The sequence below is a fragment of the Puntigrus tetrazona genome, chromosome 8, assembly GCF_018831695.1.
Source record: "Puntigrus tetrazona isolate hp1 chromosome 8, ASM1883169v1, whole genome shotgun sequence".
In the NCBI taxonomy this organism is placed as follows: domain Eukaryota; kingdom Metazoa; phylum Chordata; class Actinopteri; order Cypriniformes; family Cyprinidae; genus Puntigrus; species Puntigrus tetrazona.
In genome coordinates, this window is record NC_056706.1 from 11,332,609 (window position 1) to 11,396,579 (window position 63,971).

The following is a 63,971-nucleotide window of genomic DNA, read 5'->3' on the forward strand; positions in this document are numbered from 1 at the left end:
GTCCAAACAGCAAAGCGAAAATATTGATTGTCTCCAAACGGGTCTCCTGAAGACTCCCATTGGTCACCCAAACAGATAGCCCTGCCCCAAACTCTCACCATTGGCTAATGCTGTTGCTGTGAGTCTGGTCAGGTTCACAAACAAATGTTTTGATGACACTACAGAGACAAATAACTTTTAAAGACAAAAAAATCTACGGACATATTTTACATTAAGGGATAAGAGTATTTTATACTTTAAGAAATTACACACTTTTGTTTTTAAGTGATTTTGAAGGGCGAAATGAGCAAAACACAACCAGATTTTCATCATATCTCATAACATTTTGTGTTTCAGTACGAAACTTGATTTCTTTATTAGTTCCCTGTATGTGGTTTCCTTTATCGGGAGGCATCTGTAAGCACCACAGCTGCAAATGTTCTGCTAAAAATCCAGCTGGGACACTTGCTGGAAATGGACACACACACACACACACACACAGCAATGTTGAATCCTCTAGGGAAGGACTGTATTGGTACATGACCTCTAACAAGCCCTCTCCTCAACTGCTCTTTCTCTCCCTTTCACACGCACTTTAAAAAGTCAGTTTTGCTGCCCAGCAACAAAAAAAGCGTTTGTCCCCATGTGTACGTCCCCATCACGCCCGTGTGGTCACCTCAAAACCAGCTGACATGCACAAGAGAGAGAATGCTTCATCTCATCTCCCTCAGTGAACAAGCACCTCAAGAGCTAAACCCTGTATTACCATCTTGTGCTGCTCTGCGAGTCTCTCTGGACCCATCTGGAAGGGCTGATGTAAGTCGAGGGAAACATGTTGTGGCCCCTAACAGACAACGGCAGATATCGCACACTGCTCTCCGCTTATTTCAACAGGCAGTGCTGCTGTCATTCACGTGGATTGAGATTGAGACAAACAATAATGCAAGTAATAATAATATTGCCATAAAGACATTTTGGGGCTGGGGGTTGTCATAAATTTTGGTTACCATGAAATGTTGTGATTTCTCAATTTTAATAGCACAAAAAAAGAACGAGCTATTGAAACAAAAAAAGGTTTATCTATTCAACTTAAAATATTTGGGATATGTTTTTAAATAAATACTTCTACTCAGAAAGAGTGCAAGAATGCATTACACTGATCTAAAGTAACAGTAAAGCCCTTATGAATATATAGTGTGTAATTTAAATGCTGTTCTTTTAAACTTTAATTAAAAAAAAATTCTAAAATTCATGTAACAATTGTATGGTAATGGTCTCTGAAGGATCATGAGACACTGAAGACTGAAATAATGACTGCTGAAAATTGAGCTTTGCAATCACAGGAATAAATTACATTTCAAAATATAAAACAAAACAGTTCAATTTAATTGTACAAATATTTCACAATATAATTTTTTTGTTGTTTCGAGCAAATGCAGTCTTGGCCTGATCATAAGTGATTCTTAACAAAAATTGACAAATACTTTTCACCTCCAAAATTTTGAACTGCAATGTACAGTACAGATATATATTAATTTTTGTACATTTATTTATTTTTATTAGGAAAATAACTGTTGCTTTCTTCATTTAACATTGTTAAACAAGGGTTTACATTAATAACAGCAACAAACTAACCAAAAAAAGTGTATAATTCACATGCTGTTTAAAATGTTCTGACATTGCTTTTTTGACACAGACTTCTGACATCCCTTGATGTAAATGATGGAGCTGTTTTGTGTCAAGGTTTTTGTGTGTTTGATAGGATGTGGGAGTGTGAGTTTGTATGTGTGAGCAGAGTAGAAGGCTCATTTCCTTTGTAATTCCCTGCATGTTTTATTAGCCTGTCAGCTGCACTGTCCTCTCTTTTTGCACATCACTCCTTCTCTCACTCCTTCCTTCTTTCAATTAGTACCTCTGTTCTTCTTTCTGCATTTCTCTCCTTCTCCATTTTGCCTCTCTCTCTCCATCTCTCTCTCTCTCTCGCCCACACAGTTCTTTACACATAAACACATTTGTGATAACTCACCTCGTTCCCCCAGCAACACTTCTACTGAAGCCCACAAGGGAGAGAAAAAGAGAACAAGAGAGCACTTCTATGACTTTGTGACCTGCTTGAACAAACTAGCTGTGGCTAAATACTCCGTCCTGCAGTGATTGTACAAGTACATACTAAAAGTCAAGTGTAGATACACGTTATCAGATGATCTAAATATCAGCAGCACACACATCAGTCCTCTAAAAAAACCTCAGAGGAACCAAAAACTCATTAAAGAGCGTTCATTTACTCAACCTCAAGATGTTCCCTACCTGTAAGACTTTCTTATATGAAACATTAGGTGGACATTTTGCTAAATGTTCAGGGTGCTCTTTTTCCATATAATGATGGTGAATGGGGACTGGGGATGTTAAGCTATAAGAAGTATTTTGAAGTAACTTGATATAGAGTTACATATTCAGATTAAGTCAATATAACAAGATAGAGTTTGGCATACAGTACACAGTATATCTTTAGAATCACTTCCACACTAGTTCATAAATAGTAAATTAGACATAACAGAAATTAGTGAAGTTGACTGTAGTTTAATTATTTCAGCAATGAAGTTTTAAAGAAGTTTAAATTAAAGATGCAATACCTTGGAGTGGATTTTACCATTTTCTCTGTTTTCTGAACCATATATTACTTCATAAATGTATTAATTTAAACACCCAGGTAGACTACATAAAAGAATGAAATGCCAGCCAGCTGCATCAGCACTGGCTGTTTCACATTTAAGATTTTATTTGTCATAACACTGAATTTAATTTAACTTAATTTGATGTTTAAGCATGTTCTCTAACCACAGCACTGTTTGTTTATGATCAGTAATAGAGTCTTAAACTAAAAAACATTTAACCCAACCAGCTAGGTCCAAATAACCCAGCATGTGTTCAGCCCAATATTTACCCAACGGTGGGTTGCCAAATACCCCAAGTTGGTTTGTTTTTAACCCAGCATCTTTAAGAATGTAAGAATTTTTTCTAAAATAATTGCTACTGAAAATGTGACAGTTTTTGGGAAAAAATACATTTCAAAATGTTAAAGTTTTGTATTAGAAAAAAATAAAATAAAATAAAATAAAATGCCTTGGTGTCAATAAGAGACTTCTTTAATGAATATTAAAAGATATATACATCTATCAATCTTACTGACCCCAACCACTTTAACGGTACAGGAGGACATGTCATACAGGCTGTTCATCAGTCCCTCACGGCCTTGTTTTCTTTTGTATAAAATTAAACATGACTAAGGTCTATTGACTGTGAACTCACTGTGCTGAAGCTGAGGGCTATCACATTAGCTGAGGTCAGAGAAGGCGGCCCCACCATGCCTGCACAGCCTTGTCAATGCAATTTCACTGGAGCACCAGCTTCCTTTTATTGCCGAGACACTCCGTTTGAGCTGGTGGAAAATGTCATAACCGTTCAGGTGGTCTGTCAGTTTCGCTCTGCATAGTTTAGTCGTGAACAAAAAGCATCCATCTTCATTTTCTGATGTTGCATTTCTGTCGATTTCTTCAAGTCATTCAGTATTCAGATGGGAAATATGTCTGTCAGTTAAAGTGTAATCGATCTGATAGTGTGCTAAGAGGCTGAAGGCTTAAAAGTGCATATCAAATTCATGGCTGTATGAAAATCTATTCAGCTGGAGGCTGTAGATGTGTGTTAACACCACCAAACGGTGTTTGGTTTCAAATAATTATCCCGTTTCCACAAGTTCAAGTTGCCGTGATTATCTGACCCGATTTAGTTGAATGAAGACTATTGGCGTGAAAATGTAAACTTGCCAGTCCTTTGCACATGCTGACAAATCCAGTAATCCAAAGAAGTCTGCACTGAACATAACAGATGTCAAACTGAAGTCAATTCACACGTTGACAGTTTGGGGCTGTTCTTTTGGGTCGTTGTTTGAATTCAAGGAGACTCAGACAAAATTATAGACTTTATACAATGGTCTTCCTTCACCACATGTCCTGGGACAATGTTCCCAGCTGTTCCACCCCGAGACGGCCTTGCGTTCTGCTGAATGTTTGAGAAATTTTGCACAAACAATAAAATTCATGTGCTGAGTGCACAAAACACATGCATTGACATTTGGTCCCCAACAAAGCATCAGCAGCAAACAGTTTTGTCACTACAATATAAGCAGATCTATTATACAACTGTTCACAAAAACATAATCCTGAGAGCTCTTATGTACTAATGAAAAAGCTGTAATATAATTCTACCCTCAGAGACACCGTATACTGCAGGTTTACACCTAGTTTGCTTTTAAAGGAGAGCTGCAGAGATTTCCATGGAATATGAGCACAGCATCTATCACACCCTTTGCGTGTTCATTTATTTGATAATTTGGCTGATTCGATAATGCTCCCAATTGTGTGTGTAGCACTTCAAACTAGATTAGACACATGGCAATGCAGATATTTCCCACTGGGAAAGCAGGGATTAAAAAAAAAAAAATTAGTAGCATTTTATTAAACTGCGCAAAGTTCAGATAACAAAAACAATATGACTCTCTGTAAAAGGAAGAAAAAAATTCTATACTTTGACCACATTAACAGTCTTATTCTGGTACAATTTGTCTGGTAGTTACTTTTTAACAAAATGTATCTGGAGTTTTATTTTATACTCAAAATGACACCATTAATACTCATTGTGTATGGTGTACCAAGTATTGAGTCTCTGTGTTCAATTGGATAATAATTACATTGAGCAGACATGTTATTTTAAAAAGAATGGAGTAGTCTACTTCCCTTACTTGCATGTTTGTGAGTGAAACATGCTTTAATAGTATGCTAATCCCCCAGTGCTATATATAAAAGTGAAATGTATGTAAATATAGCAAATGTAAAAAAAAAAAAAAAAAAAAAAAGCTTTTTCTGAGTGAAAATTGTTTGCAAGCTTTTTTCCCCAGGTAAATCCTACACCAGATTTTTTTCCCAGTGTAACACTGCTGGAATACACTAGTACACATGCTCTGTACGAAAGAAAGTGTAAAAGTATTACATCACAAGTCCAGCTCTAGGGCTCGTGGTTGAAAGCAGCGGCTGATGCCCTCGGGGGCCGAGTGATGCATTGCTGCTGACTGCGGACTGCAGGGGCTGCTGGGGTGGGAGAGAAGCTCACGGCAGCCCCGCAGCAAACCTCTGCTGTGAGTTATTTCCATGCTCAGCCCAGCAGGGACCAGCACGCGCTCACGTTCACGCCTCTGCCGGCTCAGGAAATCAGGTTGAGCAGGAATACCAAAGCGCTTTCATTAATTATTGCAACCTTGCATTAGTGTTGCGGTGACAAACAAAAACAAGTATGATTCATAGCGCAACGCGTAAACGATGTCACATTTATGAGAACGTATAACTGCGATTTAACAATGCAGGAACAATTAAATTCACATCCGTATCAGGGGAGCGACTCGTGAACCGAGGACAAAAGCATCCGGAGAGTAATTATAGTGAAACGTGACATAACGGAGGCCTTGTCCTCAAGCACCGTTTGTCTGTGTCCTTCTGCTGTGTATAGGGTACACAATTACATGCACACCCACACACATACACACTCGAAACGGGTTATGTATTACACAAGCAACTTTTTCGGCAATCCAGTTCATCTACAGGTGTTGCCATGACAACCAATCATTTATCCTTCAGATCCCCGGCTCGTGCCCATGGTGAGGAATCGTCATAACGCCACCGAGAGACACTCCAAAACCACCAAACGCTCTCATATTAACACCGCAGCATCAAAACGGCTAGTTAGCAGCAAAGAATATTCCCATTGTATCAAATACGGCACATTCTTGCCATTTGACCTTTTTGCCTGCACCCACTAACACTCCCACACGCAAAACGCGCGCACACAGCTGGGCTATTACTCATGTAACTTCTGACTAACCACTGACGCCCATGTTCGCGTTCACTATATGGGCGAATGCAAACGACATGCATATCAATACCCATTAACATACTCACACTGGGCATATTGGTCACTACGGCAACGGCTAACAGGGAGTCTTGCAGCCAAGTGACGCTAATTCTCGAATTTCCAAATGCTTTCCAGCCCTCTTGTTCTCACACTTTGCTCACGGTGCTGTTCTTCTGCTCAAACTGCTCCAGATGCAAGAGCTCTTTCATACGGGAAAGCAATAAGTCATTAGAAGCAATGGCATGTCCCACATGTATTCAGGCTGCCCTAGATAGAACAGGCCTCTGTCATTTGACGGAGCGTGCACTACTACAGGAGTCAGAGAGTGCACTGCGGAGGAGGAAGAGGAGTAGGAGGAGAAATGGAGATTGAATGAAAGCGTGAACACAGACCTGTCTTTGTTGGAGGAGTCTCCTTCTGGCCTGTGGATCCAGTGGAAGAAAGGGTGAGAGACAGGCAGACAGACAGACATAGAGACAGACAAACAAACATGGAGACACAAAGAAAGTGGAAGTGTCAGTAATGTTATATTGTTGAGCACATACAGTAAGAAATACATAGAAATCAATGGATCAAATGCAAATGCATATAGATCTTGTACAGGGAAATGATTTGAGTGACCACAAATATATTTTTGGAGAATCCAGATTGACTCATTTTTTTGCTCCTCATAGACAAACCCATGGCAATCATGAATAAAAGTGATGGGACAAACAACATTTATGGTGAAAATGACTTAACCAAAGGTCGATTGGTAAGGGATTTTATCTGATATCTAGGTTGGACCACTCTGCATTAACAATGTTTCTACAGCTTTTCCATAATCTTATTGTTACAGAAGTGAAGTGCTAAATGTTGCGTCACAGTCACGCTTAAAGATGTCTAAACTAAGGTGTCAAAACATCTTTAGAGGCCACTCTCACAACTAATGACATCAGACCCTTCTCAGCCACTCCAGCAAGGAACACAACCCAGAAAACTATCGGCATGGATTTTTGACTATAGCCGATAGTTCCAGCAAGCAACTACCGGTTGAACCGATCAATCATTCGACCTCCATTTCGAACCAATGAGATTTCACGGTGGAAGAGCTACCCCGCACAGAATCCAGTCAACCCAAGAAATATGCAAATAAGTAAATTAATCCAGGTTTTACAAACGTGCAGTGTTAAATATTATTATTAGGAATCACTTATAATATTGAAAACGTCAAACAATGCTTTGTGTTACATTATATGTTTTTGGACGCCAGTGCATGGCAAAACACCTTCTTCATTTAAACTAACTTAAATTACATAAAAATTCATTAAGACTTTGATTACAACTAATAAAACAGACTATCTTACAAAGCAGCAGGTGTCGGGTTTGACTGACACACGGGCCTCTCCATAGACAATTAATTATTCAATCATAATTGTATAAACTATCAGTCAGTCCTCCAACACCCAGTGTATTACTCACAGACTCACGTCTACGACAGTAATTGCCACCTTCAATGGACAAATGTAATTAACACCGGCCATGCTAATTATTCTGAGAAACAATCCCACCTCAACAGCTCCCCCACAGCAGTAGTTACACTTGTTCATTAGCCGGAAGCATTACACCAGAGAGAAAGAGAGAGCAAGATTGTGATCACCCAAGTTGGGTCATTTGGATTCGCGGGCATCTGTCTGATGGGACGGGAGCAAAAACACTGATCTAAACCGAAAAAGAGCTCAGATCAAAAAGGCGATGCTGTAAACGACCCTTGTGGGTGAAAAGAGAAGAGGCGACCCTAAAGAAAATGGCAAATGACATGTTGGTGTGCCATCTGCTCAACACCAAGGGAGGGCTGGTGAGGGGGTGAACGAGGGATTGGAAAATTTGGCAAAGAGAGAGAGAGAGAGAGAGAGAGAGAGAGAGAGAGAGAGAGAGAGAGAGAGAGAGAGAGAGAGAGAGACTGAGAGAGAGAAATTCAGACTGAGACTGGCCAACTGTCAAAAAACAAAACAAAAAAACACCAGTAACACCAGTCTATCAGTAAAACAAGCCATCTGCCCTCACAGTGTCATGTGACTTTTCATTGTTTCAGGTGAAGTTGATGCAAAGCGAAAGCTAGCAGCCCTAAAGTTACTCAGGTGTAAAGTAAACACATGGCCACATCTACCAGATGCTGTTTATGTGCCTGCTAAAGAGTTCACGCATTTAGCATGTGAATCATCTGATGACAGGAGATGACACCAAAGGCAGAGGAGTTGAAACTACTTTTATCTTGACAAGCAGCAAAGATTATTATAATGCTTGAGTCACAACGAGACTCAAGAAATAGAATCTTATGAATGAACTAAATAAACTGGAATATTTTAAAATTGTGAAAAAAAAAAAAAAAAAAAAAAAAAAAAAAAGAGCAAACAATGTGTTGGATGTGGATTTGCTGACTGACAATAACTCAACCAAAAGGGCATGTTGATCATTCTGTTTGACACGAGTTTTTTTTAGCCTTGTTTAACAAGTACGATCCTAATAGAAGAATGACTGACAAGGACATAAAATTTACATGACTTAACGGTTATTTTTCTACAGCTTGATAATAGTCAAACCTAGAAGCTGAAAATGAGTGGGCAAAAAACACACACACACACACACACACACACACAACACAGCTCAGATTTTTTTTCCCCCAATGCTAGTGATGCTAAAACCACATTTCGTCTTTTAGGGAATTTTTTTCTTCCTGATTTATTATATTCATCATATACAGTCTCTGCATTATGAAAACTTTTAAGCCCTCAAAGTTTTTCTTAAACTACAAAAAAAAAACATTGTACACACACACACAATTATAGCCCAAAACACAATTGCAATTTAGCCAATCGATCAATTCATTGAACATTTAAGCAGCAAATATTCAAATCAAATGGTATAAATCAAAACTGCCACTTCTAACAAATACTACAGTTAAACCATAATTACTATGCAAGAAGCGAAGTACGCTATCTGCCCTCAAGGAAAAGAAGAAATAAGTCTCAGATGAGAAAGAAAGCACTCAATTTATCTCTGCAAACAGAGGGCATTCCGGTTTCTCTCCGCTGGAAAGGAGGGCAAGAGAAACAAATAAAAAGGTGTGCATATTGGAAAAACAAAACATAGAAAGTGAGCAACACAAAAAGGGTGCAGTGTATTCTGCAGCCTCTTCCGCTCTCTCCCTCTGACTCTATGCTTCGCTCTCCCACACAAGTTGATCCACAATCTGACTCTGCGCTGAATTTTAATCACAACCTCTCCTACACAGTGGCCCGATCATACATACAAAACGAATCTCCACACCACCTGCCTTAAAAACTACAGGAGATGCTGTACTGCAGTGCTCCACACTGATCCAATCCACCCAATGTTAATCTCCACACGCTCAAGCACGCATCTGTATGCATCGTGAGCTGTGATGAGGCCGGCTCAAGTGCACACTACAGGCGGGAGCGATCAGAGGTGCAATGGAGAGGTCGATTCCTCAGCAATGCAGGAAGGGAGACAAACAACTTAACTGTCAGCGGCACAAGGAGTGGCCCACTACACTTCTGTGCCATCTCTCTCTCTTTCTCTCTGGATTTGTATGGAGCGTGTTGACGCAGCACATGCTGGGACAGATATTGACAGTCTTGAGGCTACTGACAGCTTTGCTCACTGTGGAAATCTTTTCAGGATTTCTTTTCTTCCGACATGTTTGAAAACCAAACAAGATATCAGTAGCATCAGTTTAACATGAACACCATCCCAAACACGACAGGGTCGCGCAGCGTTCTCAAATAAATTCGAGTTCCAAAATGCAATCCATTTCAAAATGAAGTAGTAAAAATGATACAGAATTGCAGTTGTAATGTAATCCGAAATTGAAATGACTAACTTTGAATGTCTATTAGGCAAAGTCTAAGAGATGAAGGAGATGGATAGCGATATGCTAACAGTGTACTTCAAACCGCTTCTCCGATTCCACAATCTTGGCTAAAAAGCTTAGTTTACAGTAAAATAAAGCGAAACTTCCTGAACCTTAATTGGCATAACCCAATCTCTTTCAAAATCAAAAAAAGTTATTACATTTGTGACAGATTTCGCATGCTAATTCAATCCCAGTTTCCCATGACATTAGCCTGTCACTCTGCCAAAGGCCCAGCAGCACGAGTCTGTCCAGATAAGAGTCTGTCGGCTTATGTAATGCTCAGGCTCGATGGCACAGCCAGCTGCCTGTCCGATGGCCTGGAAAGAGTCCTATTGTGACAGACTGTTGCACTCAATTTCAGTTTTGCAAGACAGACGGAGTGCGAACAGGAGAGATACCCTCTGAAAGGTGTTTTCTGTTCTTTGGTTCCCGACGCTGTGAGACTTGGTTCTGCAACAATATTACTAGCGTAATGCAAATGCTGTCAAAAATATCAGTGTGTCATGTAAAACAACTCAAACTATGTACAAACATCCATGAGTATGTCGTTCAAATCATTATAAAGTCTCAGTGAATATTATGGTGCACACAGTTGTTTACTCATACTTGCTTTAAAGGATAGTTCACTCAAACTCTGTCAGTATAGACACATCCTTGTATTGTTCCGACCGTGCAGGACTTCCTTTTGTAGGACCCCAAATATATTTTAATGTTCCAACTGTCCATACAATGACAGTCAATGGGGACCAAAAGAACACCTAGAACTTTGGGTTGACGTGAGGGTAGACAGAATCTTTATTTGAGTGAACTATTCCTTTCGAATATATTGATTACTATAAACTGTAGACTATGTAGTTAGCACACACATACAGTCTTATGAAGAGTTTTTAAAACTGACAGCCAGCATGGAGACTGTGGAAACGGTTTTCTACAATAGATCCTCAGCTATGCAGTAAAAGAGCCCTCAGGCCTGTACTTACTGTCTCTGCAGAGAGCTTCCCAAACTGGTTGCGGCGCCGTCTCTTTCTCGTTCCCTGTCTCGGTCCCTCTCTCGCTCCGTGGCATTGGCTCCAGCTGACAGGCTTTGGCCGAGCCTCATGTGCGTGTTGGCATTGATGCGCCGGTCCCGTGGCGGCACGGGTGGAGGTGGGGGTGGGGAGCCGGGCCGGGATGGGTATCGGGATGGGTCCGCTATTGTGGCTCTGATTGGCATAGATGTGGGTGGAGGTTGCAGCGTTGGAAGTGGGCGGTGGGACGGGGTGGATGGGAGGTGGAGGCGGGGGCGGGCAGGGCTGTCGGTCCAACCTCAGGTCTTTGTTTTCCTGGCTGAGCCGGTCTAGCTGCACTTCAAGCTCCTCAATACGCCGCCGTTGAGTTTCCAGAAGCTTCTGTTGGCTCTCGATGATGTTGTTGAGCTCCAGCAGGTACTCCACGGCCCGGTTCGGGCTCTCCGGGCTGCCCTGCCCAGCATCCATGCTGATGGACAGCTGTGTGACAGTCACCGTCTGCCGGGACAAGCTTCTGGGATCACCCCGTAAGAGGAAGCTCTCCCCCCCACGTGGAGCGGGTGGGGGGGAGAGACGGAAATGTGTTGAAGTTAGAGTTGAGTAACCAGAGTAAAACAGTCAGAATTTTTAATCTGAGATTTCCTCAAAGTTAAATTCAGCTTTGGAAGTCACAGTACTTGAAAGCAAAGGGGAAATTCCATATTGGGAATCTGTATTCACATTCAAGGGATGATGATAAGTTTAATGAGTGGATTTGCTTGTTTATGACTGGTGTGAGCATGCGTTTGTGTATGTGTGCATTGCTATTCTGTCAAATGTGCCATTTTTTCCACTGACGCCAAGTAATCATGGAATTGAGATCAAAGCCAGTTTGCAGAAATGAACTTCATCCGTCATTCAGCCATTTATTACTCTCATTAGGTAACGAGCAAAAAAATATGTATTTTGATAGAGTCACCGAGCATTCCCGGCACCTCAAGTCCAAGGTAAGGATGTACCGCAAAAAGCCAAGTCAGCAAATATCCATTACACAGGAAGGAAAGCCGATTTCCTTTTCGTCCATTTCTCTTGCGTGCATCCTCTTCCGTTTTTCTTTCAAATGTGGAATTGAAGCACTGCAGCTGTTTTCTGGCTGTCTATTCATGACTCATATTCCAGACTGAAGTGTTTGGGAGACATTTTCGTCAGGAGTCATTCTATTCCAGAGGCGATCGAGATGGAAAGGTAGAGGGAGAGAGCGAGAGAGAGAGGGACCAAAGTTCTTCTGATAAATCCACCGCAATACTAAATTGGCTTCTGGGAGGTGTGCGCATGTCTTTCAGAACAACCCAGTTCCCCCTTCTCTCTTCTTCGCACCCTCATTACAAAACCAAGATCTCTTCATTCAAGCCATTAATATTGCTCATCATTATGCATCGTAAGACATGGAATTAATTTCCCCACGCATTATGCATTTCAACTCGTTGCAAAGTCCGTTTAACGCAATATTTGGTTATTTCATAACACACTACTTCTTTGCACCTTCATTTCATTATTTCTGAACCCTAATCTCTCTTCAATGTAAAATCATCGCATCTACCATTAATGTTTCATGCACGCGTTTGTCGTTTACTCACGAGCGGTTTCACACTTATTGCCCAGACAGTCCATGAAGACGATCAAACGCGTACAGCTGCGCGATAATGATGCGATGTGTAGAATGCGTCCCAAAGCGATGACATCAAAGTCGATTAAATCTCCAAATTCGACGTTCCAACGCAGAGAATCGGGGATTTTTGCGAGTTTAAACGGATGATGATTATTGATCTTCTGTTGCGGTTGGTCGCAACGCGTCTCTCCCGATCACCTAAAACAAAATCGAGAGGAAATACAATCCTTGCGGCAGGATGTCCACTGCCTGTCGAGTTTTATGTCGCTTTGTGTAATCAGCGCAAAGGCGCTCGGGTCCCGAAACAGCTGAGACGCGCAATACAGCGTCCGCGTGCTCGTCCACACAGTGTCAAGCCAATGCGCGCGAGATCATTAAATAACACCCATGCTGATGGAGCACAGCTGTCACAATCATTTTTAAGACAAATTATGGATACTGCGTTGCATGACAACTAATTAAACTTTACCCCAAACGGTTGTGTCTCCCAGTATGTGACAGATGTGAAGACGTGTTGATGCCAGTGACTAAAGATATTCGTTCATGAATGAACTGCTCACATGTTGAACAAGCATGCATTCCCTCCTGATGCTCCCTGGACAGCCCTGCACCTGCCGCCCCTCGCCGCCATTCGGTTTCACCGCAGTGGCCACATGTGTCTCGATCGCTAGTTTCGCAGCATGTCGATGATGCTCAGCGCCCCTCGCCGTGGTAAAGGGTGATGCAGGGGTTAAATTCATTTGAGTGAGTCAGAGAGAATATATTTTTCTTTTCAATCGAGGCTCTGACGTTAGTCCGAACGTGTAGCGCTAGAGGAACATGCCGGGGAAACTGTATCCCCTTGTTCGGCCATTTTGGAACGTGGTAACATTCATTTCGACGCGAGAGTGGCTCCTTGGGCTGAGCCAAAATGAGTGCAGTTTCTCTCTCTCTCTCTCTCTCTCTCTCTCTCTCTCTCTCTCTCTCTCTCTCTCGCGCTTTCTCTCTCTCTCTCTCATACACACCTCAAGACTCAAACCGAAGGCTGTGTGGTGCATTTAATCTGCAGAAAAAGCAAGCCAGCATAGATTTACACATTGAGGCAACGTTACTCATTCAGTGCAGTCCGAATTTAAATTTCAGCCAGCAACAGGTAGTCTACATTAATAAAAAAACAGGCTTTGCACAGTTAATGTGAGCTTAAGATGATGATAGTGCCTAATATGAATATTTTATTTGATGTTATAATTTCTACTGCAGCAAAAACCGCGGACAAGTAGCTTTTGGCTTTACAGCAATTTTAGGATGTTCCATGTGCTGAATCACTCTCATGCTCTCACTGCTTTCAGCACCCACATTAAACCATCCATTTTTTCTTACTTCCACCCACACGTCCTGCCCTCTCTTTCTCTCTCTGTGCCTTAGTCACAGCTGAACTGTGTGTGAGTGAAAGGGATGTGCTAAGCACATGCAGGACAAGGAGACCACTAGTATACTGTGGTTTACTTTATCGTTAGTGCTTAATTTGTCTATTTAATGGCAGTGAGATTCAGCGTTAAAGGTAGAATTATGCTTCTGTCAACAGTTCCCAGTTGAAATCACAGATACAATGCAGTCTGACACATCTCGTGCTAGCTGTGTTGTACACCCTAGGGTGTGTCTCAGCCAGCTCTCTAGTAGTCAAGGGAAGCAGCTATTTCATAGACTGTTCCACTGTCAAAGTCATTTCAGTGATAAATTAGTAAGCATGATGGTCAAAAAGTGCTGTCTAGGTAGGCAGGGTTTTTAAACAAAAGACACGCGCTCTGTGTTGTCCAGGATTAATTTTTACCCCAGCATTCTGCGTCACTGGTTCATCAGCTCACTCCAGATGCCCTCTTCTGAAAGTTCATGGAAAACGTGTTCACGCTTGAGAGTCTGCGCTCAGCACGGGCGAATTGGGCATGCTTTGCTCATATAGAGCATACTGATATCCACTGTTTATGTAAGAGGTGCATGCGGAGGAGAAAAGAGTTGCAGAGGGAAAAAAAAGAACGATGGATGGAGAGAAATCCATTAAATTTCTTACTCTCCCACACAGAAGCCTTAATTATTCAACTGCATAATTCTCTGCATTTTGATTCATCTTGAGTGTAAATCTATCTATCTATCTATCTATCTATCTATCTATCTATCTATATGCAATCTCATCTGCTTGTACAATTTCATCCACTTTTTCACTATTCCTTTTCGTTTCATACCCCTATATCTTTCGTTCCTGTTTTTCATCTCTCTTGTGCTCTTTTATGTCTCTGACACCAGTCATAAAAAGAAAGCTGGAGAACATTGTGAAGATCTGAGCTTCAAAACTACTGTCATGTTTTCAACCCTCCCCATCTCTTCCCCTCTCTCTCCCCACAGGGCAAGCACATCGTTTGTTCTCTCACACTGAGCTTTCGATTCCCTTTTAAATGCTTTAGGAACATTTCCTATTCTTTAACTATTCATTCACAAGAAGCAGCATGTTATATAAGGAGCTTCATCAACATGTCACATCGGTTTTACAGTTGATCTGATATTTGCTCTGCAGAGCTGTGGTGGCTTTATGTGGTCTGGTCCAATTGTTGTCTCGTTCTGACAGTGACATTAGCGCTTAGATAGCATTGGCCGTGCTCCATTAAACAAAGGGCAGGAGGGAGGATTTAACATGGACCAGTAGTTGGGTTGTAAAACTAATAAAGTCACATTCCAACACCCCATGTCTGCCAAAAGTATAAATGTAAATTTTATGTTTTCTGCGTGCAGAAGGCTGTCATTAATGTCTGGATGGAAAAAGGAGAGATTATGAATGCGTTTTCTTCGAGGTTGATGGCATCATAAGGTAAAGTTTTGATCGAGCACTAGCGACAAACCCAGAGCTGTGACATCACTGAACAGGAAAAAAACGGCCATTTTAAACGACCTTCGAACTAAGATCAGGTGCTGGTAGGACACCTGCTATTACTACTGTAATACGAAAGCACTACTACTGTAGTCAAAAAGTCATATAAGTTTCACTAAGTAACAGAATATTAGCAAAAATATTATTTTGTCAGAATACACAGCAAATTGTGAGACATTAATGAACAAAGGCACTTTCTCTTATTATCTCTTATTCTGGATAATTAAAAAAAGAGCCTGGCTGTATATTTATATTCAAAGTATTCATAAAACAGTTAACAAAAGTTAATCTATTGTGATTTCCAGTGAGATCCTCACGCGTGAATTGAACAGACGCTACATACTATCCCATGAGGAAGAGGAGCTGTGAGCAGTGAAGTGACATAACTGATGCTGTAGGTCATACAACAATTACAATATCTATACTCATACCATATACAACATACCTTTTAATATTTGCAAAACACTTAGACAGTGCTAAATAAGTAGCCTACCTAATCATAAAGTATGCAATTTTGAATGCAGCCCATTATAACCAGTACAGCACTGTGCTAATTTTAGCTTGCCAAATAAAGAATGTACTATTAAAATCAGGAAAACAAAATTCTTAATTTGATTGATTATTATCATTATCATTATTAAGACCCCAGATTATTTAGGCCCTGAATAAAGCATGCTAACTCCTTTAACCTGGAAATTGTAAATAGCAATTGGAAATAGGACATGAATTTACAATGGACTACAAAAACATCCTCATTTCTTAGGTCCACCACCTGCCACTGACACACATACAATATCCAGGCCAACTGCATAATGCGTAACATATCAGAGATGCTGTAATATACAACCCTTGTGTACACGCCTCGCACTTACCGCCGATTATACTTCACATGTGAGTGACACAAGCGCTCCTCATCTCATCTGAAGCAGCCTGTAGCTTGCTGATTAAAAAGGTCAACATGACATTTCCCTGGAGCTCAACATCCAGCCCCCTTCTGCTTCCCTGAGCAGCACACATGCACGCCCCAGCAACGTGTCGGTTTCTCAGGCTTACGTTACGTGTGCTCCCAGACTAAAAATAAAGATGTCCTGATCCTCTCAGATGCATACCATTGCCTCTCAGCCAGCTGAGAGATGTTGAAATCAAGGGATTCCAAAAAATTGCCAAATTCTTAATCTTATCTGAGTTTTGAGCCATACATGCTGGGGCAAAATAGGGATGAGGCACAGCAGCCTCTGTTCGCCCTCCCGTTTCATAGTTAACATGGTGTAGGGCATAGCGTATAATTAGCGAGAGCAATTAGAATAGAGAGAGAGAGAGAGAGAGGGAGAGAGATGCCTTACAGTTATTCCCACAGGCCTGCTCGCACTCTGAAGTGAAAAGTGTGATAATCATAGTTTCAAATGTGTTTTGATGAATGCTAGCATGTGCTTTTAGAGTAAGACTCAGTAGAGAGAGGAAAAATAAAGACTTTCCTCCAATTACTCCATACGGTTACACTGAGTAATGTTCAAAAGCATGAAGTACCGATCTTTGATCACCTAAATGAATATTGTGAATTAATGAATGCAAGACTTTTTTTTTTTTTTTTTTTTTTTCAAAACCCTGGTGTGGTACCTGTTTAGCATTTTACATAACAAAGGCAGGCTGTTTAATGAGACACTCTAGTCATTTACAATGCAGCAGTTTTTAATCCCTCAGGGACTAGATCATTTTAGCATGTACTGCAGAAAAATATCCAAGATGGTGGACAACAGAAATTTGAGATATAAGTACGTACGGGTTCAGATGCAAAAGCCTCTTAGTCCTCGTAGTCAAAAATGAAATACTGAGCGATTGCGCTTAACACACTGTATATGTTTTTCAAGTACTTTCACTTCAAATGTGTTAAATCACAGTCTCCACTTCCAAACCCATGTGGAAGTACCAGTATGTACATAGAAACCTGTGCATAGTAGCCATAAAAAAACGCCAGTTTAAAAAAAAAAAAAAAAAAAGTGTCAGACGTAGAGGCCTTTTTGATGAACTCTTCATATGTATATTTTATTTAACTTTATGGTTCCATTTAATAAAATACATTATTATTATGATGTATGAAGTTTTTTGTGCTTATAAAGTGATATTGTTAGCTTAGCAACATGTGCTAATCCAATACCAAACCTTGGGCTTGTTGAGAGTTGTGCTCTTTATGCGAGGAGCACTATTTGTGATGTTAAAAAACGTTGTTAAAAGTTTCTGTCTGTGTAGCGTGTTCCAGATCAGTTTAATTTCTTAGTATGTTGGCAGATGAGTCGTTTGCACGACACGGTTTATTAATAGTTTTATTTGTCGGATATGTTTAATCATTGCGTTTAAATCTTTTGCAGCATCTTACAGATGATGCAGCCTTCTAAAAACACGCCACTTAAGTTACATTTTTAAATGCAAAAATGTATTCTGAATGAAACGTTTTTGCATAGTGTTTTTTGCCTTTCCAAAAACATGTCACATGAGTTAAAATCATTAACATTTTTAAGATATCTCAAGACCCTCCATTTTTATTCTACTGCCCTGGATTGCGTGCTTCATGGATTTAAACAGAAAAAAATGCATTCTTTGTGAACAGCCCTTTATGACGTACTATATTTATCTATGTAAACACACGATACGTTTTAGAACAGAGCTTAGGCTTGTGTTTGTGTATTGTATGAAGTGTTGTGTGATATTGAGAGATCAGTTTGATATTTTTCTTCTGCAGTAGATGGTGAATATGTAGGATGCTGGATATTGTATGTGTAGGAGTTTATTCCCAAGCGGTTCATTGATGTGTGCGAGTACTCGCCTGTTGAAATGCAGAGCCTTGAAATTCCGAGGGCACACGCTTCCTAGATGATTAGCGTGGTTCAAGCTAGCAATCTCCAACAAAAAGCTTTTTTTTTTTTTTTTTTTTTTTTTTCTTACAGAGATAGGTACTTAACATAGCAATTAAAAAGAAAAATCTACTGCAGATTAATGAGTCAAACCAACATGTTGGAACACCCTGAGAATCAAAAGATAATTATTGGGCACCTAGCATTAAAATCAAATCAATAACCATATCTCACAATACTGATATGTGTATAGAATTAATCTGCTTTACTCTAAAACCTAATGAGGTGCTCAGAGAGGAAGATTTCAGAATTTTTCTGTAAAAAAAAAACTAATCTGTTTTTATAGCCAGTATTAGCTTAGCAGCAAGCTAGCACAACAAAACCAAACTGTAGCGCACTAGCGAACCACAGATTGGAAATGAATGAACACAACATCTTTTTCAGTTTTATTCAGTTTATTTCTGTAACTGCATGTCATTATTCATAATTCAAAACTCCCTGTTGATGCATTCAAAAACAATACAGTATCTTCATACATATCAAGAGCAACAATTAAAAACCTGTACATCTGTGTTCAAGGTGTCCCCTCACGGACTGCTATTTACACACTCAGCATCTTCCCTGCAGAGGACGCCACTAAAATAACGGCTACTCGAGGTCTGGAGGACTTCAGACCCGGCAGGTAAAAATCTGCAACACACTGCTGCCTGCTTCCTCATTTTCTATACTTGAGAGTCCTGTTTACGCTAAGTCAAAATGAAGGAGAGGACGCTTATGCTATAAAGGAAGTACAACCTTTACACAGGAGCTGTCAGAATGAGTTTTTCAGCCCCATCTGAACACTTGAAGTAGTTTTAACTGCTTTCCGCTGGCTTGCAAGTGGCGACCTCCGTATGCACTGAATGGGGGAAAGCGAAACAGTGACTGCAGCCAGCCAGTTGGAGGATCAGCACCAATGAAGGAAAAGAGCTCACAAGAATTCAGACCGGGCGGCTGCCTTAGAGAGGTTCTCTACTTCCTTTATATGACAGAATGTCCTCTGCTTTCATTATCGTGGGCCGAGCTGTCTGGCACGCAGGGGTGTGAAAAGAATTGAGAAATTATGCTGAAGTTATGGGTACGGTGTCAGATGTTTAGAGTAATTAGTAAAATAACGTATTCAAATTAAAGTACAAAAGTTTGCACGTTGTACTTTATATTTAAACGTCTTTTTAGAAATAGACGAGACATGAAAGCAATTTAATAAAATGAAAAAGTGAGATTTTCTCATTTCAGTTTCTGCATAAGCTACACAGAATTTAGCATTATCAGTGTGTTCGAATTAAAAAAAAAAGCCAGCCTGAAGTTATCATTAAATTGTTATTAAATTATTATTATTTATTTACTATATTCTTTATATTTGTTTTAGTTAAAGTAACTTTAGTAAGATGCTTATTTTATTTAGGTTAGTTGTCAATGCAACATTTCAATTTTTATTGTTTAGTTTCAAGTGTAAATAATTCATCTAATTTTTTATTTTATTTCAGTTTATCTCAGTTTATTGATGAAAAACATTTTTAGTAGCTGTGGTTAACAATATCATTACCGGTTCATCGCCAACAGTTTTCTCACTTCAGTCATATTAGTCTTATAATAAGAGTGCATGTAATATCAATAAGGCCAAATACATATTCATATGGCATATTCAAATTTCAAATGGCTTTTTCTCTTACAAATTTTCAGTTTCAAATAATAATTCTAATAACGGAGTACAATCGCTCAAGCACTTTACACCCCTGCCGCCTTCTATCCTATATTTCTAGAATATAGATATAAAAACATCTCCTTTTCATTCCTCTTTACAAATAAAAGTGTTCTTGTTCTGTACAATGGCTGACTCCTTACAAGGCCAATATAGCAAATTCAAGTTGAAAATTCAAAGCTGAAACACTCCGTTTGTGATTTGACATTTTAAAAGCGTCAAACTCAGAGGGCCAAGCGCCCATCTGCATTTCTCTCGGTAGAGGGAAAGAGTATGACATCATTGATTAGCATTTAAATGGCACATTTGCACTGATAGGAACCTTGCGGACATTATTATAATAAAAACCAAAAAAAACAACCAAAAAAAAACAAAACAAGAAAAAACATTGCATCACTGTATTCATATATCAGAGTATGGCTCGACCTTGAGACTACATCTGACTACTGAACACCTAAGGGTCTAAACTGTCTCCAGTACAAGGACACCTATATGGAGCACACATGTTCAGTGGGCATGCTAATTCTTATTTTTGAGGACTACGTAATTGTGGTCTTTGTGTCTCTAAATCTTGCTTTTAATATGTTGTTGAAGATGTCATGAAGAGGAATATAAAAAGACGGTCAGAGTGTGCAAAAACCACAGTGGGCACTAGGGGGCAATCAAGCTGTCAGATCAGATTCCACGATTTGAATAATTTGAAACTGGCAACAGATGTTGTATAAAACATTGCAATTGGCCTCCTGGGCTGTGGAATACAGTATCATGCCATGGGGACGTTTAATTTCATTGTAAGGGCCAGTGCTATTAAAACTAGTATACTCACTACAGACATGCAAGATTGAATTATAAGAATCATTTTATATATCAAGCTTCTCGTCAAGCCAGTGGGCACCTCGGTTTAAAACGCTGCACCTGTCTCAGGATAACTCGACAGTGCTGTATATTTCTGATATGTGAGATTGGGGGGGAAAAAAAAATAAAAGTCCAGATATGTCTATAATTATATACAATAAGCTTGTTTTCTCAGAAGATCTGCTACAGTAAGGGAAATGCTACAGTTTGAATGTTTTTGGAAAAAACAAACAAACAAAAAAAACAACGACTAAATCTTCCCCCTCCCAAAAATAAACCCAAACTAAACATTTACAAGGCTCATCCCAGTTTCTGTACAGTACGTGCTGATGCCAATGGGATAATCAGGTACAAAGTCAACATCAATACCCAGGCTGGTTGAGGATTCTGAGAGCAGTGAACGTCAGATGACACCTCAGATGTAATACTCATGTAGAAGCCCTGATTTAAAGTGTTAACACTTAAGATCGATCCAATTGCAAATTGCTAAATGCTTACAGGCTGTGAATGGTAACGAAACTGGCATGTGATCTCCTATGTAAGCATTTCTTGATATGTTACAGCACAGTAAACGCCACCAGTGATAAATTATAACATGTTCGATTGTATTTTTAAAATCCGCCCGATTCAATTGTCTTTAGAATATTTAAATCAATTCAGATGGGCGCAATAAAATAGTATTTCATCTTGTATGTATACGGGGATGCATTTTATTTGAATTCATTTATCACAGATGATTTTACTGTGCATATTTCTAGCACTCAGCTTTCCGATGAGCCTGCCTAGAGCTTAGCTTGGTATGACACAGAACAGAAAGAGATAGCACTTATTGCTCAGACAGTTCTGAGGTAAAGATCGATGCATAAGCTGGTGGTACAGCATGTCTGATTATCACCGGATCTCCTTTAAATTTTCGATTCACCAACCTGCCTGTGTATTTTAACAGTACACAAAATTACGAATCTCATATCTTAGGTAGAAAAATCCTACCGCAATTTTTGATCAGTAAGTCTTACAAAATGCATAGAAGACCTGTATCAAAATGCCCTTTTTCTTCTTCTTGGTTTTTTTTGTTTTGTTTAGTTTTTTTTTCCTTTTTGTCTCCTGAAATGAAGATTCCGATGATGCTCGATGCTGATTGGTGGAGGGCTTGGAATGAGGACCGATCAGGCCTTCGTTTTTGTTTTTTTCTCGATTTCTCAGAAATGTTAAGGGCAATGAAATGGGTCTGAAATACTGATTCGGAAAGCATACAAATGCAAAAAAGTATCACAATGGGAAAAAAATCAAAACTTTGGGTCCTGATTTTCAGCTTGAGGGAAGTCTATGTCTCGTATAAAGGAATATCGCATGAGGCACTTGTAATGGCTCTCTTTCACTTTGACTCACTTAGCTGAAGTTTCGCAGAGCGTGTGCAGAATATTTTCCCCAACTTGTGAACCAAGTCTTGCAAAGATATAGATGTTAAAGAGGCAGAACAGTATTGTGTTGCACACTTTCTACTATGCTACGTCTTATGTTCTTTTACTTGTATTTGTTTCTCTTTTTTTTTTTTGGTAAACACTGGCTAAAGAAGCAGAAGGCACCTGGAGAGGTTTGATACGGCTCACTGGCCTTATAATAAAACTTTAGTTCTGTTATCTTCCTTCCCCCCTCTTTCAACAGCAAGACCACCGCGCACACAGCAGGGGAGGGGTTACAGTCCAGTCACAAACAGCAAGCAGCTAATAAAAAAATCTCTTTAATCGCTTAGCCCTGCTCCTGAAGATCCATATTCGATCTAGTTTACTTTAAGAAATCTAGCTCTTCAGGGGCACGACTGAGTGACCGTGTCTTAAATAAATTTTCCTTTTTATAATAGAATTTTTGTTGCATTCTTACGAAAATAAATGGAAAATATGCTAAATAAAAATGTCAATGATTATGAAAAGACGCATGCTATGAAGGACATCATGAATCATAGACGCATACTAACTGACCTTGCAGTTACTGTCATGCTAGCCACAGCTTAATGGCAGCATTTGCTCATTTTCTCTCCTTGGCCACTGGATGGCGATAAAATCAAGGAGTGATTGGCCAGGGTGAGAGATTTGTGCAGTATCTGGATGACACCAGTACCGCAGTTCTAGTACTATATAGATATGGATTTGAGACGGAAGAGAAACAGATGGGGTGGTGTACTGAAAACCACATATATAGAGACAGAGCTGGAGAGGTTGGATGAGAGAGATTGTGTGTCTGCGTTTTTGTGTGTGTGTGTGTGTGTGTGTGTGTGTGTGTGTGTGAGAGAGAGAGAGAGTGAGAGAGAAAGAGAGAGCAAGCGTGAAAGAGATAGCAGAGAAGAGAAAGTTAAAGAGATAGTTTACACCCCCCTCCAAAAAAGCTAATATTTGTAGTTTAATAACACTCAAGTCATTCCAAACCTGTATGACTATTTTCTTTCTTCAAACACAAAAAGGAGAAATTTTAAAAGGCTATGGTTTTAATGTGCATTCACATAATAACATTAGTGTAAATTTTGCATGCAAAAAAAGGTCTGTTGTATATTTTAAATAGTGTAGAATTGTGTAAACACGGCTGACACAAAATTCACTTTCAAACCCGAGCAGGTTTCTGGTGATCAGTGCTGCAACTTGACTAAGGTCGATGGAAAATAAGCATAGCGAAATCTTTCGGGCTCCCATTAAATTCCAGATGGTGTGGATTTCTAGTAAAGTAACTGATTTTCAACAGCGCAATTTCATGAACAGGACAGCACTGAAATCTGCTCTAGCTCTCTTTGCAGTGTTTATGATAAAATGAGCAAAGATGCATAAATCATTCTTTTTTTTAATCAATTGATTAGATTCGCAAAAAAAAAAAAGAATTGGCCTAAACCAGTTTGTGTGTTTCTCGCACACAGCTATAATATGACTTCACAAGACTTGGAATATAGTATACGAGTCATATATTTTGCATCTTATTTTGAATCTTAAAAGCTTCAGTACCCATTCATTCACATTAAGAAGTGTAACTATTAAGTAAATTCCTCTAAATAGTCATACTGAATTGGAATGTCATGAGGTTAGGTTTTTAGGTGAACTATCCCTTTAAAGGAAATAGCATTAGGACCACAGTCCTCCCTTATTTTGGCTCAGCATTTTCCCCTCTAAAACCTGAGAGAGTTTGTGAGGGCTGGGGACTAGCCAGGGTCCCGGGGATGTTGTCGGAGATCCAGGAGCCTGCAGAGGGCTGATGGCGTCCAGGGGCCACTGAGTCCCCGAGAATGCTATGCTGGCTGCAGACACGCTGACTTCAGAGAAGCTGTGGACGGATTCGGCATCATCGTCATTTTCCAAAGGCATGAGGAAGGAGAAAGGTGTGCGCTGTGTGACCTCTGTTGTGCTGGTTCTGTTGTGATCCCTCTTTTCTTTTCTCACGCTCCCTCTCTCATTCTCTCTGTCTGTTTGGAGACCGTTCTCTCTCTCTGAACTCGCATCCTTCACTTTTCTTCTTCTCTCTCCAACGCTATTACTTTTTTGCCTTCCTCGTCGTCGTTCCTCTTCTCCCTTTCCTTCTCCTCGCGTGTCGTCCACTTTCTCTTCTCTCCGTGGCCCCTCTCGACTCCTCAAAGTGCCGGGTAAACTCCGTGAACGCATCTGTTGCTCTCTCCTTCTTCCTGCTGACCGGGAGCTGCCTTCCTCTGCTTCTCTTCCTCTGCTCCTTCCTCCTGATTCCCTCCTTTCCTTCCCCCTCCTCTCTCTCCTCTCTTGTCCGCTGTCATCCACCCATCTGCTGCTCCTCGAAAGAGAGCGATCCACTGTAGCCTCCTCGGAAAAGAGGGAGGAGGGGGAAACGGCTCCAGCTTCATGGTCTGAGAAAGAGAGAGAAACATTATCTACAAAAAGACTACGAGAAGGTGTCGGGTGATGGAGAAGTGGGTGGATGGATGACAGAACAACCATGTGATGTGCCAATGAATAGGGGGCTATTCCCTGCAATCTCAGGCAGTTGGAGAAAAACGCGTCCGAATGGTTGAGTAAACTACACTGTCAGTACAAAAAAAGATTATTATTATAGTAAAGAAAACCTGAAACTTGTTCTTGATGGTTATTTTGGATCAAAAGCGCATCTCAATTCTATATTTAAATGAATGTCTGCAATGATGGGTCTTTATCAAACGCTATAATTTAACAGAAAATGTGTAGCAGTTACAACAAAAGCATCGTGCCCTTTTAAACTGAAAAGAAAACAGATTTAGTTAAAAGAATATTACACCAAAAATCAGTTTGTCTTGCTTTACTTTGTCTAATTCTTGATATTTACCAAACCATTTTGACTTTTACCCTTTATTTGCTGCTTATTAATAGTTTGTAGACTAGATGTTACGGTAGGTGTAGGTATTGGGAAGGGATTAGGGATGTAGAATATGGTCATGTAGAAGATGTGCTTTATAAGTACTGCTAAAAAGCCAATATGTTAAAAAATAGGCATGTTAATAAGCAACTAGTTAATAGTGAGAACTGATCCTATACAGTGTTATTATGAATTTCTAATAAACTTTCTATTATAATTATGAAGGTTTTTTCTTATTCAGCAAAAATTGCATTCAATTGTGCATAAGTGGAATTATTTTATTTTAATTTTTTTTTTTAGAATTTTTAGGATTCATCACAGAATCCTGAAAATATGCATCAATTAAAAAAAAAAAATTTAATAAATAACTTATTCCACAAGCAACCTGCCTGCCATTATAGGAATAAATAACATTTATTCTTATGATGCCAGTAAAAATAAACATTACTTTTGTACTGTATTATCGATTACATAAATCCAAAATTGTTGAGAATAAAAAAATAAAAATAATAAGGAACAAGCAGAATGCAGAAGGCAGTATGAGAACTGTGAGATCACAAAGTGAACATTAAGGAAGACAAAATGACAACCAACAGGAACGAGGAACAGTTACCAACCGCGTGTTTTCTGTCCGGCCGATGACATAGAAGCAAGGCTCGCCCTGCTTCGAATTAGTCATACAAAGAGATAAGCTGGAAAGCTCCACTGGAGGAGAGTTCAAGAGAGAGAAAGAGAGCGAAAGTATGAAGTTGTGAAAGACAGGAAGAGAAAGAAGTAAATCAAGAGGAAAAATTCAATGCAGAGTTGCAAAACGTACTGGTAACAAGCTAGAGGATTGAACTTGTATCCTGAATGCTTTTGGAAACGTTCTGAAAGTCTGTCATCACCCTGTTTTTCTACCAAGTTTTTAAATGGAAAGACATATCATTCAACATATGAGCTCCAAACATCCTCTTACCTGCCTATGACCCTGACTAGAAGAATCTGATCAACAGATCAGGGGGAAGCAAAACGTGTGTCAAATATTTGCCATCAGTCGTTGATTACTCTTACATGAGCCTACATTTCTCGAAACCTCTCTTCCTATACATTACTTATTACTTACCATAATCCGCTACGTATCCATTGCCTTTCTTCAGTATGAGATGTATCCGGGCTCCTCCCTTTCGGATCTGCTCCACGGCCTGGCTGTGTGTCATCCCAGCTGTGCTGTCTCCGTTAATCTCCACGAGCTGATCGCTCACCTGCAATATGAGTCAGCAAAACCCTCTGTGACTCAGCGCAAAAACATCAACAGAATCTAATCCCAGCATGCCTCAGCATAATCTTCACAACATGACTCAGTGCTGCTCCTAGTGCTTGACTCACACTTTCAAACATCCCTGACTGAATCAAGTGAAAGGTTTATTTATTAGTGTCCCGAATAAAAAGCGCACTGTGTGTGTAGACTAACCTGCATTTTCTGACTGCGTGAGGCCGGTCCACCCTCCATCAGACCGAGAACGTACAGACCCATATTATACTCGCTTCCACCTCGCAAGCTAAAACCAAACCCTGTTGGACCCCTCTCAAGATCAACACTGTAATACTGGGAATCCTGGAAAGGGAGAGAAACAGCAGGGAGACAGCAGCTTTATGTGGTGTAGGGTATGAAACAATGGTTGTAGAAAACCTATTTTAAAGTGCATGCTAATTCTTATATAATTACTACACGTTGCTATCACATGGTAAAAGCGATTAAAATAAGGTGTTCAGAAATGGTGTCAATTTATAGAAATGTACACATCTTTCCTACAAATCTGTACAAATTATAACCAAAAGTATTGAGGTTAAAAAAAAAAGTCTATGGAAAAAAATGCACCCACAATACAATGTGTGTATTTCTGTATGTGTGTATGTAGTCTCACCTTTTGCTTAGCCCGATGCCCTTTTCTTAACCGACTCTCAGCATCAAAGTCTGGGTACTCAGGTAGATTATTGTCTAATGAAAAAATAGACACTAATGAGTTTAGACATATGCCTTATTACTGTCACACTTATTTATAATCTTTACACCAGCACCCTCTTGTGGAAAATGTTAAAAATACACCACACGGTCTAGCAGAAACAACATTATTGCAGAATATAATCAAAATATGCAGGAATAATTGTTAAATAATACAAATATTAGTAGTAGCAATATACTTTTTTTGTGTCCTTCATACTGTGTACTTAGTATATAGTAACTAGATGTGTATGTAGTATGTAACCTCAGTGTAAGTACATCTTACGTCTATAGCATCATAGTATTTCTGTAACTACTCACAAGTAACAATCCACTGAATGGTATGAGCAAGTACAAATGTGTAACAATACTTTTTTCCCTTAAAGTAGTAAAATGGGTACAGAAGGAGCTGGATCTGTAGTTGGTGCACCACTGTAGTACCACTGTACTTTGTAGTAATTCCAGGAACTGTTCACTGTACCACCAAAAGCGCTGTTAGTCTTGTTACACATACCATTTAGTGGGTTGTTACATGTATAGTTACACAAACATTAGAGCTATAAATACCATGTACCAAAGTGTACTTACGCATTGATTACATACAATGTACATATTATTATAAGGTATGTAAGTACACATATATTAAGGACACTTAATATAAAGTCGGACCAACTTTTTTCATTATTTAAATAGCTTCAAGGCATTTTACAAAAGAGGCACCAAAACGTAAGCTATATACACCCAAAAAAAACAAAGACATGTGAATATAGACTACTATTCAAAATTTTAAAAGAATACTTAACTTCAGCATGAATTCAGTCAAATTAAATCAAAAGTGACAAGTGAAAACTTTCACAATTTTCAAAAACCTTCAAAACGTTTCTAAATCAAATAAATTCAGTTTGTTTTGAGCCCTCCATTAAACCAAATAACCCTGACAAAATGTAACTGCAGGTGTATATGCATATTTGAATCAAGCAACGCATTTTTAACCATTTTTAACATTTATTTTCAAGGATGACTTCTGAAAGATCACATGAACCTGAAGACAGGAGTACTGGCTGCAGAAGATCCAGCTTTGTCATCGCAGGAATAGATTCCATTTAAATAGAAAAAGTTATTTTAAATTGTAATACTGAACAATATTATAATTTTTACTGCATTCTTGATCAAACAAACGCGGCCTTCATGAACAGAAGAGAATTCTTTCAAAGAAATCTTATTAACCCCAAGCTTTTGTGGAGCAGTAGCGTATGAACAAACGTATCGCCATTTACACGCATAAAACATAATTAAATTAGCAACTTCATCCGAGTGCGGTGTGCTTACTAGTGTGAGAGCGTGGTATAATGGTGAGTCTGAGTGTGTTGCCGGCTCTGCGCAGTATCTGTGCGAGGTCCCTGTGAGGCAGTGTGACCACTGATCTGCCCTCCACCGCCTCCAGCTGATCCCCCGGCTGGATCTGACCACTGCGTGCTGCTGGGCTCCCCCGCCGCACCGTCACAAACCGGTGAGACACTAGAGACGAGGCTAAAGAAAGAAAAAGAGACGGAAAGAAAGATATTCATCCTCTCTTCAGTGTAAAAGAAACTAAATTCTTGGTGCTTTAGAATGGGTCACTAAGTATTTTTTTTCCATTTGGTAAAGCATGATGTGATGATACAAAGAGGCACATTCCTAAATGAACTGCATGAATCACTGAATCAAAACAAGATTAATACAGCTCACAAAACATTGAACAAATTCCGCACTTAAACTTTCACGTTTGCATAACCACGGGACACTATGGCCTTACCGCCAATACTAGACACAGCCGCATGATGATTTATTTAGTTATTTTAATAGATTATGTACAAACATGCACGAATGTTAAAGCTTCAGAAGTTACATTACAGCACAACTCATATTTAACGCTACAGGGACAGTTTGCCCCAAAAATCTCAATCAGCTTTAAAAGTCATAAGGATGAGCAAATTATTTTTATTTACATTATTTAAATCGAATTAGTTCTTCCCTTTCAACATTTACTATAAGTGCGATCAGACACAAAACTCACACAAAACTACCAAATTCCTAAAAAAAAAAAAAAGAAAAAAGAAAAACAGAAAAGAAAAATGTTATTCAAATGTCATTTTTTTCACTTAATACTGTGCAAAATATGTTTTGTAACTAAATTCCGTTGGAAAGAACATAGATTGGAATTCAAACCTAAGACTCACATCTCTGCATGAAAAGATTGTTCATCTAAAAGTTTATTTTGACATGTTCTCCATCACACTAAAGGAAAGCATTGTTCCACAGGTTTTCACATTCCACGAAGGAGTTTCCAAAATAAAAATCCTCTCAGAAATGGCAAACCTGCAATAACTCACTAGAACAAACTGTTCCACCTGCTAGTTACAACTTGACAGCCATCTTGGCATTGAAATCCTATGCATCAATCATGTTTATTGTACACCTGTGTTTGTTTAATTATTGCCTTCTCTTCGGTGTGTCCCAAATTTCCCTGTTGTTGTCCTTTGATGGGTCAGTACTCACCCTGTGTAGCCTTTTGTTTGTCAAAGACGCTTTGAGTATGATGTGTTTTGTTCCACTCCAACCTCGTCTGTCCACATTATTCAGTCTTTCAATCTTGGCCAAACAAGAGGTTGGTTGCCAAGATTGTAATCTCAAAGACCTGCGTACAATTACCCTGAGCGCTCGCCATCATGTTACACAGAGACAGTCAATTAAAGAAAGAAGAGCGAGACATAAAACATCAGACAGCAGACTGAAATACTGCTCTGTTGCCTTAAGCATTCTGCTCCATATACGTCTTTGTTGAGAGATGTTTCTGCGAGTGATGTGCAAATGAAAGGCACAAAAATACACCAAATTTAGACTGGCATGCAAGTTTTTAAAAAAGAGAAGCAACCACCTCAAAAAAAGGAAAGACAGAAAGATGCTAAAGGACATGATTAAGAATAGAACAGGGGCATGTTCTTCCACAGACAAAGGCTGCTATTCATCAAATAAGAGCAAACAAATCTTCCTTAAATTATCCTATCGAATCATGATTCTACTGAATGTAACCATTTATGTAAGATTTTTTAATCTGACTTTCTGTCTGACTTTATCACTACTATCACTACCACTAATATCGTGACATATTAGGTGGCTTTAACTATGTACTTGCATTTAATTAATAATTTGGTACAATGCTGTTATTGTGTACATGTTTTTACATTGTACTTCTATTTATAACAATACTTATAGGTAATTACATCTGTAATAAATTGCTGTACTTACATTTATAATTACACTGTTGACCCATTCATTTTACCTTAACCCACCCTTAAACCTACCACCAATCCTGTCTCAATTGAGTATAATTAAGAACCTAAGATGTACAAAAAACTATGATGTACATTCAGCATCGGGGTTTCAACAAAAATATAACAACAAAACTATTAAACAGAAGTTTTTAACATTGAAAGGAGAAATATTTCTTGGGCCCCCAATCCATATTATAATGTTTTCTGAAGGATCATGTGACACGGAAGAGTGGAGTCTCTTGAAAACTCTTAGGAATACAACTTAGTTAGATTAATTTTATTTTAAATTGTATTCATATATTTCACAATATTAGGTGTTTTTATTGTATTTCTGATCAAATAAATATAGCCACTGTGTACATGGCTCACAGTTGTATTTGTCAGCGTTTCCTAATCGAACAGCTCCCTGCTCCTGTGGCATACCGTTTAGCAGAGAAGTTTGCATCTTTAGATTCAGGGACTTTCCCAAACACGCTCTTAGCGCTGCCACTGGGCAGCATTGGTCAGCGAATCGACCTGTTTGTATTGATCGTTCACTCGTGTGGGGAAACAGCCAACAGCGCAGAACATGTAAAAAACGACAACAGGCTTGAAACGGTTTCTGTTAGCCCTTTAAATGGTCCCATATGCAATCTAGGTCAAAGGTGACAGTTTAGAGCACCGTTTCAAGTGTACAGGCTTGAAACTCTAGGTACAAACTTTTTGTACCCATATGTGAATTGGGATTCTACGCATTTCAGCTGCAGGACAACAAAAGGTATGCAAGCTCTGACTGTATATCAATAGAAAATAAATGGCGAAGGTTGCACTGACACAGTGGGCAGCAGATCTGAACAAACATGCCATAAAAGAACAAACATGTGTTCGAAATGTTCTCCTAATTTACACTTTGCTGCATCTTTTGAGCAAGAGCCAAGAAACACTTCCTCACAACATGAAAGTCCCTTTTAGATCTGTACAGAGTCCTGAAGCTTCCTCAGCTGTGAATCTGAGAACACCTCTAAGATCTTATGGATCCCTTTGATAATGATAATAGAACTGCAAAGCTTTCAAACTAGTCGAATAAACACTTTAGTTCTACTACTAACAGAGTATCTGATCTGTATGCACTTTCTTGACAATCCCAGAAAGAAATCACCACACATGACAAGATCAAACATACATGTCACAGAGAGAGAGTCATGCTTAAAAACAAGCTTTTCCATGATCTTTTCCATGCAATAACAATAAATAGCACCTAGAGAGAACAAAAAAAAAGATAAAGATAACAGAAACTGTCTTTCCTCACAAAGCTATTTTATGTGCATGAGTTACTGTTATGGGGCTTTTTGGTCATTTTAGAATTGTATTAAATTGAAGATTCATATTGTACATTTTCCACAAAACTTTCACAGAAGAAAGTTACTCATATGTACACATGTGTAGTTAAATTAGGCAAGTTATTCATTTAAAGCAAGTGGGTTGACTTGGTAATGTCCTTGTGCAGCTGCAGCATTTTCTGGGTAGAAAAAAGTATATCGAATGTTAAAAATTCTTGCTTTTATTTTTCTCCAATTGGTCCGTCTCTGGCCGTGGTAACAGACCCACAAAGTGGAAAAAGAGAATATTGTTTGCTGAATAAATGGTGATGTTTCGTTTAATGAGATAATCCTGTGTGTGTGTAGAGCTCAGGTGAGAGTGTGTTCAGTGTCGTGTGAAGCGTGTTGTGCTATACGAGAATGTTCTCCCACGTACCACATCGTTAAGTGCTTCCAATTATTACCAAACCTACATTATTCATGAGTCTGTCTATTATTCATAAGTAACACATTCATGCATAATTCATATGGTGTAAAACATCTTTGTTAATGAGCATATTGTTCTCTGGGTTATTTATAGAAGTGGACATACAGAGCCAAAACATTAAAACGGTTATTGTGTTTATACGGGGGATGCGTTTAATAAACATGGCACAGGGGGTTTATGTAATTTCATAAAAGTCTCCCTCATGATAAAGAAATAAAAGGGATGAATAGAGGGGTACAGCTGTTTCTGACCCAGCTGTCTGAAAGAAATAGAAATGCTCTTTGGGATTTGTAGTTACTGAACATCAGAGTATTTTGGCTTCATGAAGGTATACGGTGTTTATTACATAACTGTTATCAAACACTTCCCATAATCCTATAAATCCACACTGTTATAAATGACACAGTATAGTACAGGAAATCTCCACTTTCTACAAGAAAAAAATATATAGTAATCAACATTTGAAGTGGATCAAAACCTTTAATCAAAGTGGTTCTAAAACCTAAAAGTGTTATGTCTTAGGGCAACTTTTTCAAATGTCGACTACTATGCAATACATAAGCAATTTAACACTGACATAAACAACAAAAGCACGGGTGAAACTTTAGCTACTTTAAATGTGTGGAATAAATAGGTTTGCGCTTCAGAACTTTTAAACAACACCTTGTTACTGTTCACCTCCCCTATTCATGAGCCTCTGTTATATCACGTCTGGGCAGATTTCCCCTGAACTGCGAGCCAATGAGCCGTATGAGAGCCTAGTTTTTGCACACACCACAGGGTTCGGCGGGAAGAACAGAGCTTTTGCGTGTTGTGGAAGCCGAGTTCAGACGGGGGTCGAGAGTGGATGGATGCAGTGCTCTAACAAAACTCCTCATGCAGAGTAGAGAACAGAAGGACTCACGCTGAGATTATGACCTTTTGTCACATGTCAGAAAAACACACGCACACATGTTTACCTCAACTCCTGTGGGTTTCTGTTGTTGCTGATTAAACCTGAAGAGTGTTTAAGTTAAGGTACTTTCTCCGATGCATACACAATTTTTTCAAAACATGTTTTGTTTCTTTGAGCATTCCAACCAGCCTGACAACAGTTCAACCAATAGCGTAGGTTCGGAGTGGGGCTCTCTGATGAGCCAGCCAATGGCAAGCGAGGGGAAGTATTTGAGGAAATCCAAAATTTTATTTTTGCAATACCGTTTGAAATGGCACTTTAAGTTTATGCACAACGTAAAACTATAAGCAGTTACTAGGTTGATTTCCTACCATATGTTTACAAAACGATGTTCAAACCTACGTGACCTTTCAACCAATAGTGCAAGGTGGGGGTGTGGCTATCTGATCAGCCAGCCAAAGGCAAAGAGGGGGAGTATTTGCAGAAATATGTTTTTTTGTGACGTTCCATTCGAAAAAATGACACACTTCAGCTTAAATTATAACAAAATAACCACAGCATTAAGCAGTTCAAAAATCAAGAATCTTTGTCCAGTTCATGAAACCACAAATCACGAACCTTAACTTTAAAACTTCCTCATTTTCTAACATTTAATGCACTAACATCACCCTTCAGTGATCAGCGGAGTAAATGATTCAGTGAGAACATGACCAGTGAATGAATGGAATGCACAACATGTACCTGGGTTAAATTTCCAATGAAAGTTTCAACTTTTATTATGTAAAAGTACAGCATTCTCAGTATGAATGTCTGTTGAAATTTGCAGTTCAACCATAAAGGAATGACTAAATTCACTCACCCTCAAGTAATAAAAATATCTGCTTAACAACAAGTGACCAGGTGTTTATTAATAATTTTCTATACTTATCTTTAAAAACACTAAGCAAAAACAAAGCATTTTTTCACACGCAAGCACACATTATAGAGCCGAAACGGCATAGATGCAGATCACGGCATTAAAGCTAATGGTGACTGATCATCAGACCCAAACACTATTTACATCTGGCTGACCCTGCAGAAAAAACTATCGCAACACTGCTGTAAACAACAGAATCTAATTCTGCGTTGAAACTTTGTTTCAGACACAGCCATAGAGTGAATGAATCGATGTCGCACATTCTATCTAGGGATTTCACAACACATGTCCAACAAAGCAAATTGCATCATAAACATTCAGACATCCACATACATAGGCATGCTTCCATCCCTTTGGGGGAAAAGATGCAAAACCAACCATCTGTTTAATATTTAATCTTATCCAGCTTATTAGCTCTTGCATGTAAATATGTGCTAAAATGAACAATGCAAAACCTCACATGACATTGACAAAATATGCTCAACCAATGATCCAGAACTTGCGATGTCTGTTAACACGGCTAAGCTTCACGAAACGGCATCAGCTGACCCTAGAACAACTTGTTTCTCTGAAAGATGGAAACAGGCATAAGACAACGCCTTAAGGATATTGCACATAGAGAGGATACAGATAAGATACACACAATCTTATATTGAGCACAGCTGGAATGAGAATGCAGTGTTTCTCACTTTCTCTATTCTACACACGCCACACACACACACACACACACACACACACACACACACACACACACACACAGACAGCACATTCCCTACAAATAACCTCATGTAGATGATCTCACACACTTGATAAGATATTCAGGGTGAGCAGCTCATAACAGTAATAATTTAACCGAGAGGCAGAAAATATAGAGATACAGAGTACCAATATAATACCAACGCCAAATAATTATAAAAACGAGTAAAACCGTGGTGCCATGAGCTGTTTTGAATTTGTGCCATGGCAGTACCATGTAAATACTATAGTAAATGATTCAGGTTACACTTTATTTTAAGGTGTCCTTGTTAAGAGTGTAATTACACATTTAAGTACAGAGTAATATTAATTAACTACATGTACTTGCTTACTATATGATTAGGTTTAGGATTTGTGTTTGGCTTAGGGTTACGTGCATGAAATTATACATTATTTATTGTTATGTAACATGCAACAAGGACGCATTAAAGTGTTAACATTGTAGTACCTTGGTAAATTTTAATTTATTAATACTATAATGTTGCTATGTGATGTCTTTGCGGGACCATGGTACTACCACAGTGCTTTTTTCTAATGAATAAACCATAAACAAAAATATGGTTATACCACATAAGTAATATCAAGGCACCATATTCAATATTTTAAAAACAATCTCAAAATGTAGCAGTAGTTTGAATATACCATGTACTGTAGTAACAAGGGACTCGTTCCATATAAATATTATAAAAGTACACCATGGTTCAAGAGGGGGTTTTTTTCACTTCATTGCTATTGAAGTCTGTAAGAAGAAATATGGACCCCTTTACAATGTGGATGATTCTTTGTTCACTGGTCCAACACATCACATAAGAATTAAGCCTTTCATTGGCACTGCCTGTGGAAATATTTCAGGCATGTGATAGCCCAGGTGAAACCCATCTCCAGCACACTCTGAAGTATGAAAAGTACAGAGATATAATCAGAAGGGGAGCACTTCAGAAGAACTATCCCGGAGAGCTCAAAGACTACGGATACAATGCAACACATGCAAAACACTCATCCTGTTCTCTCTCACATGAACAAACTGTTACCTGAATACACCCTGTTTCAATTCAAACTAATCACAAAGCTTTAGGAAACACACATTCCAAGAAAATGTTTAAAATCCACCACTGATTTTTAAGTAAAAACTACCAAAGTCAATAATGAAGTAGAATACAGATATTCTAATATATAGAGAGTCCATAATAGGTAAATCAGTATTTACGTTTCGCGTCCTTGACCGTTTTCAGGGCAGACTGAAGCCTTTCCAGCATGTTGTCCTGATAGACTTTTTAAATCCAGCTTCAAATCCGGAGAATTCCTGACGCTGACACTTTAATCTACATATAATATTACAAAACAACGAGGGAATTGTGAATAGAAGGACTGTTCAGGTGTTTTTTTCCCCTTAGAGCAGAGACACAGAGGACGCTTCTACTGACAAAACTGAACTGAGGAAAAGAGAGAGGGGGAGAGGGTGAAAGTGTGCAGAGAGAGAGAGAGCGACAGAGAGAGAGAGAGAGTGAGAGAGAGAGAGAGAGTGAGAGTGAGATTGTGAGTGAAAGCAAATAAGAGCGATTTAATACTACACTGATTCCTCTCACAAAAGCAGCCTCATGAGAAGCAAAGTATGTGATATTTAAAACCCTATATTGGGATGTTTAACAATACACACACTACTGTTGAAAAGTCTGGGCTATGTGTTTTTTACCATATAGAAAACAATGCTTGTACTGGGTAAGGATGTATTGAATTGATCTGAAGTGACAGTAAAGACAATGTTACAATGTTACACAGATTTGTTTTAAATAAATGCCCAGACTTTTGCCATTTATTTTTGGACAGTGATATCATAGAAATTTGGCTAAAACTAATTTGGTATATTGCGAAATTATAAAATATATATCATTGCGCTGAAAGCACAAATGTTTCCATAACTTAAGTACATTGGACATTTGGGTGTTACAACTGAAATTACGAAGGGCATTTCGGATAAAAGAATACTATAGTATTGTACTAAATGACATACTCAATGTATTGAATTATGTCAGATGCACTAGTTACTAGAACAGTTCATGTAAACATTTGGTTCTTTGAATTACTGTAGCTACATAAACGTTTAGAAAATGTAACAAAATCATAAACATCCAAATCAGACAAATGCCAACAGTTCTTTCTCGCAAATGCCTGTGTTACAGAAGAAACGATATAAGACCCAAATAACACTGAACAAGTACTGAACTACAAAACAACTGAACAAAGGACAATGCACAAGAAAAAAAACAAAGAAAACAGGAAAAACTGTGCACCTCAGGAAACTGTTCCATTTGTTGTTTCACAAGTACAAGAACTGCTAGAAACAAACCCTGACCTCATTTGGGCTTTAACTGATCCTACATTTATATTTAACTTACACCCTTAACATTTAGAGCGGTGTGATACAAATCATACATGTGCATTTATGACTAATTAAAAAAATTGTAAAGAGCAAAAGCCTCAAATTGGCAAAGCCTCAAATTAAGTAAAAGAAATCATGATTAATCTGCTAATTAGGGATTTTTGTGTACATGCTTATTGCATAATAGCATGACTCAGATGACCAACATGCTTAGAGGGGCAAAATGCCCTTTTTCTTGATTTTTTTTTTTTTCAATTCACCTGGCCTCCAAACATGGAGCAAAGCAGGAGTACATACTCTCTTTGTGATACTTAAGTAGAATATATTTCCAGAACCACTTTTTTTGCTTCTAAATACCAGAATAACCAAAGATAAAACAAAGGTCACAAGATCACATCCATTGGCCAGAAATTATAAATGCAGATCATCCTCAACCCAGCCTGTACTTACTTCCATTCATTACGTCTTGGGATGCGATGACAAACCCAAATCCTTCTCCTGGTCTCCGTCTCAACTCCACCTCCATTGCTCTGGAAGAAATAGCTCCCCTTGTATCTACATGGCTTTTGGATACTGCGCCGAGATTAGAGGGAGCAGTACGGCTCCACTGAGCAGGTCCGTCCTCAACTCCTATCCAGTCCCGGGGCTCTAGGGTCAGGGTCACAGGCACTGAGTCCAGGAAGCTGGTGCTTTGGACCAGATTGGGGAGATCAGCGCAGGGCGAGGAGGGAGAGAGGGTGCTCTGGCTGGGCACAGCACCATCGGAGGAGGGCGAGGTCAGATCAGGGGTGCCCAGGGAGGGAGGAGGTCTCTTATAGGCATTCGGGGAGCCTGGGGAACAAAGAGAACCTGAGAGAGAACAGGATAGTCATGGGCGATAGAGGCAGGATGTATGCTGTTCTGTGTAATGGTATAATTATATTATATTAGTTATCATACAAGTTGTTTTTATTTAATATTATTTTAAATGTAATGGAATTGTCCAGTATTTAATATTCTGCGTTTAAATTGGAAATTTCAAATTTAGGTTACCTGATTTAAATAAAAATGTAACTAAATCTTTACAAAAACAATCATTTTTACACACCCTAGTTATAGTTATATATTTTTAATATAAGACATTTGTTTGAACTTCATTGTTTTCCTCCATAGAGTTTAATTAACGTAATTAACGTATTGTACAGATTTTGTTTGTACTATGGTTTGTATTTAGTTGCGCAATAACAAATGTTAAGCCATTTCTCTTTTACATCTCCCATTAATTTTTCACACTAAATATTATAAAGTTTTGAGTAATTTATTTGTAATTAATTTAGATTAAATAATCAAAATGGAAATTTCTGTGTTTTTTTAATGGATTATTATAAATTATTTATTCATAGACGATGTGGAGGACACTTACCTCCTCTGTAAACCAGTAAGACCACCTCACCCTGTTTGGTATGTTCTTGCAGCACTCGCTGCACCTGTTCATATGAAAATAATCATATCGTTTGCAAGGATTCAAATATGTAAGGTTGATGAGGGAAGAGTTCATGAATTACCTGTGCGAAACTGAGACTCTGCACATCAGCGCCATTGATTTTAATAATGGCGTCCCCTGGCTGTAGGGAGTGGCACTGTCTTCTGTCCCAAACTCTCTTCACCACCGCCAGCTGCCCTCCCTGCCCCCCAGCCGTCACACTGAAACCCATACCCCCTCCCTCACTCCTGCCCAAGGCCACAGGTACCAGCTCACCACCTCCCCCGCAGCCTACCCCACCTGGGGCTCCGGGGGACCCAAGGCCACCCGGAAGAGGTCGCGGGGGATTGTTGGCTGGACACCCATTGAAACCACAGGGTGGGTGCTCGGTTGGGGGTGCAACAGCAAGAGATGTTTGGGGCATTGGAGGCCGCTGAGTGTTGGGCGCTCCAGGCGGGACGGTAGGACCCACCTCAGGCTGGGGCAGCGGGAGCGCAGCAGAGGAGAGATCGCTCTCGGAAGACTTAGAACTGTGATGGACGTGAGAAGGAGCTGGAAGAGTGTTGTTGTTGTAGCTTCGGACAAGAGAAGCTCTAGATGGAGAGTGAAAGAAATAAATGCTTGTGCAAAAAAAACAAAAAAAACAGCATCAGTAACAATAAAATAATAATTATAAAAGTGCAGTAATAATGATCATTAATGAAAATTGTAATTATATTATTATCATCATTATTAAATTATTAAATGTTAGTGTTTTAAATAATCACTGTAAGTATAATAATAATAATAATAATTATTATTATTAATAATATTATTAATAATTATTATATTATTAACTTATTATAAATTTTAATTATTAATAATAATCCTTATTAATAAACTTTGTTATAATAACAATAATAATATTATCATAAATTTCATTAATGTTAATTATTATTAATAATGAACAAACTTGTATATTATTATTTATTAATGTTATCAATGTTATTTAATAATAATAAAAATAATAATAATACATTATTATTATTAACAACAACAACAACAATATTAATAATAATAACAATTATTATTAATAATATCAAATCCATGATCACAATTTTGAATGAACACTGTTATTTATTAATAAAACAATTATAACTCAATCAGTCTGAATGTCATTCTGGTTACCTGCGCGTGACAACAGAGCAGACCTCCGTATCGCTATGACTGGAGCTCATCCGCTCTGATGGAGGAGGGGCATTTGAAGAATTCACCACCCCCATCCCTATAGTCCCTCCCACTCCATTTCCATTGGCCATCGCGTATGAAAGCTGGGGTGCTGTGTTTCCATTAGCATCCAAAGACTCTTTCTGCATGCGGGGGTAAAAGTTGTTGTGGTGGGACATGGAGCGGTTTAAGTTCACCAAGCCAGGCTGGTGTCCATCAGGATGTTGGACCTGGGATGGAGCAGATCCAGGGGCCGTAGGGTTGGTGCCTGTTGGGTCAGAAGTGGAGGAGAGGCTGGTTTTGGGACAGCCATCAGGGTTGTAGAGCATTGGATAACCTCGACGCAGAACCACGTCCACACTGTGACCCATGGGGACGGATTTCAGCATTTCCACTACCTCTTTATGGGACAGACCCAGCACACATGAGTCATTGATGTACACTAGGATGTCCGCTGAGAGAGAGACAGAGCAAGAAATATCTGCATTTACACATGTGGGAAATCATAACCAATCAGATTCTCAAGAATCAAAGTGGTCATGAAATAAGGAATCAAAATGTCCTTCATTTTGAAAGAACCTACTGTAACTCTCATTCCTACCCATCAAAAAAGTCTGACCTTTGTTTGAGTTTTGTGAACTGGTGTCAGAGATAATTGAAAATGGTCATGATAAAATAAAGAATAACTAAAATCAATAAAAAATAACATATCTAAACTAAACTAAAATTAAAAAGAATGTTTTGAAAAAAAAAAAGGCAAACCTTAAAGGATTTTTTTTAAGCTACCATGTGACCCCTTTAAGGATAAGAGAGGGAGTGATCGTGTGTGTGTGTGTGTGTGTGTTTGGTTTTGTTAGTACACGTGAGTGAACAGTGTTGTGTGTATGAGACAAGCAGATTAAAACCTACAGGCCCATCTGGATTAAGAGCAGATGAGCAGATTCAAACCATGAGACCCTCCAAATCACCAAATACACACACACACACACACACACACACTACTCTAATCCAGAGAGAGAGAGAGAAAGAATGTCAAGGGATTTCCTGCCTAAAATAAAAGTGAGGATTGGAGGGATAGATTAAAAGATAGGGAGAGCAGAAAAGCAAACAGCTCATGGTAAAATCTATCTTTTATCCATCCGATCCTTTTCTCTCCCATGGTTTTTCTGCCATCTATAAATGATCTGACTTAAATCCAGATCTATGAGGCTTTTTGTCTTCTAAGCATAAAAAGAGGATGTTAAAGTCAGCAGTACCATTACATCACATATGATTCACAGTGTCCTTAAGAGCCCCCTGCACAAAACTCTTTGTGTTATTAAATTATTATATCTGTCATAAATCTATAAATATTTAAAGAACTGACCATTGAAGTGCCATCTCCTGTACAGCAGATTTATACAGAAGCAGCAAAAAGCATTACCAAAAGAGAACACCCGTGTTGCCAAGGTAATATGAATGTGGCATGTAGGAAAATCCCTGATTTCTTTTCTTTTTTCCTCCAAATTTATATTTAAAATTTCAATTGCTCTCATTGTAGCATTATAATATCCGTATCTGGTTGAAAACATAAAAAAAACATTGCCTCTGTGAAAGTATTATACTGAGGAAAGACGTGAGCATCTTAACATAAATGACTGTTTTTTGTCATTTTTATTTTAAATAACATAGTTTTGCTGAATAATAATGAATAATTTTACATAACTTAAAATCACTCACCATTGGAACATTTCAATTTTAGATCCTGATCACCGCTATACTTGTTTTTAGCTTTTCGTGTGGTAGTGTTAGCAATAATGGGCCAGCTGCATCTGTTGTGTTGTTTTTGGTTTTTTCTTAAAGGACACAGGGTTAAAACTCACCTGTTTTGAGTGCAGACGGGCCTCCAGGGGTGACGCTGTACACCTGCAGGAACTCTCGAGGTCTGCTGCCACCCACTATGTTAAAGCCAAACCCACGAGGCCCTTTCGACAGGCGGGTGTGTATGGAATAGCCCTTCAGTTCAGATGGTTGGTCTGTGAATGCAGGTACTAATTCACACACACACACACACACACACACACAAAAACACAGCAAACATAAAAGTAAGTATCTATACATGGGATGCCAAGTCCACAGTTTTTAAGCCAAACCACCTACACTACTGTGTTTCAGGGTGACGTTAACTGCTAAACAACAGTGCCATCTGCTGGGATATGGGTTGTACTGGTTGTACTCTGTATAAAATGTTCAAATCACACACTTTTTATATTCTGCAGTAAAATGTGCTGTACTGGCAAAATGTATATTTACTTCCAGCTTGATAACTGGACTCCAAACTGCTGAATTAAGCATGCAATGTAAAGAGCTCGAGTGACAATACGGTATACTACCGTAATCTGAAACCTGCAAAATGTATATGATTTCACAACATTAGGTATTATACCATATATACTCACTATCTGTTTTTTAAACTTGTACAATTTTTATCCTCATGCTTAATTAGATTTGAGATATTTCTGCACATAAATGTATTGGTCAAATGTACATGGCCACGTGTGCGCATAGTAACAGACATAATGACTTATGAAGATCACTCAGCTCAGAAGTGATAGCAGACATGACCTTCTTAAATCTAAGAGAGCGTGCTCTGAGTGATAGATAACATAAAAAAAAAGAAGAGAAAGCGAGTGGAGAGAGATGAGGGGATCATGGATAAGGTTTGAAAGGCAAAGGAAACAAGGGATAAGATGAAGGCGTGAGAGAAAGACTAAATGGCTCCAGGAAGGTTTGTCATTAATCTTTGTGTGAAGACTGCAGAGAGAGCCAGAGCATGTTTGGGGGCAAAAAGTGGAGAGGAGCCAAGCTCACACACATGCACACATATACACTCACACTCTGTCTTGCTGACAATCTCTTTGCCCTGAGTCCTTGGGTCCAGCCAGCTTGTGGTCTTTGAGTTATGGCTGAAAAATGAGAAATGAGAGACTTTTTTTTCCCCCTCACAAGGTTTCATCAGCAACTTTAAGATGAAATATAACAGCAGTTCCGTGAGCAATAAACATTAAAAGGACTTAATTTTCAAAGATAAAGGCAAAGATTTTTCACTGACGTGAATCTTCAAGTTGTCACCCTTATTTTACACAAACTTTCATCAAAAAGACAGAATAACCACATTAAGCTGACTTCATTTCCATAGATCTAGGCAAAGATTATCCATTTTTTATTGACATGCATTTTGAAGTTCAAATTTGTTCCCCTCTGAATTAAACATTTCTCATTGACGCACATCTTAAAGTTCAAGTGTTCTCTTCGCATGTCAAAAATCCGACGTGACATACAAAGGCATCATGTCAAATTTGACTATAATCTTTGATTTACTGGAGGAAGCATATGACCTTCTGTCTCTATTCTTGCCCACTCTGTTTCTCACTATACCGTCTTATATTTTCCTTCTCCCCCTGCTGACTCACTTGATGTAATAGGGTTCACCCGTGTCACTGAACGCCAGCTCCCAGTTTTCAGGCAATGCCCCTCCACGTGCTCCGTTCTCCATGGCAACCCCTCCATCCCGCCCACCGCTTGAATCCCAAGTCTGATTAGGTGAGACAATGGTGGTGGGAGGGGCACTGCTGGCTCCTGCAGACCCCGCTGGGAAACAAAGTACAGTGAACATGACATGAGATGCAGCCGTCTTGTATAATCTCAGGCCAGCGAGAGGTCACGCTGTTCATGTTACTCTCCTTTTGCCAGCTCTAACATGAGAAAGGCATCAATCCTAAATACAGTTCCACAGTTCAAAAACCGTGGGTTTAAAATGCAAAAATGGTTAAAAACATTACTCAAATCCAGAGATGCTGGAAGATGCAGCATGCCAGACAAAACACACACACAATATTTAAGCAACAACAAAATAACTTCTCACTGGCTTTTGCTTTTCATGTTAGGTTTTTTTTTATTTTAACAATGGCTTTTAGAAGATAAATGCATTGTCTGTGTAACAGTGGAAGGAGATAATTAGCTTTGGGAAAAATTGAACCTAAAGGGAGCGCATATAGAGGAGAAAATTAAAAGGACCCAAACTTGTGCCTTGGGGTACACTATAAGTTATAGATTTTTCAATCGCAACAGAAAATGTTTCCTAAATATATTACTGTGCCATGAGATAGGAAGAGTCAAAATACTTGTTTTAGAAATAAACAACAAATAATAATAAAAAAAAAAAAAAAAAAAAAAAAAAGGTGGACCCAACAGCTGAATACCTGAAAGACCAGAGTCTTCCTCACTGTTGTCTCCTTCCTCCACCGCCTTTTCCAGGTTGCTGAGTGATTTGCTACGGGTACGGAAGTTCCTCAGGAGATTTCGGTGTTCCTGGTATGTAATGGGGGGGCTGTCAGGACCGATGTGGACTGGCCGAGGTGTGCCATAATAGTTCCCTGTGATGATGGAGATTTTTTAGAAATGGCCTCTATGAAGCCACAATCGAAAAAAAAAATTCCAATCAGCAAAATTCAAAAACAATGGCCTTCAGACACAATGCTTTACAATGTTTACAGCTAACTGAAACAGTCCTTGACAAGATCATCCATTTTCAACCTAAAAACTATTGTTCCTTGAGTCGATTTTTTTGAGGTAGACAAAGAGCCATTTCTAGGATTATGGACCAGAATAGAATAATCAAAACACCTCGAGACAGAAGGCTCTGGAACTTTAAGATCCCAATTATCAAAAACAAAAAAGGTATTAATCCAGCAAAATACAAACCCTATAAGCAGACCATTAACATTGAAAAGAAAAATGAATAATAATAATAAAAAAACATTCGCATTTATAATTGCCTGAAATGCAAACAAACAGCCAAAACAACATTCTTCATTACATATAGCCAGCATAACATTTGTGAAATGTTAAAATTAACATGAATTAACATGATCCCCTTATTTCTCTAGTAACAACATGTACTCAAACAGGCACAAACTCCACAAGTCTGGCAAGAGCTCCACAAAATCTGATGATCCACGTTATCCTACATGATTTCAGTGGATGTTCCAAAAGATCATCTTCAACAGAAGTAAATCTGACCTTTTGTACCAAGAAATTCACATAATCAGTGTCATAAATTTGCATTTTATATAATAATATTTCTTAATTTCGAAATCCTAAGCTTTCCTCATTTAAAATAATCTCAAATTTAAAAGCCATTTCCAATGGTACATGTGACCCTAGTGTATCTTTCAAAGTAGAACATCTTGTGGCACCAGTTTTAATGATATAGTTGTACATTTTATCAAAAGTGGAATTTTTCCTGCTCCTGGCTGCCGCTGCCCTAGATCACACTCTCTTTAAAACCCTTAATCACAGCTGGTATGAAACTAATAAACTGACAGGATGTTTTAACAACCAAATCAATGGCAAAACTCGAGATTAATTCACCTAAAACACTAAAACGCTAAAGTAAACGCACACAACAGAAATGTTCAGGTAAGACCACTAGGGGCACTTCGCAGCTTACATGTTTGGCACTTTCAGTGATATTTAACAGCAGCACATCTCCCTCACTGCAGCTTATTTACAACTGGAGAAAAAATAAACAGAAAGAGAGAGAGGGAATGGGGATGGAGGGGTGATCGGAGACAGAGAAACTGAAATAGGGATTACAGAGAAAAGCCTCTTTTCTCCTGTACAGAGTGATAGAAAAGTAGGAGCGTGGTGTGGTTTCTGGCTGGAAAGATGACTCACGAGCTGCAGGGCATCACTGCTCAGGTGTTAAAAACACTTTTATTATTAATTATAGACATTAAAACCTACCAAATCTCACCTTTCTAGAGTTTATAGGGGGTCATTAAGGTTTTATTAAGAAATGATTACTTTTATTCGGCAAATTGATCAGAAGTGACAATAAAAGCATTTACAAATGTCAGAAGTAATATTTGCTTTTCTTTTAAAGTTTTTATTAATCAAAGAATATGTGGGGAAAAATGCATCTAGGTTTCAACAAAAATATTAAGCTTCAGAACTGATTTAATTTGATAATAACGAGAAATGTTTCTTGATCACTAAAAAAAAATAAAAAAAATAAATAAATGTTGTTATTGTTGCTATTGACATGGTCAGCGATTGGACCATGAGTCACCAGCCCTTGTCTTGTTAGAGGTTTCCAAAACAGGGTTTGCATTAAAACCTAAAAAACATTTTTGTGTGGGATTGAGATAGACATAATAATAAGTGAACAATATCTTTCTTACTTTTCAAAGACAAAAGAAAGTGGCGCAGCGGCATCAAAAACACGAGTCAGCGGAAACATATTCATAAATCCAAGAGCTGCAACTTTGAAGGATGTCATAGTGTGAATCTGCAGCTGTGTGTGAGACCCTTAACAAAGACATCAGCAGGCTCAGACATCAGTCTGCGTTACACGCTTGTTCTCTCTCCATTAGGGCTCTTTTTCAGCTCTTTCTGCTGATAATGTTGGAGGACAGAACCGAGCCAGCACGGCACTTTTCTCCGCAGTCTGGAGGGTGCTTCTCTTGATTCTGATTGGCTTGAGCATTTGGAGCTCTGGCGTGTCGCCCTGACCCTCACCATGTGTTCACGAGCACACACAAACTCAAATGCACAAGCACACAAACTCGCTAGAACAGTAAATAACTCTTATATCCAAAACAAGGCCTGTCTGTTCCATATGTTTGCATATGAATTTTCCTGAATATGAATTTTGTGAGATAAATCTGTGGAATAGAATGGAGGGTAAAACACAGCTTCTGGTAACTGAAAAATAAATATTTAATAAATGTAACAAATATGAAAAACATACTGAACGGTGGTCTGAGTTCTGTAGTTGCAGTTTTTGTGTAAGTTTGGCCATAAGCATTTTTATTGTTTAGCATTGGATTTTTTTTTTTTGGGAGAAAAACATAATTGTTTTACAAGCAATGAAATAACTGTTTAGATCAGTGGTTCTCAAAGCCCTCCACTGTCCACTGTCCTGTTTTATTTCATGGGCACACAGTTTTTGTACAAAAAAAAAAGTAGTAAGTATAATCACAAATAAATTGCTTGGCGTAACTAGACAAATTTATATTTATTACACAAATGCCCATGGCACTTTATTTTATTCATTTATATTATTATATAATTTCCAGGTCTAGAAATCTTACGTTCTCATATATACAGGTTGTACAAGACAGTGAGAATCCTGAAACTAATATTAAAAATATCTTAGCAATACCGTGCCTTTTAGTTGTTTTAGCTAATTTTTGTCTTATTTCGATGATTTTAAGTCATGTTAAGTCCCCCATGGAACCCCCTGTAAACACTACTCATTCTAACCTTTGAACTTCCCACTTTCCAGCAGGGCTCCAGACTCTTCCAGGGAGAAGAATTCCTCGATAGACACAAAGTTATAATCCACCCCTGAGATCTCTCCATCCCGTGGTTGCCTGGTCGTACCTGGGTCAAAGCAGGGAACGCAAACACAAGAATGAAATTAGAAAAGTTTTTGCTTTTTGCTTAAAAGATGGATGAATTTGTTACAAGCAGACACTAAGCCATTCATATAGAGGCTGTAAAAATAGAAAAGCCAGTAGTGCTACAAACACATAGGGCATTTTAAAAGAGCATTATTTTTTCATGAACTGGCATCTTCCCTTTGCTAAAAATCTAATGCATTAAAAAAACACAACAAAAAAAAAAAAACATCCTGGTGACATCACCAGGAGCCCAGTCTGCTTTTATGCGTTTGATACTTGGACCTACACAACCTCAGAAAACAGAGAAGCAGATGTCTCGCTCACACACATATTTGTAGCAAGTTGATTGGCATTTACATGGAAAACAGTCAGGTTTAATGTGAGTGTCGAATTAAGTTAAAAATCTGTTACATAACAACATTTACATAGCATCTATTTATTAAACAAACTGTCTATGTGTCTGTTTGCATATGTTTTCGGCGATGTGAGGCGACACCTGATCATGATTTCAAACACTTCAGACTTGCTCTATAATCCCACAGTGATGAGATTATACAACTCCCTCTCAGTTTTCCATCTCAAATGAAAGTTGAGAAAAGTGGATTTTCCTGAGGTAGATTAGCAGTGCATCCAGATTTAGCCTAAACTGATCTCTGCAACTCTCTGGCGGTGCGGAAAAGATACAGTGGGAAAGCTGCTCACTTTGATCAATCGACCTTGCCAACATAACAAATGGCTCTGAAGCAAAAGTCTTCAGGTAGAGAAAAGGTATGTGGTTTATGAGGTAGAGCACATATCGCATGGATACAACGCATAGTTACTCAACATCAAGCAGGACTGTAATGACTTAAAAGCCTTCAGCCGCTATATACAATAAATCATCCATTAATAACAAAACACTGCATTGTCCCAAGCCCATACATGACATCAGAGCGCCTGTATTGCATTAATCCAACTGACAGCCCATGCAAAAAGCATATGAGAGTGGGGTTTTTTTTCTTTAAAAATGACATTCAAGCACACTTGATCTTGAATGTGCAGAATGAGACATTCTTTGGCAGCTTGTTACATTAATAATGTGACATTTCCGAGTTTGGATATGTAACAGAGAAGAAAAAAAAAAGCACTGTGTCTATTAGAAACTGATTGGAAAAGCAGGTGTAAAGTTTCAGAAAGGAGCCAGGTGGTCTGAAGTTATTATCTTGATGAAAGATTAAGAGGAATAACATGTACTGATGAATTACATAAAATAAGACCAGAAATGCATTTTAAAAAAAGTTAATAATTCGCACTTCATGTTGACCTTTAAAAGCTACCCCATGCTAACTATTTAGCATGATATTCAGCACCTGATTAAAGATAGCAATGTACGTTTATACTGACACACCTGTGCTATTCCTAAAAGAACAAATAAATGAAGCATCTTACAGTCTTGTAATTGCCTGTAAGCTATTCAGAGAAGGGATGGTAAAATGAGCTGCTTTATGGTGTCAAAATAATGATGTGATGAATAAACGCGTTATTTGGGAAAGCCTTTCTTTTTTTCCCGAGTAGACAGGCTATGTAACTGAACCGACAGAAAACACTATGTGATTGGATGCACAAATATGAGTGTGCTTATGTGTACATTTGCCAGCATGCGTGAATGGGTCTGTGTTTGGGTGCTGACGCGTTTATGCGTATATGCATGCACAGGAGCGCTGAAAGGAACAGCAGGGTACCTCAGGCTGGAGACAAAGACAAATGTGCAGCTTTGGGATTCAAGAGCAGGAAATAGGTGAAATCTGAATCATGCGGGACGGATTAAATGCATCAGCTGTTATGGTGAACGGGTGCCTGATGTTTTAAAGGGGCCCGGCAGGATCTATACATTATAAAATGCATGCAATCATTTCTGAAAATAGTTGCAGTTTTGTTGCCAAGGCAAAATATGGAACAGTGCCATTCACAATGAGCGCACTGCTGTGACATTTGATGACAGTTGCCTTGGCAATGGTTAAAGTGCATCGCCTCAAAGTGACTGAACCTTTGACTCTGCATGAGGTTTGACGTGATTGTAAACTGGATTTGTTTACAGTCTCTGAGAGCATCAAAGCATGAGATTGCATGCGTGCTTTTGCTGGCTGATGTATTTCAGAATCTTTCTCATTTGTGTTTCCAGTGCAGTTGTTTTTCTGCAGGGTCTTCAACCTTTTTCAGGGCAAGAAGCCCTTGGTGGACAGAGAAAAGCAGCAGGGAGTCATTTTACATATTGTATAATCTCGTGTTGCCAGACCTATGACAAAAAAAAAAGCACGAGGCCTGGCCCATTTTCCATTTTATTAAATAATGGAGTGGGGGTCTACGAAGAGCTTTAAGGAAAATAATAACAAATGTGTAAAAAAAAAAAAAGTGCCAAGTCAGTGATCAGAGTTTTTCTTTTGCAAAAATCAGTATAATAAGTTAAAACCATTTATTTATTTATTTTTTTAAGTAGGAAGACAAAATACAAAACTCAAATTGAAATTTGCCTAAAACCACAATTGAAATCAGATTAAAATAATTTGTTTTTGCAGTTGTCTGTGACAAATATGTCCAGAATAAACCTAATATATGACACAGCTTCTACTGCACCTCTGAAGTCTCGTGCAAGCCAGTAAAATCTGGTTATGTGTAACTGTACAGTTTAAACATACAGTATAAAGACAGATTTAATAAAAGAAAAAACGAAAAAAACCTGAATAAATCCATTGTGCACCTTTAAATGACAAACATGGACAAATCCAGTGACTACATTATCCTCAAAAGTACTTGTTGTGCCAGTCTGGTATCTTGTAAGCATGACTTTTTTTAGACACATTTATTAAAAACAATGTTGGCCTTTATTCCCAAAAGTTGCGTTTACCATATGAATTGAATACTTTTGTCATTTTACACCTGGACATTTAACACACATTAGCATATTTTTCTATTAAATTAGTTTGATCCTATGTTAAAGTATTAATGAATAACAAAAGTGTGCATCACTCACAGGGCACGGCGCGCAGGTAGAGGTTCTCTCGTATGACCTGTTGGAGTTGGCTGTCCATGGATCCGGGTGTAAAACACTTGCTCAGGTAAAGTCTCAGATCCTTGCAGAGAGTCGAGCCTACAGATTACAAACAGAACACACGAGCAAGAATGAGACGGAGAGATCTGAAACCGCTTTTTAATAACAGCACTGTTGCCAAACTCACAAATAGAACACTGCTGTCACCATGGAAATATGAGAAAAAAAGGTGAACAGGCAAAGCGAAACTGACAAAGATGCTGTTCTGAAAATAAACGAGCTGAAATACACCTCAAAAAGTGGTAAGAGTACAACGGTCTCTCACTCTTGATTCAACCCTAATACCACACACCCCGGGTTACCACAGTAGCACCTCGGTCCTAACTCACACGTTGAGACTGCAGAACTGCAGAAGTCTCTAAGGTCAGTGTGCTGTTGTCACAAACAAGCACTGCGGAGCACCTAACGAGGACCTATCCTCCCCGCTCGGCTTCACTGTATTGATTTTTGCACTTAATATAATCCGGTGGTCCTTTCCGCACACAATCTCAACACATGGACTTCTCAAGGACTCATGGGAAAGGTAGGATGAGTCATTTCCCGCTGATCTATTCATTTTTTAAAGTGTGTTATGACCTTAGATGACAGCCAGCTTCCTTTCACGCTGGATATTGATGGTCTTTTTACATTGTGGATAGGGATTGCCCGCCCCGTTACTCTCCGAAACCTCCCCATGCTGACAGCGATCAATCGGGCCGTCCGGGGCAGAGTTCTGGAGAGGTTAAGTAATAGAGTGCAGGATATCACATTCGCTTAATGTCTGACACTGAACTGTGGGAAGGTGGAGAACTGGTGTAGGTTTTGCATATCAGGGTCTTTTACATGACGCTATTAAGAAAAATACTGTGTAATTCAAGAGAGTAAAAAAAAAATCGGAGTTTGTCTGAACTAAATCACAACAGCAACAAGCGATACATTTTGTCTTTAATTTTTAAATTCTTCAGAAACTCATTGGACCAAAACCCAATAAGTTAAACATTATATAGTTTCCGAAACATTGGAACATAGACCCCTGAAGTTCTACGAGGAAACGCAAAAAGGATGGTTACTGAAGTAACAAAACAAAAACAAAAAAAAAAGATTTATTTATTTATTTCCTTCTTAAAAGGAACACTCCACCTTTTTTTGGAAATAGGTGCATTCTCCAACTCCCCCAGAGTTAATAAGTTGAGTTTTACCGTTTTGGATAACACAAAGCTCCTGTGGAAAATAGTCCCCAGATTGCAAGACACACTCCCTGTGCAAGCAAGAAGGTCTGGCCGTTTTCAGGCGCCTGCTGCAGCAATGGTACGTCAGCAAACGTCCTCGTTTTATGCTTCTTATTTAGAATTTTCTGATTGGCTGAGATATGTTACATCACAGCATTTCCACTTCTACTGTAAGTAGTGGACAGACTGAAAATGTACAAACATATTCTAAAGTCTGGAATAAGCTTTTGAAAACCTCTATGCTCTCCACGGCTAATCAGTAATATCCAAAAACAGTAATATTGGGAATAATTATTAAAATTTTAAATAACCGTTTTAATGTATATTAAAATGACATTTTGTATGTGATGGCAAAGCTGAATTAGCAGCCATTATTACAGTCTCCAGTGTCAGATGATCCCTTAGAAATAGTGTCTAATACGCTGCACTGGTGCTCTTATTATCAATAGACCTAATAAAAACTAGATTTTGATAAATATTATGGTCAAAGAGCATTTCCTAGAAATCCTTTGTAACTTTAGAAATACATTTACTGTAAAATAAATACTTACCCCAAACCTTTAAACAGTAGTGTATCATCAATCGAGCAGGATTTAAAATGGCACATTTTATATAAAAAAAAGTATTATTTTTCAGTTACTTTCTACTTCTGTTATTTCTATAAACTATTCTACTTTCAAAAATTCTTGTTACTAAACCAAGCAGCAAAGTTGCTATGCCCAACCATTCAATCCTTAAAAACACCTAAAACCATCAGTGATACAGTATATTTGTTGTGTAATTTATTTAATTCAAAAGCCTTTAGAAGCCTTCCTCACATAAGAAAGCATTATTTGACATTGTTACAGCAGTTCACAACGTTTTGTTGACAAATCTGAGAGACTGGAATGCCTTCATCAAGCATTCATTTATGGTGTCAAGAGCAACTAAAAATTCTTAACACTTCCTCGTGTAGAAGCTAGACATGAATATAGTAAATCAAATCCCCATGGAGCATCTTAAACTGACGTATTCAGGCAGGTTAGATTAGGATAATAAAATCCTCAGGCAGAATGACACTAGCGGGTGACATGTCAACACTGTGACCTACTCGGGGCTATATATTGTCAACAGATATAAAGCTCTCAACCCAAGTGTTTAATTTTATGAGAACAACAAAATGCTGATAAAACCTCCCAAAATAACAGGACAGGGTATGTAACAGCTTTGTTAGGAAAGACCTGGGCTAGAAACAAAAAGGTCACAGTTTTAATCTCAGGCAGAGGTGACCCATGAACCGGAAAATAACTTGCGCCCCATCATCTTTACTGAGATCTTCAGATCACAGTGGGGGAGATATTTCCCCTAAAAAGAACATTCTGTCACTATTTACTCACGCTCATGTTTCGTTTGCTTTCTTCAAAAAATGAATTTCTAAATATTCTGACCACTCTTTCCATAACGAAAGAAAATAAACACATGTACTACATTCCAAGTTTTCTGAACCTAAAAAAAAGCTTTATAAAGGAAATGAAGGCCAATATTGGCTGATACCTTGAAACCAGTCCTAGCTCTTCTTGTTCATGAGAGAAATACCAACGTTTGATTCTTGAATTAATGGTTCTTTTTTTAGTCAGACATTTTCATTCAATAAGTTCAGAATTTGTTTATGAACTGGAACTTGTGCATTCATAATGAATATATTCCACACGACCAATTCTATAGTATATTTTGAATGTTTTGTATCAATTTGTAATTTAGTCCCATCTCAGTTATATTACTTTAAAAAAAAAAAAAAAGGTCAGAGTATTCATAATTTCTTCTTTTCCACTGAAGACAGTCATGGAGGTTTGAAACAACATGATGATGAGGAAATGACGACAATTTCCATTCAAAATAATTCTGTTCTGTAAACTGTATCTTGTTCAAAAGAATATTCGGCAATTCTTCTCTTTGCATGGTCCTTCTCTTATCTACTGCAAACAAAGTAGGATCAGTGCACAAGGTTGTTATTCTCCAAATTATAGTGCCTAACCATACACAAGTTGATTTATTCTAATTGATAAATAGAGTACCTGGTGAAACGGTTTTGATCCGAATTGGATGTGGACATGAGTTCAGAACCCCTCTCACATCTCCCAAGGTCAATCCCAGGACAGGTGTACCGCCGATCTCTAAAATGATGTCACCAACAGTGGCTCCACCCCCAGGTGCTGCTGTAACAAATGGGAATTCTCCATAATCTGCACCACCTCCAATGGCCACACCAAGCTCCCCCGAGGCTCCGCCCAGTGGGACGAAGCTCTCCTGCACTTTCGAGCGCCAGTGCAGCTTCTTAACAGTGGCCTTAGACATGTTGACCGCGCTGAAAGAAAAAGAAAGTGGAAAACATGTTCAATGTGTCTGCGAAAAATTTAAAAGGACATTTCCCCGCTGAAAAAAACCCACCACCTTTTAAACAAGTCTGCGAGGGTTTGTTGCCCTCAGCTGATTTCCTAGATTGGTCAGTTGATTTGAGGTACTTTTCAACTTTTCAGCTGACCACCCAGCTAAACCAACTGAAGACCAGCTTGGACAGGTCAGAGGACCACCTTAAACTAGGGTTTTTTTTTTTTTTTATAAAGGCTTACCTACAAATCAGGGTGTTCACACAAAAAATAGAGTAAAACATATTCAAGGTAACCAACCTATTTTTGTTTTCAAAATAGGCTAATTAAATAATAAATAATTCTGATCATTTTGAAGCCTCAAACACTTTTACTGTGAGCCATATAATGAATGTCATAATATTGGTTTATTATTGTGACTGACAGACAGCCTTGAGTAACAGATAGCGTTTTTCAAAATATGCATATAAACTACACCACTGAAAGTAAATGAAACAATTTCAAATAAATACTGTTCTTTTGAAGTTTCTATTCATTAAGGAATGCTGAAAAATGTAAAAAAAATTAATTTCTAAAGGATCATGTGACACTGAAGACTAAAGTAATGCTATCACATTACTAATTGTAATCATATTTTACAATATTTCTGTTTTTACTGTATTTTATGAATAAATGCAAATAAATTATTGATGAGCGTAAGAGACTTCTTTTAAAAATCAAACCCCAAACATTTGAACGGTACTGTACGCTGTATCAAGTAAACAAAATACGACCCAATATATGTATTTTACATGTAGGTTTGAAGACATATTCCACTTTAACCAAAACAAAAAGGAGAAAACACACCACAAAGTCAAATACACGCAGAATGAGAATGTGTCCCATAACTCTTCTAACAGGCACAAAATGAGAGGCAGGGGCCTTCTCGGACACATTTATGCAAGTCCCAGTGGTATTCCACAAGCTAAACACATGATACGAGTCTCCAAATTGAAACAAAACAAGCAAACAGATGGTCAAAACGCAGTGGGGGGTGATTCCATCCACAAACAATTTACACGGGCTCATTAAAAATGCATAGATCTATTTCAGGTGTCAACGATTCTGCTATCGAACATTTACACGTATTTACCGTCAACATCATCTGGGGCTTTCCACTAAAGATGGTAAAGTAAAAAAAAAAAACATAACGAATCAGTATCTCAGAGGATCTGCCAAATTACGCATCAGGTTTGGCTACAGAAGTCCCTCTCTCTCTATCTCCACATGTCTGTCCCTGTTGCTTAGCCATATAGCGACTCGTATAGTCTCCATAGATATGAATCAGAAGCTAAAGACATAAAAATACAAGCAATAACAAAACAAATCATCTAAAAATTATATAACACACTTCAGCGTTTCTGATTACAAGCCTGCAGTGCAAAGATCGCACGCTAGTTAATGCATCATCTGATGTACTTCAGCGAGGGTGGGGGGTGGCTGAGACTTTAAACGGACAATACTAACAGAGTTACATAGTTACAGCAACACCATTGCAGTAAACTCAGGGAGGGGAGAAGAGGAGACCGTGCATTCCGGCGCTGCGGGTCTTTTCCATTACCTCACAAAGAGAGAGAAAGTTAGAACTCCAGGTTGTACGGACTCTGCCTGAAGCTGTGGAGACATAGCAGAGCGAGTCACCTTAAAAACTAAAAAGCAAACAGTGGCGTGAGCACTTCAAACGGCCGGTATCAAAGTCCATGCAACCTGCCGCAGTGTGTTCGCACCTCGCTTGAGCACACGCACGCACACACACACACACACAGACTACAGTGTGAATGTGATATGAGAGAGTGTACAGTTCGCTGGAAAACCTCTCATGCAGGTAAAATAAGACTCAGCACTTAGGATGCAAGATTAATATATAACTTAGCTTTAAATATGCATCTGGATCTTGTCTACCACTTTGTTCGCCATGTTTCTGGCATCCCTCTGGGATGATGTTTTATGTGTCACAGACATACACTCCCATACGAGGCAAGTTTCTTCAAGTATATCGCAGTTTTGCGACATCTGTGTATTTTATCAAGATCTAAAGCCCTTTCCTTCTCTGATTAAATCCCGCTTGCATCCTCCGCATTACATATGCATGCGGAGTCTTCATGGGCTGCTGAGATGTTGAGAATAATTGATTAAGTACTTTGGAAAGGTGCCCAAAACTGCCACCCCATCCTACTTATGAATAAAAATTCATAACCTCAAACAAAAGAACTGTTTGTATTTTTCATACTCTTCAAGAGCATTCAAGACAGACTCGCATTGAAATAATGCTTCTAATGCAACGGTTGCTCTTCAAAGTCATTCGAACGACCAGCTGCATTTGCATAAACAGTGTCAGGAAATATTCGATATGGCGACTGCGCAATACGACTAGATTACATTTATTCATTTAGCCTCACGTACTTTTATCCAAAGCAACTTAACTGTCAGGTAGAAGTCTTTTGCATTCACAGAGGCTGCATTTATTTGATTGAAAGCGCTTTCAAAAACAAAAGTATTGAGCAGCATAAACATTTTTAACAATAAGAAATGTTAGTGCTAAATCAGCATTTTAGAATGATTTCTGAGTGATATAAAGACTGGCTGCTAAAAATTCAGATTTTCCATCACAGGATTGAGCTGGATTTAAATTATATTAGAATAGAAAATTACTGCTGATTTTTAAATAAATGCAGCCTTGGAGAGATTTCTTTAGAAAACATTAAAAACCGTAATTATTTCAAACGTTTGACTAGCGGTGTGAATTAACAACAGTCTATGTTAAGTAAAAGCTGGATTAATACACAAGTAGAGCAACAGTAGTATGTAGTAGCATGAAAACTTCTCACTTACAGCTTTAAAAATGTGACTTCAAACTTAAGGTTAGGTCTCTAACCCTGCCTGAACACACGGATATTCTCATTAACTCTGAGGGAGGCTGTGCCTCCAAAGATGAAGTGCAGAGAGAAGATAAATCCTGCTGGATCTTCAGGTGAGTCGATAAACCTGCTCAAACCGAGAACAGGTTTAATAGAAAACTAAAGGTCCAGACGTCACTGGGCCAAAAAGTGAGATGTAGATCAAAGGTTTGTGGATGGTGCATGGATCCGCTGCTGTTTAAGATTTTGTCGACATCTAATGCAGCAACTCTTAATGTCAATTATTGTTCATGCTGTGGAACAAAGCTGAAGATCAGAGAAGAATGAAATTCGATTTCTACCCTGTGTTCTCTCGCTGAAGCAAATGATTATGGGATGTCTTGATCTCATTGTACTGTAGAAATGAACATTAACTTGAGCTCCCAAATTATAGAAACAAGTCTACACATCATCACCCACTTCTGCTCGGGGAAAAAAGACCTCATCTTATTTAGCTTTCCAGGCTGGTCTGTTGCCTGGTTTCAAGCGGGTTTGCAGCACTTTCCATCTTAAGCTGAAACCAGCAAGGGTTTAAGCAGGATTCCTTAGAATGATCAGCCTGACATAGGCTCAAAACGTCTACGGAAGTTCTTCTAGATGGAAAAAGTACAGCCAAATAAAACTCTAACTTCCACAAATCAGATCCAACTAATATCGAATCACTCAGAGAGACATGTTTAAAATCTCTCTGCGGCATCACACTGCAGATCGCTCCTGTGTAAAGAGCCCCAGGTACATCAGTCTGCTGTTATGTGCTGAACCATTAAAGCGTCCTGGGCGATGAAGAGCCATGGGGTTTGTTATTTCTCCACATCAGCAGTCAAGGTTTCTCCTCAATAAAAACAAACAATCTGGAACTCAGAACAAACCTCTTCAGTTAAAAGAGGTCACACTAGACGTAATTCCGACATGATTCAAGCCACATTAGGACTACAAATCCCAATACCAAATAGTGCAATTTCAGCTATTCGTCACTTTTATGCCAAGGAAATTGTATTTTCAATGCAAACCGACATGTTAGAGTCAAATATGTATTCTAGAGATGAGGAACTTTATGGCACTTGCAACATGCACTCATACATATAAATTCCCACAATGCACACCTGCACGAGCTCATTTCCATAATGACACTATTGGCTGTTGATTTAAGTCCATAACCTTCATGCCAGCAGCTTTTACGAGAGTAACAAGTAAATGTAACAGGGAGAGCAGAGGACAGGAGAGGAGAGGTATGAAACTGTGTAGCCTGGGGGAAAGATAGAGTGAGATACAGAAGAGTGACGGAGGGAGACAGTTCTGCAGCAGCAGCATGGCAATATGGTCAGTGATCGTCATTTTCACATACTTTGTCATATTCAAAATGAATAAAAAATTGTTTAATGTGTGTGACAGAGTTCATATAATGCGTTCTAACTCTTTTATCGATGTAAACCTTTGACGGTTGTTGTGCCTTTTACTTTTGAGTATAAGCATGTGATGACTATGTAGGCTACCGATCCCAGTGATGACCAATGTTATTTTTTTGCTATCATACACTCACCATCATAGTTTTACAGTAGTTTATAAACATATTTGCCATTTTCATAATTTTTGTGTGTTTATCAGTTTATATGTTGATGTAGTTTTATTCATTTTTAGAGTTACTGTAGTACATCAAATGTTTAGTACATGCTAAATAAAGTAAATACATTTTATTTCAGTCAAAAGTAACACATTTTTTTACGGTTTTATTCATTCAAGACACTGACGTGCAGTTATTTTAAATAATTCCATTCTGTTCCTTTCTTATTCACATTTTCTTGCAAAACCATATCTCAATATACAGTATACTGTTTGTCTAGCTTGCCTATTGTCCACATAAGGTTTTTTTTTCAATGTACTGGAAGCTTCACGACCGTTTTCTCTCCGTGTGTAAACATACTTGGCAATAAATCTCCTTCTAATTCTGTTTAACATTGGACTGTTTACTGAATGACACATGCCCTGGCAAATTCCCTCACAGATGCTCAGCGGACAAACACATGCAACCACCATTCCTCCTCATAACGCGCCTGAGATCTCACAACCCTAATAAAACACTGATATGAGTATGAGTGTGGCCATAAACGCCGTGGAGGGCTATGATGGTGCCTGGAGGGGCTGCATGCTGCTAGCCAATGACTGCAATGGTCATTATTTACCAGCAGAGTGGACTATGAATCCCACATCTCATCTCACATCACCGCAAACCCACAGCACGGCGAGTCGCAACTGGTCTGACACATTTTCTCAGCACCTGCTCGCTCTCGCGTTACACACTCAACACTTTCCGCGTCTCTCTCGCACGCAGAGAAAAACACCCATATTCATTTAAACCTGACAGGGTTACGGTTGCCTCCAAACAGAAGTGCGCGAGGCCGCCGTTTTACTACGTGGACCAACAGTTCACTCACGCGTTCGCGCTAATGTACTGCTATTGTTGTCTGAGAGGCGCTTTCACGCGAACATCTTTTATTAAAGGCACGAACGAGTAGCACATGTCGACTTGAAACGAATCGCGGTGGGAGAAGATGGGATGGAGATAGTTGACACAAACAAAGCAACTGACAAGGAGAGAGAGAGAGAGAGAGAGAGAGCGCTCGGCGTTAAATGCTGCAAAGGCAAAGTGGCTCCCTTGGCACCAGTCGCCACGCAAGGACATAATGGAATTCGCGCGGTACACCTACAGCAATGAATGGGCAAAAGCATATGGCAGTAGTATCGGATGGTCAGCCAAGCAATAATGCGGCGGTCTGTGACATACCTTCATAATTCCAGCCTTCCCCCCCGCGACGTACCGCCTTATGGCTGTAATCCTTAACAATACTCTATCAATATTGATTGCCTATTGGAGTCGCAGGTGACTGCAGATACGCTGTGTTGGAAGAGCACTACGGTTTGAGGTCCATAGCTCTGCGCTGCTGAGGATGAAGTGGCCGGAGAGGGAGGACAGTGTAGCATTACAGTCCCGCGCGGAAGCCTCGTGCCCTCAGGGCCGCTCAGCTAATGGAACATGGGTCAAAATTACGCTGCATTCAGTACAGCCCTGTCTTTGCAGGTTTGGCAATAAGGAAGCGATGATAAGGCAGCCAAGCGGAGGGGAGGAGAGGAGGAGGAGGAAGGGACGGGGAGGGAACGCTGTGCGAAACAGGGACGGATCGGACCGCCTATGGATGGAGGTGATTGGACAGCGCCACGCGAGACTGGGAATACATGAACGCTCCGTGACTCCTTACCCAAATACTTCAATCAAGAAGACACATTTGAATTGATAATGGCCAGGACTGCGTGCCTCTCGTTACGCACGCGAACGTTCCGATCAAAGACACAAGGCCAGCATGGGATATAAAATGCATTTATTTTGGTGGCTTTTGAAAATCTCTGAATGCTCGTCTGCTCTCAACAAGTGCAAAGGCAATTCACGGACGAAGTAAGTGTCAAATAATAAACGCTAATTGTGCAATGCCAGTCTTAAAACAAAAACTCCTGTACTTGAGTTTATTTTACATGATTTTACATTTTAACACGTGGCCAGTTAAAGGCGCTGCCCGTATTGATGTATTTATTGTTTAAAACGTAGCAAAGTAAACGCACGCTACAAACATGAGCTAAATATCACAACAAAATATTAAAAATAAAACAGGAACCTTGAAAATGTCCTGCGTATAAAAGTGACTACCCTGAATAAATATCACCTAATATGCACTATTCATAAATAGCAGGATCCTTTAAACTTTTCATTAAAAACTCTTTACAATGTACTATGCGTGTTTACTTTTTAAACATTTTCCAGTTAAGAATATATTCTGAATGTAGCTCCTGCCGTTTCCTAAATATGTAACTCTACGCATTTGCGAAAGTGTACTTGTAACAAACTGTAGATATCCCCACCCCCTCCGTTACGTCGATGAGCCTGTAGGTGGGTGACAGTGTCGGTGGTCCGCGCGCTGCAGCAGCGTCTCGTTCATCTAATGGGTCCGTTTCAGCTGACATCAGCGGAATGCGTTCACTGTTTACGGTTCTCTATGACGTCGGCGCAAACTCTCACTAAAGACCCAACTCTTTGTTCCAGGTCTGCGACGTTACGCATGTGCGACACGTGTGTTTTAAAAAAAAAACCCTGCGTAAACTGCTGTGGTCTCAAATATTCGTACGCTATTATCACGCCACTGTTTTGAACATAACGCGGAAGAAGCGCTGCGAGCGTCATTAGCTAATGCGCACACTTTATCCATGTGCTCTTTCCGGTTACCAAGGAAACTGTGTGGGTATCTTGGATACAGTGCCAGTAGCGCATGCAACCCGCAAGCACCACCCACCCCGAGCAAGACATCATCTTTGGCTAGATCATTTCCATCATTACGTACGATTGCCTCGTAAAATAGCTACATTATAAGATATTAACGAGAGTTAACGGACAATTGCGTCGAGCTGCTTGCGAAGAAACAACCGAGCATTTCTTCAGTAATGCATACCGCCCTTCAGTATCATAAATAACAAGGGGCAATTAACAAGACAATCTCTTCATTACAGAGGGGATGATGGAATGCCTGTTGCAGGGCCACAGTTGTGTGGAAGTGTGTATGTGTTTGGCTGGGGGTTAAAGTCAATGAAGCTCCTAAGAAAGTGCTGACTGTGACTCAGTTTTAGTACAGAACCGCCTGCCTACTGCAATCCCAGTGCACCCCTGAGTATAGACTGTGCATGGGAACAAACAAAAAAGGGCATACACACACTCAGAAGAACATCACTCAATTAAGTCTATAGTTAATTATTCACGTCACTGTTAGTAGCCCAGGTGTAATAGCTTCAATATCTGGATATGCAACCTAGTTATGTTCAGCGTCAAACTGACAGTTCTTCCATTACATTCAATAAAGAAATAGAAATAAAATAAAAGTATGCTTCTCACACAATGCAACGTAATCAGGAAAACATACGATATGACTGTTTTGTAAAGTTTTTGCTTTCGTAAACTGTAAGTGTTCTGAAAATAAATAAATAAATAAATAAAAGATTAGCATTTTCCTGGAGATGAAACAGTAGAGAATAGAGTTTGCAATGCAAAGATCATTGCTCATACAGGCTCAGATGAACAGTGGACCGAGCAGTGCCTGCCAAAAGCATAAATGTTAATATATAAATGTTATTTCGAAACTTAAAAAAATTGAAGTTTTAATATTGGGTCAGGGCAGCTGATAGCAATGAAACATTAGAATTTTATGTATGCACATTCCACGGCATGTCCCTGACCGTAAGTGAAAAGGAGTCACATTTCAGGAAAATGTCATAGGTTAATTATTAAAAAAAAAAAAAGTAAGCACTGAATCTAACATTACCAGGTGAAATCGGTGACATTAAATTGCAAAGCCTTGCTTTTATACCTTGTTACACACATTCATCTCAGCTAAGCTCTAATCTGATGGAGCGCACTATGGCACTCACTGAAGAGAAAAAGAGAAACTAAGGGAGAAATAAAAAAAAAGAAAAAGAAAAAGCAAGAGAGAGGGAGGTTGAGTGAAGACATTGAGATAAATCAAAGTAATTCATCTCCTCAGAACACGATAGCAGATAAATAGGCGAGAGCATGTGAAGGAGGGCTTCAAATGAGAGAGATGAGGAACATAAAGACTTCAGCGTTATCATGTGCTATATGATATTACATGAGAAAAAAAATCAGGAAAGGTCTCAACCATTAATACTGTTATTCAAGGGAATGTTTTGTGAAAGCTGAAACCACATGAGTCACGAAAACTGAATACATGTGAGGTAATTAGACAGTTTATTCATGTAAAATAGCATTTGAAATATTGTCAGATTATGAGGTAATCTTTGAAAAGCCACATGCACTTTGTTTCATTAACATATTTTATGATGTCATCCTGCTGAGAGCTGAGAGTGTAACCACTAGAGGGCAATAACTGTCCGTTTTTATGTGTCCATTTTCACAAGCATTTGTTTAATTAACTCACCACAGCACTATACAGCAGTCTGTAGCAGACTGGTTTATTCATCTGCTCGTTTAGTGGGCTGAGATCATTACAGAAATATGAAAAAAACAAAAACAAAGCGCTTTAAATCACCCCTATGAACTGTCACTGAGAGAGCCTTCTGTTTGTTTAGCTTTCACTATTCAGGTGTATTTTGGTAGCGTTTATGAAAGAGTGACCTTGACTAGTAAGATTTGAGAAATAAGATATTTTGCACTTGGACTTCAATAGTAGCGAAGCAAAAAGGACATCATGGTGTGTTCAAACGGGGGCATTGCCCTTGAGCAGTGCACTTAACCCGCTGTTACTCCAGGGAGACTGTCTCTGCAATTAGTGTACTGTATGTCCCTCTGGGTGACAAGTGTCTGCTGAATGGTGAATAACTGGTGGATGGTCTGAGATACCATCATTAGATGGAAAATATTAAAAACCATTGTGAATTTTATATGCTGCATATATACGATCCACCATTAAAAAGTAGAGTTAGATGACACAGCTGTGTTTCTATAAGGAGTGATGCTAAATGATCTATTATGTCTAAAGGTAAAAGTTAGCCCAAGTTCATTTTAGTGAGGTTTTGTGTGTGTGTGTGTGTGTGTGTGTGTGTGTGTGTGTGTGTGTGTGTGTGTGTGTGTGTGTGTGTGTGTGTGGTTTATTATATATGTTTTAGGGGGATAAGGTGCCTGAACTTGCACTGAATCAAACATGTTTGAAGCGTTACATGTGTGCAGTACATTTCAAAGACTAAGACTTGAGTATGTCATGGGAATTGATTTGCAGACAAAAGCTTTAAGCTAATTTTAATGTACAAGTGCAGGTAACCTCTTTCCCAGCCTTGATAAGCTGTCCTCTCTTCCCACCCGGCTTTGAAAGACACACAGAAGGTTCTAGGTATTTTTACAGGTCCAGTTTAGGTTTAGTGAACGCATGGAGTTCAGGAATTTGCTTGAATTGTACTAATTTCTTTAATGTTATCAGTAGTGCACATTGCATTGCAGTGTTTATTTTTATAGCTTAAAAGGGTTGGTA

The 63,971-nt window shown here is 38.9% G+C and overlaps 2 protein-coding genes across 6 annotated transcripts in view; both read right to left on the bottom strand.

Moving 5' to 3' along the window:
• The window catches only part of LOC122350269 (IQ motif and SEC7 domain-containing protein 2), a 61,635-nt gene extending 48,255 nt beyond the window's left edge, over nt 1–13,380 (bottom strand). Inside the window, 3 exon segments of the mRNA XM_043246617.1 lie at nt 6,333–6,362; nt 10,837–11,022; nt 11,024–13,380. Of these exon segments, the coding sequence (XP_043102552.1) occupies nt 6,333–6,362; nt 10,837–11,022; nt 11,024–11,331 (524 nt within the window). The 5' untranslated portion in view covers nt 11,332–13,380.
• Nucleotides 13,381–18,695: 5,315 nt separating this feature from the next.
• magixa (MAGI family member, X-linked a) lies at nt 18,696–60,063 on the bottom strand. 5 transcript variants are annotated; one of them, XM_043246406.1, is made up of 18 exons: nt 59,717–60,063; nt 53,687–53,976; nt 50,347–50,463; nt 47,197–47,316; nt 44,130–44,303; nt 43,341–43,518; nt 42,763–42,833; nt 41,751–41,918; nt 39,850–40,342; nt 38,765–39,275; nt 38,623–38,686; nt 37,671–38,069; nt 28,504–28,704; nt 27,098–27,171; nt 26,644–26,787; nt 26,296–26,434; nt 25,808–25,895; nt 24,567–24,708 (listed from the first exon to the last, which is right to left on the bottom strand). In XM_043246406.1, the coding sequence occupies exons 2-18, from the start codon at nt 53,964–53,966 to the stop codon at nt 24,702–24,704; spliced, it is 3,228 nt and encodes a 1,075-aa protein (XP_043102341.1). In that variant the 5' UTR covers nt 53,967–53,976; nt 59,717–60,063; the 3' UTR covers nt 24,567–24,701. The 5 variants fall into 5 exon arrangements, with proteins under 5 accessions (XP_043102339.1, XP_043102337.1, XP_043102338.1 ...); XM_043246404.1 differs by lacking the exon at nt 25,808–25,895 and having other exon boundaries at nt 18,696–24,708; nt 37,671–38,051; nt 59,717–60,061; XM_043246402.1 differs by lacking the exon at nt 25,808–25,895 and having other exon boundaries at nt 18,696–24,708; nt 59,717–60,061.
• Between the last annotated feature and the right edge of the window lie 3,908 nt (nt 60,064–63,971).

Coding starts and splice junctions, on each gene's coding strand:
- magixa (XM_043246402.1), bottom strand. CDS start 53,966: ATGTCTAAGGCCACTGTTAAGAAGCTGCACTGGCGCTCGAAAGTGCAG. Junction 50,464..53,686: donor GATCAAAACCGTTTCACCAG/GTACTCTATTTA, acceptor TGTAATCTGTAG/GCTCGACTCTCTGCAAGGAT. Junction 41,919..42,762: donor GATTGTCAGCAAGACAGAGT/GTGAGTGTATAT, acceptor TGTGTGAATTAG/TACCTGCATTCACAGACCAA.